The sequence below is a fragment of the Temnothorax longispinosus genome, unplaced genomic scaffold (genome assembly GCF_030848805.1).
Source record: "Temnothorax longispinosus isolate EJ_2023e unplaced genomic scaffold, Tlon_JGU_v1 HiC_scaffold_20, whole genome shotgun sequence".
Taxonomy (NCBI): domain Eukaryota; kingdom Metazoa; phylum Arthropoda; class Insecta; order Hymenoptera; family Formicidae; genus Temnothorax; species Temnothorax longispinosus.
The window spans coordinates 394,765-463,312 of NW_027270014.1; the positions used below are offsets into that span (position 1 = coordinate 394,765).

Below are 68,548 nucleotides of genomic sequence, written 5' to 3' on the forward strand. Positions count from 1 at the left end.
ATTAAAACAAGACTGACGTTAAAAAAGACTACGTTACCTTACAAACACATACGTTGACCAATCCCAACGATCCTTATACCAAAAACCCATTATTCAATTAGTAGAGTCATTAAAGTCATTAGAATCGGTAGAGTAAAGAAAAGAGCCAATAGGAGGCCAAGGTCATAGTTTCAAAGGGGATGGATTCGGATAGATTCCGTATAATAGTTTTGGTATTTATTTTCATTGTATTTGCAACAGCAATCATATGTACATTGTTATTAGCCCATTCGCAACGGGTGAAAGCAGAACCTTATTATCAGACTTAGAACAACCAATCAGAATCATGCGGCTGAAGGAATACTTAGTCGTAACATTAATAATCTTTATTCCCTTGATAATATCCTTCCCAGACGTACAGACAGTTACGTTGATTTACACACTTTACACATTATATATTTTATTGCTAAGCATCGATATCGATCCGAGAGTGATCGTCGACGAATGATGAGCCGCGTAGATAATTTACACGAGAATGGACCAATGGGGTTCGAGATAGACGGTTTCACGTTCGTTACATTAACATTAGACGGTTTGACAGAGAGACAGTCATGTCGACCGGAAACGACCAATGGGAAGCGACCCAGTCGATTTTATTAAGATTAGCGTTAGTTTCGATAGATTTGACAACAGCGAACATTCTCAAAGCAGTAACAGCCAATAGGAACGATTCCGGGCATTTTGAGTTTATTTTACAAGTTTTCAGAATAATTTACGATTTTGCGAGGCCAAGAGCCAATGAGAGCGCGAGGCGCAACATTTTTACGTGATCGCGGAAAACCGACCAATAAGGAGCCAGAATGGTTCAAATGAGCGAGATAATGTCGGGACGCGTAAAATCACACATTGTAATTGTTATTTTATATTTTCCTGTCGAGAGAATGTATTTAATTATTATTTCATACATGTCATGTATCATTTATGCTTACCGACGTTGTTATCACTGGTAAGCCAATAACGTCCGTTGATTGGGCGAGACGATCCTATGAGACGCGGGTACCTGAAAAGAAAGGGGAATTAATAGATTTGATTCCGGTAGAAAGATTACTTACCTGCAATGTCCAGGAACGTCAAATTGACCATTCGAGGTCACTCGGAACCGTTCCGAGTGACTAGCCGCGAAGGTGCACTTTGTGCCCGTTGCGACGGCTGGCATTGGTTGCCGCATCGCCGAGGTCGAAGCGAGAGCCCTTGTCCGCCGTCCAATCCGAACGCAGTTTCTCTGATCCGTAGAAGCTGGGCCAATCACAACGGCTCAGTTATCGAGGGCAATGTGCCGTGAACAGTAGGATCGTGTCGTTCGCATCCGCGCGACGCGATTGGATGACGAGGAAAGGCGCGCGATGCGTGATATTTCCCGCCGGAATGGGGAGCGGCGCGTCTGCGTCAGCAACTAAAGTGGGGGAATGAGAACCGTTTCTCCCGGACAGTCTTCGCGAGAATATCGAGGCGTGAACACGTTTCATCGGGCACGCGATAAAACTCGATAGCGTTTACTTATCCCGTGATCGCCTACGACAAGTGCGAATATAGAGGCGTTGAATCGTGAATACGGTTACGCATTAAATTACTCGATTCGAGGAAAGCTTGCTTCGCGACGGCCTAAGAACAACGCGACATTGCATCATCAGCGTACGAGCACGTTCTTGATAGCGAAACGACGATTAGTCGTAATTACAAGCTCTGTATCGTGGACATTCGAATGAGAAGGACCTCGTGGCTAGTGATTGCGCGAGCGAGTGATACCGCGACGGCTGAGAAACTGTAAACTGTGGAATATTAAATTGTTATTTGTTTATAATAAACAAACGAGTGATTATTTGCGACCCAAGTGCGATTCCTACATAAATTCCCGTGAATTACGCGACGCATTACCAGGGCGTGGTTGACGGCCTTGAACGCGTCCGTGGCGTAGGAGACGGCAGCCGTTAAGCTGAGAGGAAGGACGGGGCAACGCATACGTTTCAGGTTTCTGTATTTATGCCTGAAAATACAGTGGCGACCGTAATTCAGCCCAAGTAGTAAGTGGCTTATACTTAGATATTTCATTGTTCATCGGTGATCCGGTTACAACCTAACCTTGGAACCGTACGTTAAGACGTCCGTTCCCCAGATCAGTCGCGAACCGAGCCTGGACAACTCGAACATGTCGCAGGCGAGGAACGACGTAGCCAAAGAGCAGAAGCAGCCGAAAGCGGCTACACCTGTGCCCGAGCAGTGCAGCCAAGCAACCAGGGAGCTCGACAGCGGTCTTTGCGAGGCCGACAGCCAGATGATCGCGAAGATCCTGACCCAGCGAGCCGACGAGGAAGTCAGCAGACTGTTGGAGGTGGGTTCACAGCCCGCCGGACCACCCGGATGCGAGGAGGTGCAGAAGGGGCAGCAGCCTGACTTGGACGAATCGCAGGCCACGCAGTACGAAAGATTGTAAACAGGTGGTTCTTGTCGTTTTTATTTTATTGATTTTGTGAGAACATTCTTTTTTATTATTTTATTTTGTATAACTTTTCAAGAACACACGCGTAGAATTAAGCAGGGTTCACATTTCCGTTAGATTATAATATTTTGATACCATTTATTTTAATTGAGATAATTTTACGATTGCATGAAGTAGCACGGCTATAATATATTACACATTTTTACGTTACACTTACTACACTAATTTACACTACATTTGTGACTTCATATAATAATAAACCCTTTGTAAATCCTTACACTTTAACCCAGTCATTCACTTGTCGTTACATGCGATATTAAGCCAGAAGGCACAGATTGAGATTAGAAGATGGACTCGGACAAGTTCCGAATAGTTGTATTAGCCTTTATATTTATTTTGTTCGCGATTGCGATAGTTTCTATCCTACTGCTAGTGTATTCGCATAAAGCCGGTTCACAGTCATATTATTTACCGTAGAAACAATCAAGCATGAAGTTTTCGGAATACCTAGTGGTCGTTACGATTATATTCGTACCGTTAATCATCAATTTCCCAGATCCGTTCTTAGTTTTTGTTCTATTTACACTTTTCACAACATACATTTTGATTTTAAACGATCCCGCAGGGGAATGACGCACATACACCTTTGTGACACATTATTACACTTTTCACACTCGTAGCGTTGAGAACACAGCATGAAAACGACACCGATAGAGGTGGTACACTTCGCTACACTTTCCTACACTCTCCTACACTTTACACACCAGCGCGTTACCAAAGAGCGTGCGATACGAGCCAACATAGGCGTTACACTTTTTGTTACACTTTCACACACTTTCCTACACTTTACACACGAGCGCGTTACCAAAGAGCGTGCGAGACGAGCCGACATAGGCGTTACACTTTTATTACACTTTGATACACTTTCTTACACTTTGTACACAAGCGCGTTACCAGCGAGCGTGCGAACCGAACCAGCCAAGGTTCTACCCCGAACTACACTTTTGATACATTTTTTAACTTCATTATTTTACTTAGAGCCATATGGATTCGTTCCAGGCGTACGTTTACATTTTGTTACACCTTGTTGCGATTACGCTCATTTTAATTTACACTTTGCTACACTTTTACGTAACTTTTATACTTTGGCACGGAATTGAGCCATTTTGACATTGTATTCTTTAATTTGATAACTTTTTAGCTTTCCCTGTCGATATTAAGACAACTTATGTATTACTCATTATGCATGCGATATATTAAGTCGCTATTATTATACTTACCTTATGTTATATACTTACCGTTGATCACCGCCGGTGACATTAAAAGAGACGATTCCTCAAACGATCCGGGATACCTGAAAGAAAAAGAAAAAGATTAATTATAATTGCGTTTAACGCATACTCACCTAGTTTCGTAGAGATTCGTCGTGATGACTTTCATACGTGGAGAGTCACTCGGTGCGAGCCTAGTGACTCTAAGTCCGCTTACGCGAAGATTCGCGGTGCAGCGGCGCGATTGGTTCACGCGCGGGCGATAGCCAATTCGCGTCTTTGCACCTAAAGGAGCGGCATCTCACTAAAAGTGTAGATGCCGAGTCAACGCGAACGACTCGGCACAGTGCGAACTGCACTTTTAGTGTTTGAGGAGTCGTGCCAGCTACACCGCGGGCACGACTAGCCAATGAGAGAGTTTGGCGCCCGTTTGCGCACCATGGCGCATGCGTCGCGCTTAGGTGGGAGAACCACACCCGTCCCTCGAGGACAGTTCGCCGTGAGATATCGAAGCGTCGACACGTAACAGCGTCGCGCGTAACAAATTCGACTTCGGCTTGCTTATCCCGTTTACCGCCTACGATAAGCGCGTGTGATATTTCATCGCGGATAGTCCGTTGCGCGATTACGTGGCGCAGAGCTTGCGTGATAAAACACGTGTACGGCCGGCTAATCCCGTTGATTGCTTGCGCTATTAGCGTGAGTCATTATCGAGAGAGAGATTGTTAGAAGCGATTGCGCGATCCGGGATAATAGATCCTCAAACACGATTGTGCATACGAAGAGCGAGACGGCGGTTCGAGAACACTCGACGTACGAATACACGCGATCGAGCGAACGCGTCCGTTCCTACACGGAGATTGCTGTAGTGAGGAGAATAATAAATTGTTAATCATTTTATTACAAAATAAGTGATTTCAATCGCGATCCCAGTGAAATTCCTATCCATGCATTGCGAGATTACGCGTCGTTGCATGAAAACGTGGTAGACGACCTTGAACACGTTTGCGGCGCAGTACACGGCGACCATTAAGCTGGAAGGAAGGAAGGGACATAGCAACAGCGAGAGGTTTCTGTATTTGAGCCTTAAAATACAGTGGCGACCGTATAATTCAGCCCAAGTAGTAAGTGGCTATAAATTCAATTTTAACATCATCAATCGTTGTTCCGGTCACAACCTAACCTTGCAGCCGCACGCATCACTGGAGACGACTAGGGCACCAACAGCAGCGGTCCCGAGATGGACGAGGCGGAGCCACGTCCAATTTAGTTACAAGTCAAGCGTCTGCGTCCCGAGGATGGGGATAAAGTCGAGAGATATCAGTAGTAATTTTGTTTTCCTTTTATGACGATGATCCTGGTTTCATTTAGTTTGTTCGTTTGATTGCAATATGGATAGCGACCCCATCCGGCGCATAATTAGATGTAAGCGTAACATGCCGCGCCAGTATTTTTCCTTTTCTTTCTGGTTTGACGTAGTTGAGGCTCAAGCAGGGTAACTTCCCGAGAGGAGATAGAGATTTCTTTTGGTGTTCCAATCACGCAATTTTATTTTGTTCCCGTCGGCGCGGGTACGGGAGGTCATGCGGCGGCATGACAGGGCTTGAGCCCAACAATACTTTCCAGGAAAGGGGAGGCTCCCGCGCAAATGACCGGGAGGCTTCCACGCAGCATGACGGACGAGTCGTGACGGTCCATGGAGCGGGAGGATGACGTACAGCGAAACGGTGGACCGCGACTGTGGAGCAACGACTGTAGCGTCTCGGCGGTTGTCCGAGATCCGATAAGGTAGATGCGCGCCACGGAATGGCGAAAGTAGCGCGCGAACGGAAAATGGCGGACCGTCCGCAATTTTATAGAATACGCGACGGGCGGGTAAAAACTAAGAGCCCTGATCGCAAAGGGAGACCCGCGAAAAGCAATACGCGCGTCAAAAGTGAGATCCGACCAGCGATCAGAAAGATGGCGGACCGTCAGGAAAATTTCGAACCGACGGTACTGCGGTAAAAGGATACGTCCCTGACGAGGGCACGGGGTCCCTGAGTCACGCATACGGGGTTGGCGACGCGATACGGGGACGCGGACAGGAGATAGCGAACCGTCCGCGAACTTGAGCTAGGTGCGTCATCTATGGGAGTTGAGCACTCCTGACATCGGGGGGCACTTCGCCGGGGGGCACTTCGTCGCCCGGGTAACGAAATGGCGGACCGTCCGGGAACTCGCCCTAGGTGAGTCATCCCCGGGAAAAAGGCATCCCTGACTAACGGGGACGTCCCCACGAACGTCCATATCCGGTCGCCGTCGAAATCCGACGACCGGTAACGAAGTTACAGAACCGTCCGCCATCTCGCGACATGGACATCTTCCGCGTGGAAGAACCGCGGAAAGCATCGTACCAGGTACGAAATAAGCGTCAGGAGGGGTCGGCGTCGTCGGCGAGCCCGGTGCTCTGCACCTGGACGTCTTTCTCAGGGAAGTCGCCCAGATGGAGATTGTAGACCTAGTAATAGACCTGGCGCACAGGTCGGCGTCAGCGGCCGCGCGAAATCTGTCAAATTGAAAAACGGCTACCCCGTTGCCAGGACGGAGCGACCGCGCGAGCGCAATGAGCATGGAAATTTCCACGGGATTCGGCGCGAACGGCGTAAACACCCGCGTGGAAAATTACCGGAGGCCAACGCGCAGTTAGCGGCGAGAGAAAGCGGAATATACGTCGGAGTAGGGATATACGAGACCGATGGTGGGGAGCTCGAACGAGACAAACAACTCGAGGCAGTCTCTCGGGGATGTTCGAGCGTGTAACACGTAATAAACTTCGCTCTGCGTCGTCGCGCTAAGTCACCGCGATCGTCATACAAGTGCGATAATTGCGGCTCGCCAACATTCGTAACAACCGGGAACGCCCGCGGAACGCGTTAATTGTCGTCCTTACAAGGACGAACGGCCTGTTTAGACCGAAAATTACTTCGTGCGTCGTAGATAATCGGGGCGTGTGTGCCCACGTATACGAGCGTCCGACATCTTTTGTGACTTGAAGTTTTGTGAACAACCAACACTGGAAATCAATATAATTGAATAAATTAAACATTTTTTTCGTAAAAGATTTCGAAAATTTATTAAATTGAACTTACCTTCTACTTACCTGATCCATTGGCGTCGATCACTCGAAGTCCCTCGTTGATCCTGGATTCCGGTGGCAGCGACGATCCTGATCGATGACGGCGATGATCCAGCGGTGGCAGGAACCTGAAAAAAGAAGAGAATTAGTCTAATTGATAGTTCGAGATATCGTTCGATACTTACCTTCTCGGTGGTTCAAAGGTCAAACCGAGTGGCGACCGTTGATTTCTAAGGACACGTAGCGTTGATTCGTGCCTCCAGTAGTACCGTCCGGTTACAACCCAACCTTGCAGCCGCACGCATCAAAGGAGACGAACGAGCAACCGGGGGCGAACCCGCAGCGGAGGACCACGGGTCCACGGTCTCTTTCCGTAGCCCAGAGGCCAGCAGCGGGTCCGAGATGAACGAGGCGGAGCCACGTCCGACTTAGATATAGGTTGAGCGTTCGCGTCCCGAGGATGGGGTTAGAATCGGGAGACGTTAATATTTTGTCTTCTTTTGACGACTATGATCCCTTTTTTGTTTAGTTTGTTCGATCGTAGTATGGAGAACGACCCCATCCGGCGCAGAAGTAGTTATAAGCGTATCTTACTGCGTCAGTATTTTTCGTTTAGGTTATTTTAGTTGAGGCTCAGGCAGCGTATCTCCTCGAGAAAAGGTACATATTTCATTTATTTTTCTATTACGCAGTCTTGTTTTACTCCCGTCGGCGCGGGTACGGGAGGTCGTGCGGCGGCACGACAGGGCTTGAGCCCGACCACACTTTCCAGGACAGGGGAGGCTCCCGTGCGGATGATCGGGACGCTTCCGCGCAGTATGACGGACGAACCGTGACGGTCCACGGCACGGGAAGAAGACGTATAACAAAATGGCGGACCACGCCTGCGGAGTAACGACGGTAGCGTTTCGGCGGCTATCCGAGGTCCAGGAAGGTAGATGCGCGCCACGGAATGGCGAAAAGGTTGCGCGGAAGAAAAATGGCGGACCGTCCGCAAACTCAAGGACTATGCGACAAGCGCGTAAAACTAAGAGCTATGATAGCAAAAGTAGACCCGCGAAACGCAATACGCGCGTCAGAATCGAAATCCGGCCGACGGTAAAAAAGATGGCGGACCGTCGGGAATTTTCTAAACCGACGGCACTGCGATAGAAAGATACGTCCCTGACGAGAGCACGGGGTCCCCGAGTCACGCATACGGGGTTGGCGACGCGATACGGGAACGCGGACAGGAGATAGCGAACCGTCCGCGAACTTGCGCTAGGTGCATCATCTACAGGAGTTGGGCACTCCTGACGTCGAGAGGCATTTCGCCGAGCCCACAAAACTGGGTCCCGGTGAGACCCGTTGGCTGGGTAACGAAATGGCGGACCGTCCGGGAACTCGCCCTAGGTGAGTCATCCCCGGGGAAAAGACATCCCTGACGAACGGGGACGTCCCCGCGGACGTCCGTGTCCGGTCGCCGTCGAAATCCGACGACCGGTAACGAAGTTACAGAACCGTCCGCCATCTCGCGACCTGGACATCTTCTGCGGGGAAGAACCGCGGAAAATATCGTACTAGGTCTGGAATAAGCGTCAGGAGGGATCGGCGTCGTCGGCAAGCCCGGTGCTCTGCACCTGGACGTCTTCCGCAGGGAAGTCGCCCGGATGGGAGTCGTAGACATCGTAATAGACCTGGCGCACAGGTCGGCGTCAGCGGCCGCGCGAAATTCGTCGAGTTGAAAAACCGCTACCCCGTTGCCAGGACGGAGCGACCGCGCGAGCACAATGCGCGTGGAAATTTCCACGGGGTTCGGCGCAAACGGCGTAAACACCCGCGTGGAAAAATACCGGAGTCTAATGCGTAGTTAGCGGCGAGAGAAAGCGGAATAGACGTCGGAGTAGGGATATACGATACCGATGGTGGGGAGCTCGAACGAGACAAACAACTCGAGGCAGTCTCTCGGGGATGTTCGAGCGTATAACACGTATTAAGGGGATGCTAAAGCCGTCCAAATTACCGACAATTACATTTCAAAGCTCTCATTTTGAAACGGCTTTACAGATCGCAAAATCCTTTTACAGGAGTAAAGTAGAGGTACTAATGAAGGGTGGGATTGTCAAATAATTAGTAATAATTGAAAAAAATTTTTAAATGCTGTCACCTCATAACCTTATTTTCTGATATAAACAGTTGTATACGTAATATGTACGAAATTAAACTTTCCCACCCTTCAGAAGACGTGCACAAACAATAACGTACCTTTGAAATTGAGATTGAAAACCTGGAATAAAAATGAGAGCTTTGAAACGATCGTGTATATTTTTCACAAAAATATTCACGCAGAGCAGCAATTATGTCACAGCAGTAGTTCACGGATCTTGCGAGAGATGGCGCGATGGCGCACGCAGCTGTGGGCAGTTTCGGGGTTGGCTACATTGTCTGGTTCCTACACAGCAATCGAACCAGGACAGATATATGATACAGATATCTCGTTAGGCATTTTTACATTTTTTTCAATTATTACTAATTATTTTACAATCCCACCCTTCATTAGTATTACCTAAACTTTACTCCTGTAAAAGGATTTTGCGATCTATGAAGCCGTTTCAAAGAACGAGCTTTGAAAGATATGTGGTACAGATATCGCGTTAGACATTTTTACATTTTTTTCAATTATTACTAATTATTTTACAATCCCACCCTTCATTAGTACCTAAACTTTACTCCTGTAAAAGGATTTTGCGATCTATGAAGCCGTTTCAAAGAACGAGCTTTGACAGATAGGGGCCCGATTCTCTATCTACAAACGTATGCGTAAACTCTGCTCTAACAGAAAAGCTGCAAGCTTATTGGCTAAAAACTGTGCGATAGCCAATCAGCAGCCTTTCTGTTAGAGCAGTGTTTGCGCATACGTTTCTCGTTAGAGAAGCGGGCCCATGTGGTACAGATATTTCTCGTTAGGCATTTTTACATTTTTTTCAATTATTACTAATTATTTTACAATTCCACCCTTTATTAGTACCTAAACTTTACTCCTGTAAAAGGATTTTGCGATCTATGAAGCCGCTTCAAAGAACGAGCTTTGAGAGATATGTCGTACAGATGCCTCCGTTAGACAAGGACATATATCTTTCGTATTATTCCTTTCTCTCCTATGTATGTAATTTGCATGCACCCATTTATTCCTCTCTCTCTCTTTCTCTTACAAGTATACACTGGGTAGCTACTCTTAGTATGGTAAAATCAGGATTTTCTGGAAGAGTGGTGTTAGGATTCTAGGGTATATTTGAAGAAAAAAAAACGGTAATGTAATTTAGGACAAGAAACTCTATTTATTATAGTTTATATAATGAGTCTATATGAGTTATATATAAGGCCATTTTGACGCCGACGGCGGCGCATATGTATGGGGGCGCGTATCAAATAATATTATGAGCACGAAAAAATATACACGAAGAATTTATTTTGAGAATCAGAAATATTAAAAAAACGCGACAAAGTTTTTTTCCCTCCGGATGAAATTCTAACGTGCGCTTCTAAGGTCAACGCGCATCCTTTGCTAAACGAATGAATTCATATACACGTTTTGCTGCCAGATTTTTATTGACGTGATACAGACGGGTGTACATCTGAGCCTCAATAAAGCGCGAGTTTAATCGTAAATCAATTATGCGAAAGATCTTAGATCTTATATTCGTCAATAAAGTTATAAAATCCGCAAACAATGCAAAAATTTGCGCATAGTCCCTCGTGATCGAATATAAATGCATCGCGTCGCTTCGCTAATGATCGGATAAACACTTTCTCGAAAACGCAACAAAATATTTGCTCCACGAAATAAGCTCGCACAAATCGCATGTGACAAAACTGAAATTTAGCAATTATATGTAAAATCAAAAGCTATAAATTAGTTTTTTGTTTTGAACAAGAGAAGTTGAGACACGTAGCGATAAAATTGAATGAATTCCCAACACGATAAAGATAAGTTTAATAATTTTCTTCTACGGCTTTCGTTTCCTTTTTAAGAAATAGAGATGTTAAAAAAAATCAATATAAAGTAATATGTAACAAAAGTTTCTCTTGGTGTAAATTTTCAAAAGGAGGAAAGCAAGTTCGAAAGAATAATATGATGAATCAACATTCTCTGAATACATATTAGAAACCATTTAATTTTTTCCCTACGCGTTGTGGGAAATATGACGGCTCCGTATAATTGTTAATTACCGCGAGAACATATGCTAACGAACCGTCGTAAGCAAATTCCTCGAAACGTTCGCTACAAGAGAAAACGAAAACAATTTTGGGACAAGAACGGAAGCGTTCGTTTGATCGTCATCGTCGTCATCGTCTTCGTTTCCGAAAAGATGTACGTACTCCACTAAGTAAGATAAATCATAATTATTCTTGATATCAGCATTCGCGGCATCCTAAAGTCCCGCTGGATAAAAACTAGATACTTGTAGCATCCGAGTTTGATTTAGTCGGGCAACGTGAATAACACAGTTTCACGTTTGCTCGTCTCTGTGAAAAAAAAACGCGACGATTACCTTTTTCCTTTCTTTTCAAGTCCTATATGTATACTTGTAAACTTATAAATGTAAAAAAACGATTAGACAGTAACAGAATACAATTTCTTTATGATTCTCGAAATAATCTTTTTGGATTTCTAAGCACAAGGAAAGACATCTCTTTTGCTTATGTATTATTCGACAAATCATGCAATGATACCCTTCATGGAGTGCAGTAACGGCTGTCGCATACTGGCAATGGAAACGAAGACGAGGGCGAAAACGGATAAAAGATTGAAGCGCACTCGGAAGGGAAATGAAAGCACCGCGAGCTTCCTCTTCTCGACGGTCCTTCGACTTTATTCGCGAGGCAACGATACTTTACGCAAATATCTAGTATTCTGTATACAATCATAATTAGCTAATCATCCGTCGACGAAACATATATCGCTCGCGAACAGCCACTTCGGCGTAAACTGCACGTTATGCGCGTTCTCGCGTATCTCAATCACTATGACAAGCAAATATATATGAAAAAAAAACATTCTTTTTGAAACAGAAATTGAAATAAAAAAAGACATCTTTTGCGAGGTTGCTATTATATGCTTGAAAAATACATATGATATAAAGGCACAAAATAAAAAAAGTATGCAAAATTATTCTTATTGTTAGTACAAAGTAATCGGAGCATGATCCTGGAGACGTCCGTGATATCGTCATCGTGGACGGGGCCTGGAGCCCACAGAAAAAATAATAAAAATAATTTGTATGTGCGTATGCATATGTATGTGCGATTGCGTATGCGTGTGCGTGTGTATGTATATCTATGTTGAATTGCATTACTGGTTTTATGTAATATTATTTACTTTCGACAGTAACAATAAAAAAAATAATATATCATAATATATATATTTCATTTATATATGTATTTTCGTTTATATTTCCCAACATTTTATCAACGAAATATAATAAATAGAGTTTCTTGTCCTAAATAACATTACCGTTTTTCTTTCTTCAAAGCCCTAGAATCCTAACACCACACTTCCAAAAAATCCTGATTTTACCATACTAAGTGTACGCTACCCAGTGTACTAAGAGAGAGAGGGACAGGGATGGAGAGTGAGAGAGAGAGAGAAAGAGGAATAAATGGGTGCATGCAAATTACATACATAGGAGAGAAAGGAATAATACGAGAGATATCTGTCCTTGTCTAACGAGGCATCTGTACGACATATATCTGTCAAAGTTCGTTCTTTGAAACGGCTTTATAGATCGCAAAATTTTTTTACAGGAGTAAAGTATAGGTACTAATAAAGAGTTGTTCTTTCCATGTGCTCCCTAAGTTACATAACAGTTACAAACTGGTTTACTGGGATTATGTTATAATAATTAAGATTTTTATTCAGTTTTGTTATTTTATACTGTTCATCAGCTGCCGTTACCCTCTACTCTGATGCTAAGACTGAGGTATATTTTTCTATATAAAGACAGAATAAAATTAGTTATATATAAATCAATACTATATATTGAATATTTATTGCATTTGTTATAAAAGTTATTATTTTACCCCATCAAGAATGGATAGATCCTTTGAAAGAGTTTTACATCATTCATTTACATTACAAGAAAAAAATTATTAGAGGTGCAAGAGATGCAGTAAATTGTCAAGTCTAATAAGTACCCGCGTCAATATACTATGTATACTAATTCACATTCTCAATTATGCTTCTGTTATTATTTGTCATCAGACAATTATAAACATACACATAATGATTAGATACATATTATATATATATACGCACATGTGTGCATAAGAATATATATAATTTATAAAAAGCGGGTGCTTATCAGCTTTGATACGTTACTGCCTTCTGCTACAGACGGCCAGAAAGCATTTTCAGGTTCAGGCCGTATTGCTAAAGAATTCAAGACGCGGCAACGCCGCGCGGCGTTGCCGCGTCTATAGCATATGTCTCTCTACCGTGCGTCCGTGTGAGCAATTCAGTGGTGTGTGTACGTGTACGGACATACACCACTTCATAGAATCTGAAATAAGTTGGTAACACTGAAACCGGAGTTTCGCGTTGTCACCACGCGAGGTCTCCAATATCAGTTCGGCCTTTGCTTTAGTTGACAGAGTTGACATTACCGACGTCGAGGAAGTTCGGCCTTAGCTTTAGCATCCCCTTAAGCCTCGCTCTGTCGTTACCGCGCTAAGTCACCGCGAACGTTACACGAGTGCGATAATTGCGATTCGCCAACATTCATAACAACCGGGAACGCCCGCGGAACGCGTTAATTGTCGTCTTTACAAAGACGAACGGCCTTTTTAGACCGAAATAACTTCGTGCGTCGTAGATTAACGGGGCGTGTGTGCCTACGTATACGAGCGTCCGACATCTTTTGTGACTTGAAGTTTTGTGAACAATCATCACTGGAAATCAATATAATTGAATAAATTAAACATCCTTTTCGTAAAAAATTTTGAAAATTTATTAAATTGGACACCTTCTACTTACCTGATCCATTGGCGTCGATCACTCGAAGTCCCTCGTTGATCCTGGATTCCGGTGGCAGCGACGATCCTGATCGGCGACGGCGATGATCCAGCGGTGGCAGGAACCTGAAAAAAGAAGATTAATTAGTCTGATTAATAATTAGAGAGATCGTTCGATACTTACCTTCTCGGTGGTTCAAAGGTCAAACCGAGTGGCGACCGTTGATTTCTAAGGACACGTAGCGTTGATTCGTGCCTCCTATAGTACCGTCCGGTTACAACCTAACCTAACCTTGCAACCGCACGCTCCCCAGTCGCGGCCCCGATGCGAAGGGGCACAACCAACGGTCCTCCATGGAATAGAGCGCGGCAGCCGCGACGAGACAACCAGATCCATGGGTAGGAGGACAAGCCGAGGCAGCAGCCGAGACGACATGAGCGGCGCTCCGAGGATGGAGAGGGCCAAGCCCTTATTGTAAAAGATCCCATCCGGCGAATTAATAGATAAGTTAGACGCGACACGACGCCCACGGTTGCATGTAAAGACAAAGCCCCGAGTACGAAGGGACTCGTAGCTCGAGCCTGACGGGGAGTATGCAACCGCACGCGCCGAGTCGATCAACCGTTACTGACACGGTGATCATAACCGCCATCCCGAGCCAGACGTGGGAGCAGCCGGAGGAGGAGGCGGAGGACTTTGCCAGCCCGTCAAGCGGCGAGGGCGAGTCATATGACGAGGGGGAGATCCCCACATAAATTTTAGTACACGCACACGTTCCGAGGACGGAATCGGGAAAGCTTTTATACTTTTCTTCCATTGTATATAGTTTCTCACTGCCAATTATTTAACCCGTCCGTTCGACGTATTAAAATATAAGATATGCGACAGCGGTCGCGAGGCAGTGTCCCATTTAATAAAGGATAGTTCCTTCTTTTTCGCGATCCACAGAGATTATTTTCATTTCCTTTTCGCGGCACCAAGTGCCAGGCCCGACCAAGGGATTGGTTTATTTTAATTTATACAGGTGCGTGGATCTGCAACGGCCCCATACCAATGATTGGTCGAGCCACACACAGTCTTCGACGCGTGAACACGAAGTTCAGGTAAAACGCGTATCAGGCGAACGAGAGTCGAGATGCCGACTCCTGACATCCTCAGATGGGGATCTTGCGAAAGCCAACGCGGTCCAACCGCGTAAACATGGGGTTTGCCGGACACCCGGCAAAACATGGTAAGGAAGCGCCGTAGCGCCAAACGGCATTAACTGCCGCTAGAGGGAGGCCTCACCGACCTCTAGAAACTATCGCGAGAAAGATCCGATCGCGCAAACCCCAGGTTTGCCAGACACGTCACGAAACGACGAACGCGGCGACGCGGCGACGCAGCGACAAGAGAGTAAAACTGCCGCCAGAGGAAGGCTTCACCGACCTCTGGAGACTATCGCGAACGCAATCCGCCCGCGCAAACTCCCGGTTTGCCGGACAGGGGTCATTATTGCGAACGAGGAGTCGTAACGTCACGATACGGTATATGCATGCTTAGGGGATGTAAACAAACCCCAGGGATCAATCGCGAACGCGATCTGACCGTGCAAACACCCGGTTTGCCGGACAGACACAAGATATTGAACCGAGCGTCGGACTGAACTGAGACTCGATATGCGTACTCAGGGGAGGTCGATTAAACGTAAGAATCAATCGCGAGCGCGATCTGACCGCGCAAACACCCGGTTTGCCGGACAGATATTAAAGACTAGTGTTGCGTCACCAGGGACACCTGGTACACCCGATAGTCGAAGCGCGATCAAAATCCGACCGTCCTAACAAGGGGTTGTCCGGACAGTCCGGACAACTGGTCGTTCTAGACGTCCGCTGCGGGAAGTCAGGCCGGAATACGATCGACACGGGCCTAGAGAGTAGGCAGACAGGTCGTCGCCATTGGCGGACGTTTTAAACGCGACCTGGACGTCTTCTCCAGGAAGTCGACGCGGAATCGAGATCAGGGACATCGAATGGACCTTGCGCATAGGTCGGCGTCGTTCAAAAGTCAATATTGTAAAAGCTGAATTGTTGCTACCCGGAAATCGAAAGAGCGAGACACAAATAGTGTACTAGCGTTGGAAATTTCCATCGCGAACATCTGGCGCACACCTGGTGTGCCGAAGCGCGTAAACACCTATTGTTAAGACGTAGTATGGAAATTTCCAGAGCGGAGAAAGCGGCCGAGACCCATATGGAAGAGGAAAAACTCGGTGGTAGGGAGCCCGAGAGAGCAACGTTTCTCGAGGCAGTCTCTCGTGGGCGCTCGAAGGTAGCACTCTCGCGCGTATTATACCGGCGTATCGTTGAAGAATATTCGCGAACGCGAAACGGAATACGATAATTAAGACTACCTCAGCGTCTATTAACAAACGGGAACGCCCGCCAACAGCGTTACGTGACGTCGATACGAAAGACGTACGGGTTTTCGCGTACCTGAATCGCGAAATCGCACTTTGCGAGACGTGCGACTGCCATCTTATGTGGCAATCGTTAATTGTGAACCACCAACATTGTGCAACTATAGTTAACAATAAAAGCAATCGTTATTTGCAAAAATCCAGACGAAAATATTATTACTTACCTGAAAACTTTCCTGAACAAGCGGCTGTCCGGCCATCTTGGTGATAGCGTGGTCCGATCTTCAAGGTCATCACAGATTCTACTTCAGAGGAGGCCATTGATGAGGAAACCGTGGCGGAAACCTGAAAAAAGTTGATATTAGTTGTAGTTACGCGGACAGTTCTCGTACTTACCTGGTTGTCCGGCTATCTCCTAGACGCGTTGGTCCTAGACATCGGTGAGCAGCGGTGATCTACGACATCGGCGATGGTGATGAAGCAGCTGTTGACGAAACCTGAAAATAAAAGAGAATTAGTAGCGTTTTACTTATGTTAACGTCGGGACTTAGCCGATCAAGCGGTTGTCCGGCTATCATGGTTCCACGGATGAGGTAGATGAATGGTTGATAGTGGAAACGATTGGCAGAGCATCCCAGAGGAGGCAACCGTGGCGGAAATCTGAAAAGTCGAAGGGTTAAGGAGATATTACCTGATCAAGCAGCTGTCCGGCTAACAGGTATCCCTGGCTGGCCGATTGAGGTCATACCCTGGCGGTATCCAGAGCTCAGGCGATGCTTATCGAGCAGTTGTGGCGGGATTGAAAAAATAAAATTGTTTAAACAAATTGTTCACATTTTGGCTGATTTTCATTACGAATACCTACCTTCTCGGTACATAAAGGTTAAACCGAGTGGCGACCGATGACTAATAGGACAAAATAGCGTACCCCGTGGCCCGATTATGCATCGTTCGGTCACAACCTAACCTAACCTTGCGACCGTGCGCAAGCGCGGTTTGCGTTGCGAATCCCCAGGCACTTAAGGTGGTGTTGCGGCGCCTTTCGGAGGAGGCAGTGCGTCTGCTGGCAAAGCAGGTGGAGTCGGACGGCGTGGCCGTGCCGATCGTGGAGACGCGCGCTCCCGAGGCGATGGCGGAAGAGGGAACGACCGGGGGCGAACCCGCCATAGAGGACCACGGGTCAACGGTCTCCTTCCGGAGCCCGGAGGGTAGCAGCGGTTCAGAGATGGACGAGGCGGAGCCACGCCTCAATTAGCATTAAGTCCAGCGTTCGCGTCCCGAGGATGGGGTCACCGGCAGCGGCCGTTGTAGATTTTGTTTTGTTTATGTTGACGACTTAGGAGGAAGGAGAGTGACCACATCTGGCGCATGAGTAGACATAAGGTTGTTTAATTTTCAGATACGCAGTTTCGAGGTCGATTCCGGAGGCGCGGGTGCAGGAGTTCGTGCGGCGGCACGACGGGGCTTGAGCCCGTCCACACTTGCAGGACAGGGGAAGCGATCGTAAGAATAATCGCGACGCTTCCGGAGAGTACGACGGACGAGCCGTGACGATCAAAGGGGCGGAAAGACGATATAGCGAAACGGACGGACCGTCCGCAATTCTAATAATTAGGCGACACGCGCGTAAAATAAACAGTTATGATCGTAAAAGCAGATCCGCGAAGCACGACACGCACGTCAGAATCGAAATCCGACCAGAGATAAGAAAGATGGCTGACCGTCGGGAAACTTTTGAACCGACGGCACTACGGTAAGCAGATACGTCCCTGATTGAGGCACGGGGCCCTCAAGTCGCGCATACGGGGTTGGCGACGTGATGCGGGAACGCGGACAGGAGCTAGGGAACCGTCCGCGAACTTGGGCTAGGGGCGTCATCTACGGGAGTCGAGCGCTCCTGACGTCGGTGGGCACTTCGCCGAGACCACGAAGCCGGGTCCCGGTGAGACCCGTCGACCGGGTAACGAAATGGCGGACCGTCCGGGAACTCGCCCCAGGTGAGTCATCCCCGGGGAAAAGACATCCCTGACTGACGGGGAAGTCCCTATGAACGTCCATATCCGGTCGCCGGCAAAATCCAACGACCGGCGACAAAGTTACGGAACCGTCCGCCATCTCGCGACCTGGACATCTTCCGCGGGGAAAGCCCACGGAAGGCATCGTACCAGGTACGGAATAGATGTCAGGAGGGGTCGGCGTCGTCGGCAGGCCCGGAGGAACAACGCGACACGACCACCGGGAGGTCAAGTAGGTAACCGAGCGTCATCCGCGGGGAAAGACCAGCGGGTCACGCCAAATGAGACCCGGTACACTCGGGGAGCGGGTCGCCGCCAATGTCCGATCGCCCGGACGCGAGATACGGCGACATGTCGCCGGAACTCGGGAACCGGACGTCGTCCGCGGGGACCGAGCCGGGAATCGGGCCCAGAGGGACCGCAGAAGCGGAACCCGGGGGTCGCCGTCAACGGCGGGGGTCGCGAATGCGACGTAGACATCTTCTCCGAGAAGTCGGCCCGGGGTCGCGTAAAGGGACAAAGGAGAAGGCGTGCGCACGGGTCGGCGTCGTCGTGGGGTGATAAATGCGGGAGTTGAAAAACCGCTACCCGGGGTCCGTCTCCGGACGTCGAGTGAATGGTATTCCAAATGGAAATTTCCACCGCGGACATAGGGCACAGCGGGGAGCGGGCAACATGTATTGTAACTGCGTAGCGGCGAACATCTGGCGCACACCTGTCGACCCGAAAGTCGTAAACAACCATTGTTAACGCGGCGAGCGGAAAATTACCGCGAGGAGAAATCGACCGAATACCCCATGGTGGGGGAAAAAGGCACCGTAGGTAGGGAGCCCGAGAGAGGAGGATTGCTCGAGGCAGTCTGTCGGGGATGTTCGAGCGTGTAACACGTAATCAACTTCGCTCTGTTTCGTCGCGCTAAGTCACCGCGATCGTCATACAAGTGCTATAATTACGGCTCGCCAACATTCGTAACAACCGGCAACGCCCGCGGAACGCGTTAATTGTCGTCTTTACAAAGACGAACGGCCTGTTTAGACCGAAATAAGATAGTGCGTCGTAGATAAACGGGGCGTGTGTGCCCACGTATACGAGCGTCCGACATCTTTTGTGACTTGAAGTTTTTTAAACAACCAACACTGGAAATCAATATAATTGAATAAATTAAACATCTTTTTCGTAAAAGATTTCGAAAATTTATTAAATTGGACTTACCTTTTACTCACCTGATCCATTGGCGTCGATTACTCGAAGTCCCTCGTTGATCCTGGATTCCGGTGGCAGCGTTGATCCTGATCGATGACGGCGATGATCCAGCGGTGGCAGGAACCTGAAAAAAGAAGAGAATTAGTCTAATTAATGATTCGAGAGATCGTTCGATACTTACCTTCTCGGTGGGTCAAAGGTCAAACCGAGTGGCGACCGTTGATTTATAAGGACACGTAGCGTTGATTCGTGCCTCCGATAGTACCGTCCGGTTACAACCTAACCTAACCTAACCTAACCTAACCTTGCGACCGTGCGCAAGCGCGGCTCGCGTAGCGCGGTCTCAGGCGCCTAAGGTGGTGCTGCGGCGCCTTTCTGAGGAGGCAGTGCGGCTGTTGGCGAGGCAGGCGGAGCCGGACGGTGCGGCCGTGACGATTGGGGAGACGGCAAAGGAGCCGGGACCGCCGTGCGAGGCGACGGTCGCGCTCATACGGAGTCCGGAGGTCCAGGAGCGTGGGCCGACTCCGACCGACGAGCTGGGTCTGCCGACAGACCTGGGCCAGCTACAGGAGATCGTGGAGATGCTCGAGGCCGAGCTCCCTGAGATCCCTGCGGTTGAGGCACGCGCTCCCGAGGCGATGGAAGGCGAGCAGATGGCGGTGGGCGAACCCGTAGCGGACGATCACGGGTCCACGGTTTCCTTCCGCAGTCCGGAGGGCAGCAGCGGATCGGAGGTGGACGAGGCGGAGCCACGTCCCAATTAGATTTAAGTCGAGCGTTCGCGTCCCGAGGATGGGGTTACCGGCAGCGGCCGTTATTGATTTTTTTGTGTTTGTTTTGACGACTACGATTACATGATTTTCTTTTAGTTCTTTTGGTGTGGCAGTAGGAAGGAGAGCGACCCCATCCGGCGCACTATTAAGTATAAGATTATCGCACCGCGCCATTAAATTTAAGTTTATTTAGTTGAGGCTCAAGCGGCATAACCCCTCACGAAGAGGCGTAGAGTTTCGTTGATTTTTTATTACGCAGTTTTGTTTTATTCCCGTCGGCGCGGGTACGGGAGGACGTGCGGCGGCACGACAGGGTTTGAGCCCGATTACACTTTTCAGGACAGGGGAGGCTCCCGTGCGGGTGATCGGGGCGCTTCCACGCAGTATGACGGACGAACCGTGACGGCCCACGGCACGGGAAGAAGACGTAGAACGAAATGGCGGACCACGCTGGCGGAGTAACGACTATAGCGTTTCGGCGGTTATCCGAGGTCCGGGAAGGTAGATGCGCGCCACGGAATGGCGAAAAGGTAGCGCGAAAGAGAAATGGTGGACCGTCCGCAATTTTAAAGACTATGCGACAAGCGCGTAAAACTAACAGCTATGATTGCAAAGGTAGACCCGCGAAACGCAACACGCGCGTCAGAATCAAAATCCGGCCAAAGGTAAAAAAGATGGCGGACCGTCGGGAATTTTCCGAACCGACGGCACTGCGATTGAAAGATACGTCCCTGACGAGGGAACGGGGTCCCCGAGTCACGCATACGGGGTTGGCGACGCGATAGGGGAACGCGGACAGGAGATAGCGAACCGTCCGCGAAATTGCGCTAGGTGCGTCGTCTACAGGAGTTGGGCATTCCTGACGTCGGGAGGCACTTCGCCGAGCCCACAAAGCCGGGTCCCGGTGAGACCCGTTGCCCGGGTAACGAAGTGGCGGACCGTCCGGGAACTTGCCCCAGGTGAGTCATCCCCGGGGAACAGACATCCCTGACGAACGGGGATGCCCCCACGAACGTCCGTGTCCGGTCGCCGTCGAAATCCGACGACCGGCAACAAAGTTACAGAACCGTCCGCCATCTCGCGACCTGGACATCTTCTGCGGGGAAGAACCGCGGAAAGTATTGTACTAGGTCCGAAGTAAGCGTCAGGAGGGGTCGGCGTCGTCGGCGAGCCCGGTGCTCTGCACCTGGACGTCTTCCTCAGGGAAGTCGCCCAGATGGAAGTTGTGGGAGTCGTAATAGACCTGGCGCACAGGTCGGCGTCAGCGGCCGCGCGAAATTTGCCGAGTTGAAAAATTGCTAACCCGTTGCCAGGACGGAGCGACCGCGCGAGCGCAATGCGCGTGGAATTTTCCACGGGATTCGGCGCGAACGGCGTAAACACCGTGCTGCTAACACCCGCGTGGAAAATTACCGGAGTCTAAGGCTGAAATCCCATGGTGCGGAATGGAAGTGCGGAATAGAGAATGCGTCATAGACACAGCCAATCAGAACTATGCCGCGTTAACGCATTCTGCAAATGTCTCCCGCCCTGTGCACATGGTGCGTCATAGACGAGCAATGACGCATCCGGAATGAAAATAATTGATATAATAAACATTTTATTAAATTAATTCAAACGTTTTTATAAAAAATAATCTTTGTAATAGCAATAATAATTATTAATATAACATTAAATGAAATTTTATATTGAATATGAAAAAGTTGAAAACAATATTTTTAAATTTTTAAACTGCATTGACGCATTTTTGGTCATTTTTCTGCACCATGTGAACAGGCCGGTCAAAGACTTGCGGAATGCGTAATGCAGCCTCGGCACAGTACTGTTGGTCTCAATCATACACGCCATACAGTATTGTTAACGTTTTTTGCTAAAACTTTTGTGTGAATATGGAAACCAAAATAATGATGGTTGAAGAGTCGATTAAAGCTTTAATGACAGTATACATGAGAACTCCAATGCTCCCTTATCGAAAGAAAAAAATAAGATTAGCTTTAGCAAAATTATTATTACTGTATACAACATTGCCAAAAGAAAAATCCAAAAGAAGAATGTGGGTCAGGCCTATTTATTCAATTCAGCAGCGTTTCCTTCAAGGAGATAGTGACAATTTAGTTCATGTGTTACGAATGACAGATCCCTCACTATATTTTAATTATTTAAGAATGGATAGTAGCATCTTTGAAGATCTACTATTAATAGTAGGTCCTGGGATTGAAAAACAATTCAATATTAGAGAACCAATTGCTTCACATACAAGGCTGCAAATATGCTTAAGATATTTAGCAAGTGGAGATAGCATGAAGTCTATTGGATATGCTTTTCGAGTCGCACCAAATACTGTCTCAAAAATTGTTACCGAAACTTGCAAAGCAATATGGTTAAATTTGAAAGATTTAGTTATACCTGTACCGGACGAAGATGGATGGACGAAAATTGCTGAAGAATTTCAAACAAAGTGGAATTTCCCCCATTGCATTGGAGCTATAGATGGGAAACATATTCAGATAGAGGTAAATGTTTAATGAAGCTTTATTTACTTGTATGTTTTATTTCAGTGAGTTTATATATATATATATCAAAAACATAATTGAAAATTGTAATTATAGGCTCCACCTCACAGCGGTTCCACATACTTTAATTACAAAATAACTCATAGTATAAATCTTACTGCTGTTTCTGATGTACGCTACAGATTTATTTTGGTTGATGTAGGCGCGGAAGGTCGATGTAGTGATGCAGGAGTATTCGCTAACAGTGAATTAAAAGCAAAACTTGAAGGAAATACTTTAAGTGTACCTCCACCTTCTAAAATTGGCCAGTATGAATTGCCATTCGTTTTGATAGGTGATGAAGCGTATCCATTATCACCTTACCTGATGCGTCCTTATCCAAGACGTTCACAATTAGACCTAAAAAAAAAGGTTTACAATTACCGTCAAAGCAGAGCAAGAAGAGTTGTTGAAAGTGCTTTTGGCATCCTTGTGGCACGCTGGAGAATTTTCCGAAGACCTATTAATACATATGTGAAGAAAGCTGAAATAATGGTGTTAGCCACTCTATGTTTACATAATTTTATTATTACTAAAGAACTTGTCAAGCATTCTAGAGATAGAAGATATTTAAATTGCACAGGTAACGAGAGACAACAACCATCGCTTGCTATTCAAAATATAATAAACCAAGCAAACAATGTGTCTTCCAGCAATTTATCACGCGTCTATAGAGAGAGATTCGCTAATTATTTTATGAAAGAAGGTGCTGTAAATTGGCAATGGGAAAAAGCTGTAAACAATGATTTCTAAATTTTGAAAATAATGATTTGCAGAATTCTATTATAATAATAATATATATATATAATAAATGACTTTTTTTGCTTTTTCTAATGTTTTGTACATTTGTGACATTGTGACATACATTTATGACTCAAAACTGTTTACATATATTTTAATATTAAGATACTATTATTTAATGTATTTAATAATATTTTTTATGTAATTAATTGAAATAAATAAGAAAACATGTAGAAAATTATAGGTTTTATTGAAAATAATCGTTTATAAAGAATGTTATAAAAATATATTATATACTTTTTAAATCACAAGTCCTATCATAAATATAATTTTAATGTCGCGATTGAAAATAACTAGCTGGATGACCAATATTTTTAACCAGGATCAGTGATGAATGAGTATTAAATTATGAAGTAATAAGTTGTGCTTTTTCTTCCGCTTTGTAAGCTAAATCTAAAATTTCTTTTTCAAGAGTTCTTCTTTCTTTGTACGGCAATCTTTGTAAAATGTCACCCAAATGAAGTAAAAATCCATTAGCAGGTTTATTACACTCCGATATAATGTTAACTAACTGCTTTTGAAATTCATTGTCTTCATGTTTAGTCTTTGGACCTAAAACATAACATATAAATATTAAGCATAAGGGCCTATTCATGGCAGACAAACTTGCATAGACGCATAATCATACGCATAAGAAATTCGATTGGTTGAATTTGCGTTATGCACGTGCGATCGTATTGGAGCTTTTATCCAAATTATCCAATAGGATCGCATTGGAGTGAAAAGAAGCATGTTGGGGCATGTGATGAGAACGAACCTACTGTGTCGTCTGTGTCATTTCCTGAAAAACGGACAATGTAAACACATAGTTTTAAAAAATGTCATGCAAAATTACGTTTAGTGTGGTCGATGAAGCTATTGTTTTCAGAAATATTGCTATTTCTTCCTGATGTACCCAAAAAGTCTATCATCGATTCTTCAATTGCATCAACATCTAAAGCAGTGGAAGTTGAAGGAGCTTCATTTGAGTCACATGAATGTGACATTTGTGAAATATTACTTGTTGTGCTAAAAAACAAAATAAATATTTTATAAAATATTTTGTCTATTATTTATAACAAATTATTTCTTATAGTTTTTACACTTACCGCCTGGATTTCAGTTTATCAATTAAAAACAACATGTTATCATAATGTCGAAAATTACTATCATCACTTGTTGTAGGTGCTGCTGAACCACTAGGTAAGTATGTATTTTTCTTTTTCTTTGCTTTATTGAAAGAGTCTTGTAGGTTTCTCCAACGCTTTTTCACATCTTCTACAGTGAATTTATAATCTGAAAATATTTCTTATTTATGAAATGTATAGATAAGTTTTCAATAACAAAAAAATTTTAATATGTTTATTTTTTACTTACCTTTTAGTTCTTTCAAAACATCACACCATGCATCACGAACTTTTAATGTAGTTCTCTCTTTTACATCTATTGTGTAATTCCACAAACAAGGTCTCATCTGAACTGCACTAATTAAAATTTCATCAGCTTCGAGCCAACGCCTGTCTAGCTTGCCTCGACATGTTTTCTTTTCTGGTGGATCATCGTAACTATCTTCCATTTGGTCATCTTTATCTACATCGACATCATTATGATGTACTTCAGATTCTTGTAGTAATTCCTCCTCCTCAGGCATTGTCTCTGAAGGATTTTCAGTACAGTTTAATTTACCTATATTTTAAAAACAAATTGTATAACATATATTTATGATATTTGTTATGTATGCATATATAATAATGTAGTATCAAATTTCGATCAAATTGTATTTAGCAAAACATAAAACTAACCTTTTAATAAACGATTTTTTTCATCTACATATAAACTTTTATTTTTCAAATCCATGTGCGCGAAACATGAATGGGTCATGTAATCAAAATTCTTTTTCGGCAGCCAAAAATTGCAGTAAAAGCAGTGATAATACTACAAAAAATAATTGCTTAATCTATATCTTAATATGTTATAATAATATGTAAATAATTTCACTTCCATTTTTACTTACATTATCACGTATTTGATTGGACTCACATTCATCCATTTTATTAAAAATATTTTATCAAATATAACTATTACTTTATCAAATATAAAAAAAATTAACTGGTTTAACTTCAAGAGAGGATTTTTTCCGTTGGTGTCCTCGGGTGAGGACGGTAAGGTGCAATGCCTTGTGCACAGAGGGCAAATTTAACCTCAAGATCAAATACTAAGGTTATGGCTCTATGACGCAAATCTTTAACGCAACTGCGCCACGAACGCATGCAGGAAAAATCGTAAACACTGCGGCATAGCTCTGATTGGCTGTGTCTATGACGCATTCTCTATTCCGCACTTCCATTCCGCACCATGGGATTTCAGCCTAATGCGTAGTTCGCGGCAGGAGAAAGCGGAATAGACGTCGGAGTAGGGATATACGACATCGATGGTGGGGAGATCGAATGAGACAAACAACTCGAGGCAGTCTCTCGGGGATGTTCGAGCGTATAACACGTACTAAGCCTCGCTCTGTCGTTACCGCGCTAAGTCACCGCGAACGTTACACGAGTGCGATAATTGCAATTCGCCAACATTCATAACAACCGGGAACGCCCGCGGAACGCGTTAATTGTCGTCTTTACAAAGACGAACGGCCTTTTTAGACCGAAATAACTTCGTGCGTCGTAGATTAACGGGGCGTGTGTGCCTACGTATACGAGCGTCCGACATCTTTTGTGACTTGAAGTTTTGTGAACAACCAACACTGGAAATCAATATAATTGAATAAATTAAACATCCTTTTCGTAAAAGATTTCAAAACATTATTAAATTGGACTTACCTTCTACTTACCTGATCCATTGGCGTCGATCACTCGAAGTTTCTCGTTGATCCTGGATTCCGGTGGCAGCGACGATCCTGATCGGCGACGGCGATGATCCAGCGGTGGCAGGAACCTGAAAAAAGAAGATTAATTAGTCTGATTAATAATTAGAGAGATCGTCCGATACTTACCTTCTCGGTGGTTCAAAGGTCAAACCGAGTGGCGACCGTTGATTTCTAAGGACACGTAGCGTTGATTCGTGCCTCCAATAGTACCGTCCGGTTACAACCTAACCTTGCAACCGTCCGCATAGCTGAGTAGCCGAACAAACCCGACGGCCAGCAGCGACCTGGGGAGCAGCGGACATCGACAATTCGCGAACAGTATTACCGGATAAGCGAGTCCGAAGAGCCCATATGGCTAGCGTTTACCTGAATCCCGAAATATAGGTGACCGGGGTACGATTGACCCCGGCAGGCGAGCGGCAGATGATCGACCGAGCGAGCCAACGAGCGGGCCTTGGAAGGAGAGCCAAGCAGAGCAGATCGAGACGAGCGCGGTCGAGATAGCGCAACGGGCACGCGAGATAGCGGGGTCACGAGACTGACCCCCGCAAACAGAGGTATATCGGTGATAGCCGGGGGCCGAACCCCGGAATACGTCTCGGGGATGACTCGAAGGCCAACCACCCGATACGCGAAGCGCCGAGAGCGATCAACGCGGAAATAGCGGGGTCACGCGAATGACCCCCGCGCAGAGGGGCACGGCGGTCATAGCCGGGGGTCGAGCCGCGTGGGTCGTTTCAGGGGCAACCCGGAGGGCAATCGAGTCGACTCCGACGCGATAGCGCCAGCGGGCGCAAAGATCGCGGCGTCACGGGGGTGACCCCCGCGCCGAGGGGCACGGAGGTCGCAGCCAATAGCCGAATCGCGGAAATCGTCTCACAGGGGTCCCGAATGACGACCCACCGGACCGCGAAGCGATATCGCTGACGGGCGCGGAGATCGCGGGGTCACGTAAATGACCCCCGTACCGGGGGGCACGGAGGTCTTAGCCGAAGGCTGAGTCGCGGAGGCCGTTTCGGGGGACGCGAAAACAACGACTCACCGAGACGCGACGCGATACCACCGACGGGCACGAAAACCGCGGGGTCATAATGCGACGCGATATTGATAACGGAAGCGAGTCCAGCGGGGACAGACGATGACCCCCGGATATCGGAAACCGGGGGAGCCCGGGGAAAATCGGCGGGTGGAAAGTTGTTAGCGGAGGCGCCGAAGCGAATCCGCAGGGTCAGCGAGATCACTCCATTGTAAAATACCCGAACCCGGGAACCGGAGGAGCGGGGTCCAGCGGGACCCATGCCGATGCGTGCGAGTAGATATAAGGCGTAGATTGAGAACCGCAGGCGCATTTGGTCATAAGACGTAGATTGAGAACCGCAGCCGTCACCGGCGACGAAAACAGGCAAAAACTAGCCAAAGAAAAGTGAAAACGGGTAACACCTGGCACGGAAAAGTACCAGGATGCGAATAACAACCCGGCGGTAGGGATAGATATCCCGAGGTGGGATAGCCGAGAGCGTTCGGCAACTCGAGGCAGTCGCTCGGATACCGCGATCGGGGTAACACGCTTGTAAGATTCGCAGATAGTTCGGACTTAGCGCGTAGTTTATCGTTGCGGTATGTAACAACCGGCACTCCCGCGTACTAGCGCGTTAAACATAGCTCGTATTACAATTGCGAGAGGCAATCAATAGCCATTTGTAGCAACGTTCGACGAAATGTGTCAACGTGAATTTGTAAACCACAACGACGATCTGAAATAAATCAATCGTTTGTTAATATACGCAGTGTCAAGTCAATTTCGAATTACTTACCTGCTACTTACCTTGTCCTACGGCATCGATCCAGCGAAATCCAGCGGCGTTCCAGTATGCGATTCTGCGAGGATCTGGGACAGTCAGCGACAGTTGAGATCCATCCGGGGCGAGAGGATTTGCTCGGGTGAAATACCTGAAACAGAAATAGACCGATTAATTAAACGTATCCGTTATCTACTTACCTGGTACTCCGAGGGTGGTCCCACGTTGTCCATCGATGATCCAGCAGTGGGGAGGCAGCGTCGGGGCGTCGAGACATCCTGCGTCGAGGACCTGAAAATAAGAGAGAATTAACGTGATATCGTTGCAATATCGTGTCATGATTTCGTTACTCACCTTCTCGGTACATATGGGTCAAACCGAGTGGCGACCGTTTGATAGGCAAATCTGGCTAATATCTCACATTTTCGTGTGATCCACGTACCCGGAGAGTGACGTCCGGTCACAACCTTGCGACCGCGCGCTTCGGAGGCGAGTTCGGAAACGATCCGACGAGCATCCTCAATGGAGAAGATACCGACTGAGGGGACGAAGGCGAGGATCGATAACGTGAGACGCCCAAACCGTAGTGACCTGCAGAGGCAATGGGCCAGAGGACCATCCCGCATACCTGGCGCACGAATGTGCGACGCCAGATTTACCGACGAAGCAAGGTTCCCGAAAAGGATACCGGCTTCGGGTATAAGAACGCTCGACGGATTGGGTGAGACCTGGGATATCCTCCCAGGGGGTTCGCGCCATGACTTGGTGAAAATCCCCGGGAAACATAATTTCTCCAGGGAAAGAAAGGTCCGACGGACTCACCAGGACCAGAGGAGCTTCTCCAGAGGGTCGGCGCCATTGTCCGGCAAAATCCCGGCGAAACACAATTTCGCCAGGAACTTATCCATCCGACGGTCCCACCAGGACCTAGGACACCCTCCCAGGGGGTCGGCGTCAAAGACAGACGAGTTCCCCGGAAAAAGCATCTTCCCCGGGAACAAACGGCGCAATCCATCGCGAGAGGTCCTGGGACACCCGCCTAGGGGGTCGACGTCGAGCTCCGACGAAAATCCCCAGGAAATGCATCATCTCCGGGAACAGTGGCCCCGGAACAGCGATACCAGTTTCCGAGAAACCTAGCCAGAGGGTCGGCGTCAACGGCCGACGACATCGACGTCACCCGGACGTCGTCTACAGGGAGAACACCCAAATTCACCTTTAGGGCATCTCCGAGGAGGTGCGCATGGGTCGACGTCGTCCGCGTCGAACAGTTTCCGCGAGTGGATACCTGGTGCAGCGGTACCAAGGAAGGAAGGTTCTCGTACTGCGTTGCGCGTGGAAATTTCTACGGGAACCTTCTAGAACGGGCAATGCGCAAAAGGGCACGCGAGAAGATAGTGAAAATCAGCGTGTTTTCGCATGATCGCGCCAGATGTGCCAGCCGCGAACAATAGACGATCGAGAAAGTTCCGGGGAGTGGGAACGATCCGGCATAAGTGGGGAGCCCAAGCGAGAGCAACCGCTCGAGGCAGTCTCTCGGGGATAGCCGTGGCGAACACACGTATCACACTCTGTACGATCGGCATACGCGTTATACTTTACAACCGAGAACTCCCGCGTACTATCGCGTAAAATTACTCGTCTTAACTAACAGCGAGGGGCAATTAATTGCCAAATACAATCGAGTGTTAGCAACAATACGCGAGTTGAAATTCGGATACATTGTTAATGAACGGAAGTGCAATTATCGAGTATATAACAACCACGGGCATTGGGTCACGCGGATACGGAATATTGTGCGGACATTATTAATCATTGTATTTAACCACCGAATACTCGTTCGTTAATTCAGCGCACGATCATTGTATGATAGAGTGATGGTCACGGCCGAGTGCGTGATCATAGTTTAACAATCACGAGGCACAAAGTCCTCCGATCGGAATAATTATTTGGAATAAAAGCATCGTATCGACTAAACGAATAAGCCGAGATACGCAATTTGAATAATTGTGCAACTTTATTAAAATAAAGCGACATTCACACCGAGGCGAGAAACTCGCGTTGTGAGACACCTTTATGATATTGTGAAACGGCCTGTAATGTTGAAATGATGATCTGGAATTAAAGATTAATTAATTCTGAAACAAATTTTCCTGATTAATTATAAAAAATTATCGATACTTACCTTCTACTTACCTTGTCCTTCGGCGATGATCCAACGTTGGCCAGCGGCAATCCGGTATGCGATGTAAAACGAGGATCCGGGGAAGCAGAGCAGCAACAGAGCAGCGATCCATCCGAGGCGGGAACCTGAAAGAAAAGAAGCGAATTAGTACATAATTGAAACATAATTATCGGGACTTATCCTTATCTGGTATGCGAGGTAAAGCGAGGATTCAGAGACGGATAACGGCAACGGCGCTCCATCCCGGACGTCGATCTGCAACAAAACATAAAATAATTATCACATAATTATTTTATAATTACTTACCTCTATCTGGTATGCGATGTAAAGCGAGGATCCAGGGATGAGAAGCAGCAACGGTGATCCAACAGGGACATCAGTCTGAAACAAAATTCAAATAATTAGGATATAATTAATTTATCCTTACTTACCTCTATCTGGTATGCGATGTAAAGCGAGGATCCAGGGATGAGAAGCAGCAACGGTGATCCATCAGGGACATCCTTCTGAAACAAATAATTCCTATTAGCGTCTTGCGAATAATCGGGGCGTTGATGCGAACTTACCTTCTCGGTAGTCTAAGGTAAAACCGAGTGGCGACCGTTTGATAGGAATATTATCCGCCGGAATCGGGCTCAACACGTACCGTCCGGTCACAACCTAACCTTTTTTTTTTTTTTAACGTGAGGAAATCTTCAACTGCTGGGTTCCCGAGCAAGCCCGGTATGTGGCCCAGCAGCCCCCTTTGATGTTGGAGGGGAAGACCCCCTCGCCCTCCGGGGAGAGGACGAGGGGAGTGTGGGATTCCACGCACGCTGCATTCGATAAAGTGCTGCGCGCGCAGCTTACCCACTAAAACCTCACGGGTGTCCATCCTTGCGCCGGTTGGAGATGCCCCGGGAACTGGTTATCATTTCTTCCGGGGCGCCTCCGGCGCGGAGCCAATTTTGGCTTTCTACTCTGGAGCTTGGCGCTCCTTCGGCCTTGTCTGGCCGCTCCATTATCTAATGTGTGGTGGGGTGTGACACCACCTCACCCCGCCACTCCTCCCTATGTTTTCCGGGAGGTAGTTCGACGCCCCGATGTCCAAGTCGGAACGCCGAACCTCCCTACCCTCGGACCCCCTCTGTCACGTCTGACGGTATAATCACCGCTATATTCCACCCGCATAAATTTTTCGATTTTCTACCTTCATTGCTAGAAGTCCCCAGCATCTGAAAACAACATTATAATATAACAATCATTATAACAATCATTCTTTAAAATAACTGTCACAACAATCACTCAGCTGATGCGAACACGCGTTCTTAAAGTAGTAGACATAAGCCTAGAGAACATGGCTGTCTTAAGGTACCCTTTCAAGCTTAAGCCCCATTTTCATGAATCACACTATAAACTTTTGGACAATTGCTTGTTAAAATTCCCCAGAGTCACTAAAATTGATCGTAAATGAATATTACAAACTTTATGAGATCTTTTATGCAATACAAATTCAATTCAACACACGAATAAATACATGTTCCATAAGAATAAACTCAGAAGATTAAAATAAAATATAAATGAATTAATTAAAAATAGATTATTCATAAGAACATAACCTTTTATGCCTGAGAAACATTATTACGCTAAAATAGTAATTATTTCATTAGCATTTTTTCAAACATGATTGTTATAAACAATTAAATTATATTATTAACAGACCTAGTTAGTGTGATTACTAGAACTATCACAAAAAGTCGAATAACTTCTGATTATAAACCATTATTGTATCTCTCAAAATAAACTAATTAACAATAAAATTTATCATAAAAATATTATTAAAGATGATAAATAAAATCACTACAAATACCCAGCAGAGCATGTCAAGTAACCTCACAAAAACTCCCACATCATATCTCTTCTTAATTCCGAGATATAATTAAAAATTATGGAAATCCATAAAACACAGAAATTTTAAACAACCTAAAATAATGTCTTTAATTATCTGAACACAACAAAAGAAACCCCATTTTTTTATCTCTTACCGTTCTCGAGTTATAAATTATTAAAGTTTCACATCCGCCATTTTGAATTTCCTACCCTTTTGACTTACAAAGACCAAATCACTTTTACATTAATATTTTAGTCTTTTATACATTTTAAAGCTGAAAAATTTCATTTCTAAACAAAATTTTGACACTTAATTATTATGACAAAAATGGAATCTCTCATACCCCTAAATACCAGTAATGTTAACGCCAATTTTCTATTTAAATTAATTAAATTAATAAACGAGATTGAAAATTGAACATTCGCCCCATGAAAGACGAGGATAGTTTAATACCAGTTCATAGAGAGTAAGACAAGGATAGCCATATAAATTCTTAATAAATTAAAATAAAATTAGAAAACGAATAGTTTGAGATAAAAACAATATGTACGTGTATAAGGAATAATCGTTAGAATCGTTTGATAAAAAAAACATTTACTACATAATTATTTATTTTTGCAACTTACTTTTATAAACAAATAAATATAAATTATTAACCATATCAACAAACATTTTTAATTTATACTCCAGATGAAGTACAACAACTTTCATATAAGTCAGAACCACGTCACTCTATAAATGCGAGTTACACAAAATTCCAAAGGGAGTCCCACCCTGTATATGGCCAGGAGTCCCGCTAAAACCTGAACTATGAACATATATATGTATGTATTTGTATATACGGTCTTAGCAGGACCGGGTATTTCAAATTAAAATATCTTCTAAACTACAATTGCAAAAAATACGCTGTTTGTACGTACGGTTAGCTTGATCTTTTCTCTTGAAAACCAGATACAAAACATAAATTTTATTAAACCCTTACACCTAATTAATTAAAGAAACCCCTGCTCCCGTTTATAGTGGAATCTACAATAAAAATAAAGGTAGTGTACATTCGAATTTCATCGGTGTACATAAACTTTATATCAATACACCTACGAAAAATGATTATAACTTTTATTTCTGCAATTGTTTATTTACGAAATATTTATAACAATAAAATAACGAATGTTCATAAACGAGATAATATTAGAAATTCAAACCTCTTAAACAAAGAGAGAATAATAATATCAATATGCGAATTAAGAGTACCAATTTATTTAATTAATAATTTGTTATTAACAAATACATATATTAACAATAAAATTTTCCAACGCGATGTTATACTTTAGTGAAAGTCCTACAATATATTTCCTATACACTCCCATCAAATTCCCAACCATTCGTGAGATATAAAAATAATAAAATCTTAATATATATATATATACAAATTAATTTCATTAATTTCCTGTACTAATGAGAATGCTGACCATTTCTATCTGCATGATACATTATTAACATGATATTAGAATCATTATTACTACTGCTAAGATCACTTTTAATATATATATACTTACTAAAATTAAAATCACGAACCCGAGAAAGATAGAATTGTACATGCGTAGCATAAGGAACGCGAATCCGAGCGAGATACGAATATTGTACGATCTGAAAGAGAGAAAGAGAGAGTCAGATATACTATAGTAACTGTTAGACGAAGAGAGCAATATCTTATATACTTTAGACATGCTAATAACGACTTTAATTGTACTATTTAATTATTCTACCCTATGTAAAGTAAGTCTAAAGAAAATTCAACAAATATTTTCACATTTTAAAAATTCAAATATTAAAGATTTCTTATTTTTCTTTATAATAAAAGTCATATTGAAATTTCATAATGAAAGAAAGTATCGCTCTCAATACAAATCGCTGTTAGACTAGAGAATAAAAATAGAATTCAGACGAGTCACCAGTATGACTCATTCGAGTGAATCTAGTCCTTGCATAGACCATATATGGACATGTCGAAGCAGAGCGTAACGCATGACCATATAAGGTAATGAATTTCAAGATACCACCCTATGACTCATTGCTGGCAAGCGAGCCACACCATTAGAGATAGACTTACATCCGCTAGACAACGCCTTATGACTCATTGTAACGAGGTGCGGTCACCTCCCACTACCGTTTCCAAAATTGTATAAAAGCGGAATCTTTCACCCTCTCGACGGAGAGTGTGGAACGAGCCAGGAAAGGTCACATATCTCATACTTGTTCCATCCTCCCACATAAACCACTTGTATCGTAAAAGTTCTACAATAAATATCATACCTTTTTATATCAAAAGAAAGATAAAGATTATTGGAGATTATTGAATAACCTACCTTCGACGGATCCAAGGAGCCATAATCTACATCACCGACCAACAGCTAATTATCCTGGGGTTTTACCTCCTTAACTGCAAGAAAAAGAACCCATCAACGGAGACGTTCTGCCGGATCGAAGCCACCTCGCATCACCCAGGACGTCACACCTCCCGTCGAAGAGTGGAGGCCCGAAGGTGCAGTTCGACTCATGCCGCCTACTGCGGCCTGATATCCATCGACTGGTTTTGTCGGTGGATAACGTGGGGGGGGGACCGGTTGTTGACGCGATTAACCGCGCCTGTAGCCCGCCCCGCAGGTTTTCTCTTATTAATCGGAGTCGTCCGCCGGGGGAGGAGCTACCTCACCCCGGCGGATTCTTTCCGCCTCCTCTTTGCGGGCCATCACCGCTCCGCAGAAGCCGGTGAAGGCCCTCCATTTGCTTTCGTTCCCGACCATGGCCGCCACCATGGCCGGGAGGGAAAGGTCCTGACCTCCCCCTGTAAGACACGGCGCTGAGCTGCCCACGCTGGACAATGCGCCAGCGTGTGCTGCGCCGTGTCTCTCTCCTCGTCGCAGTGATGGCATGTCGTCGTGGCCTTCCTACCAATGCGGCACAGGTACTCACCGAAGCAGCCGTGCCCAGTAAGCACCTGCACCGCGTGAAATGATAATCCGAGTCGCCGACTGTCCAGCCATTCGGCTAGACAGGGCCGGACAGCATCGACCGTCCTCCGGCCGAACTCGGCGTTGTCGAGCCAAGTTCGCCATCGCTCTATGAGGGCGGTCCTCTCCTGGAGTCTGATGGCTCTACGGGCCCTCGGTAGGACTGGATTTCCCCCCAGCCCGCAGTTCCCGCTCGCGCCTGTACCGGGTGGTAAAAAATTATATGTCATGGCTTTGACAGATGATTCTCCAGATCGAGATCGGTAAAGATCTGAAAAAAGTTGCATCCGCAAAATTGATCTTGACCTTGAAATTTAAGGTCAAACTTTTTTATTGGCTTAAAAAATTCTGCTCATCAAGAGGAACAAAAGTCTTAAAGAGACCATAGGTCGCAAATAAACCCTTCAACCCAAAAGAAAATCATAAAGTTGAAAAAATTGGGATATGTGATTTTGTCGCGAATATTGATAAAAGAAGTTCTGTCTTTCTCTATCGACAAACTGACAAATCAATTCATGCTTTTCTTTTCCCTCAGGAACAGAGAAAACTCATGTTCCGCTACCAACATAAGCAGTCTATGTTAATATGTCTATGGTTTAAATCGATTATCATTTATTATCAATTATATTAATATATGTGGCGGCTGGCCCTATCGCGCCTAAGGGCCTTGGCACATAGAAAAACTTAAGCAGTAAAACTTAAGCAGTAAGAAATCAACAGTATGGATTCGCTACCGCTTAGGGCCGTGCCTTAAGTTCTTGACTGTGATTGGCTGATTTGCTTACTGCTTAAGTTTTTCTATGTGCCAAGGCCCTTAGGCGCGACAGGGCCAGCCGCCACATATATTAATATAATTGATATAAATGATAAATCGATTTAAACCATAGACATATTAACATAGACTGCTTATGTTGGTAGCGGAACATGAGTTTTCTCTGTTCCTGAGGGAAAAGAAAAGCATGAATTGATTTGTCAGTTTGTCGATAGAGAAGACAGAACTTCTTTTATCAATATTCGCGACAAAATCACATATCCCATTTTTTCAACTTTATGATTTTCTTTTGGGTTGAAGGGTTTATTTGCGACCTATGGTCTCTTTAAGACTTTTGTTCCTCTTGATGAGCAGAATTTTTTAAGCCAATAAAAAAGTTTGACCTTAAATTTCAAGGTCAAGATCAATTTTGCGGATGCAACTTTTTTCAGATCTTTACCGATCTCGATCTGGAGAATCATCTGTCAAAGCCATGACATATAATTTTTTACCACCCGGTACTGAGAAGGGTCCAAACTAAGGACCGAAACGTTTGCGTTATATTATATATATTAATTTTAAATTTTGTTGTTATTGTCGCCCGTCCATCGTGCGAAACGGCTCTCATTTGCCTTTATGACTTTATCTATTATTGTTTTCGAGAGCTCTATTCTTGATATTATTTCGTATTTGCTTTAGATTTTGTGTTCATTTATCTTTAATTATATTATTTTTAGATAAAAGTCTTAAAAATGAAACATTTTTTTCCCGATATTTAATAAAGAAGTAATTATTTAGTAAGTCTATCCAATTAGTGCCAATCTTTAAACAAATATACGTTCGTTAAGTATTATGATTTTCACCAGTGAGATGGGTTACGGATGTATGTCCATTTGAAAACTATACCAATTAGATGGATTTTATTTAATAATTTCTTAATTAAGCATGGAAAAAATTGATCAGAACTTTTGAAATTTCTTCTTCATTCTAAAATAACGTTTTGTAATTACTGAGTGGATTACAGGATTACGTAAGCATTGTGTTCCTGTCTAAGAGAACATAAAATCCGAGCTTTATCTCCACGATCAGTTCTCTATTAGGCCGGTATTCATAGTCAGATCTTATTTCAAGACCGTCTTAAGTAATGTCTTAAGACGCTAATACGGCTCTGTGATTGGTTCATGACATCTTATGATTGAACTTAAGACGGTCTTAAATATAAAAACCGACTATGAATACCGGCCTATGATAAAAGATATACATTGTAGTACATAAATTAATGTATAAAATATGTACTTCTGTTACAGATGCACCAAAACAAAGATTGGATAAATTAAGAATTTGCACCCTACATTTTTCTGACGATCTAATTTGTGATTACACAAAACGGCGAATTTTAAAAGAAATTGCAGTTCCTAATATTAATATAGCAGCCATTGATACACCAGATATTAATGTACCAGAAATACATGAACAGCCATGTTGCAATTACGAAGAAAATCCAAATGTACAGATCGCGAAAAATGTTGGATGTGAATCTAATTTAATACCAATTTTGGAAGAAACAGAAGAAATACAAGAAGAGGAAATAGTAACACAATTGAAGAAACAAGAGAAATACAAGGAGAGAAGAGAAACTACAGCGCAATGAAATCGTTTGAAAATATAATGAAAAAGAAATTGAGAAAAACGCAAAAACAATTATACAAGAAGAGAAAGTACATCCAGCTGCAACGTAAGAAAATGAAGGAATTGTGCAACAAAAATAATGGGAGGACCTAATGAAGGATGTGACAAGTACACAAAAAATTTTCATGGAAATAATATTAAAAAATTTGCATTGTAAACCAGAGGTATGTTATTTATACAGGATGTTAAGTAAAGATCGTTTCCTAGGCATATAGCATTATTTATCACGAACATTAAGTCAAACAGTTCTGAACCGTTTTTTTCCTTATCGCTTAATAAAATAGTAATTATTGAAAAAATTATCCAATCGATGTCGTCCTTTAGCCGGGAGTACATCAATGAACCACGCGCCTAATAGTATGCGTGAGCGATTTGTTGCTAAAGTTCGCCACTATTAAAAGCGGTTCATCGACGTACTGGTTAAAGGACAACGTTAATTGGATTGTTTTTATATAATAATTTCTGCTTTATTAGATGTATAATGGTTCAGAAGTTTTCGACACAATTTTTCGTGAGGAGTAACGCTTTGTACTTAATGGACGGTCTTTTCTTAACATTCTATATTTTTGTCATCATTTTCAGATACGTGCGCACGCGCACACATACATAATACTTTTAGATGTAATTATGTAAGTTTAAAAAAGTAATGTTACTTGTTACATGTAAATAATTAGGTTTTTTATTTTTGTCACTTCTTAGTATTATTTTTAATTCATTTCTTATTTTATTTTGTTTATTTATTACTTTTAAATTGATATAAAGGCCAATATTGAATTTCAAGGGGGGTCAAACTGAAGAAAAAGAGTATATCACAGGAAATACAAAGAAAAATAGCAGTTATATAATCACATATAACATTAATATATGTGATATGACAGTACAAGTAAGTTGACAGCACATATGATGTACAATGAAATGGGATGTGATTGCTGCCAAGATTTTTTTGCAAGTTTTTATATTTATATTGCATGTACATATGTATAATACATATGCATATTACATATGTATATGAATCTTTCTTTACTTTACTATTCTATTACTGGTGTGATTATATGATCGAAAAAAACAAAAAGACATTGCTTGTAACTAATAATGACTAAAACAAAGTAGTGCATTTTCTTTATAAAAATATTCTCTTGAATAGTTTGGATGGTTTTTCTGATTCTACAAATTTCTAAACTTACATATAATACATCCGCGCCTGTTCACTGGCCAATAATGCATGTGCACGCTAAATTACGTACATACACTCGTGCTTAATATTTTGTATTTTTAGCTTGTGCTTATATAATTAAGGTTATTGTATATAGTCTAAAATTTTAATAATTTAATCGTATTTATATAATACGCGTAAGAACATAAATTAAAACAGACACAACAATATGACGGATTAAATTTTAATTTCTAAAGATTTGATTTAAGTGTGAATTTAAAAATACTAGTTTCTAATCATTTATATCTAATCTTGCACTTGCATGTATTAACTTGAATATTTAGCTATTAATAATGTTGAATATTTTTTAGGGACAACGATATAATGCAAAAACACAAAGCGTTTGCATTAACTTTATACAAGACAATGGGGAAGCATGCTTATACCTCTTTAAGAACAATTTTTAAACAAATTCCATCTATTCAAACTTTGCAGTCGGTGTTACATAAAATACCTTTGATTCCTGGATTGAACCCTTTCATCCTGAGACATTTGAAGAGTTTAGCTCCAAAAATGTCAAGGAAGGAGAAAGTGTGCATTCTTATGTGGGACGAGGTATCTATCCAACCCAAACTTACTTATGATCGCCGAAAGGATATCATATGTGGTTTTGAGGATTGGGGTAACAATCGTACGCAAAAATTTGCGGATCATTCTTTAGTTTTTTATGCTACGAGGATTATATTCAGGTTGGAAAATGCCGGTTTCATTTAATTTTTGTGATAAGCAGACAAATACCGCACAATTAGTTAGATGTATCAAAGAACACATATTAAAATTACAACAAGCAGGCTTCTTCATTGTTGCTAGTGTCTGTGACCAAGGATCTTCCAATACAGCAGCGATAAAAGAATTAATATCTGTTAGCAATAAAAAGCGAAAATTGGAAAAATAGATCAGAGCGTAAGTATAATACACATACATACATGCACGTAGTCATATGGATACACAGTAATTATGTTAGCAAAATAAAATGCATTTCTATAAATGTTTACTCTGTTACTAGGTGAAACTTTTGAAATAGGGGATAATGAAATTATACCGTTATTCGACCCACCGCATCTCATCAAAGGCATTAGAAATAATTTGTTAACGAAAGACCTGGCTATGAAAGTTACAAATAATAATGCGACAGAAATAGCATCGTGGGATATAATAAAACTGCATGGATTATGGATAAAGCGTTACATGTAACCCGTCCACATTTAAGAAAAATCACACCGGAACACATTATTGAAAATAAAATTAAAAAAATGCGTGTAAAACACGCAGTACAAGTTCTAAGCGGTACAATGGCCAGCGTCATCGAAACGTTTGTAAGATCGAAATGTAAGTATTCTTATAATAAATACATATTTAAATTATCAAGAAGGTACAAAATACATATTCAAGGAAAACAGAAAAGTCAAAATATGTTAATTTGATCTTATATTGATCAAATCGTGATAAAAAAATTTGATCAATATGAGGGTCAAATTGCCATTGTTTTGATTTTTCTGTTCTCCTTGAGAATATAACATGAATCTACACAATATATTTCATTTTGTCACAAATAACGTAATAAGAATTATATGCAAATTATATGTAAATACATGTGTTTGTATGTGCAGTAACTGTGAATATAGATAACGAAGATATTAACATCAAAGAAGAAGAAGGATTAGCAACGTTGGAAGCCGTCGATTTCTTCAATAATCTTTTTGATTCTGTGAATGGAGATGCCAAAAATGACAACAGCAATGAACTGCGACGTCCAGTAACCGATAACAGTCAACATCACGCGTTCTGGGTGAGTGCGAAAAATAAATTACATAATATGGGATATGTAGAAAAAATGTCACATAAAATTATTACATCAGTGCCGTCTTTAAAAAACTGGTTATTTACGGTTAATGGTTTTGAAAAACTTTGGAAAGTACTTCATGATCAATATAATTTTCATAAATTAAATACGCGTTATTGTAATCAAGATCCGTTGGAAAATTTTTTTGGACAAATTAGAAGCCATGCTATACGTAATGTTAATCCGACACCTAAACAATTTCAAGAGTCATTTCTCACTTTATTAGTTAATAACATGAAATCAGTTTCCTTAACACGTGGTAATTGCGAAGAATCTGATAGTGGAATATTATCTACATTAGAAAAATATTTACAAGAAAAACATAATATTTGTAATACATTTGAAAATGAAGAATCAGAATTAATTTCAAATATAAATGTATGCGATGACTCTATTATTGCATCGTCATTAGATAATCGGGAAGAAATTTTACGATTAATTTTGAAAGAAGTTAACTTTTGTATCGAATGTGAACATGATTTAAGAAGTAGTGAATTTCCAGTTTATATAAGACAAGTAATATGTTTAGTTAATAAGTTATTAAGAACGAGAAGTCATCAACGAAATATTTTGCAAATTATATTAAATTATTTGGAAACATGTACTTTCAATACAGATTGGCACGTATGTATTGAACATTATAATGATATATCAAAAATTGTAATGCGTATAATTACATTGAAAACTATTGTATTGTGGTGTGATAAGAAGAATAGATTATTAAATAATTGTGATATTGAAATTGTACAACGCGATGTTCTAAATGATATATTGGAAAGTAGACGAATGCGTACAAAAATAAAAATAATAAAAATAATAAAATTAATAAAAATGATAAAAATATTAAAAATAAAAAAAAGTTCATTTTAAAAATGTTAAGAATTTGTGAAACAAAAACAATGAATTACTTAATAATTATTATTGTATAGTGTGAGCGAGTATGAGTAGTTTAATTTAACATAGGTAGGTCCTTCTATTCCGATCAATTATCTACCTGAAGAAGTCATGTTTTCCCTACAGGAAGGCATGCCTTCAGGTTGTGGGTGGCTAGGGGTGGAGATAAGATCGGAAGAAAGATGTGAAGTTTTAGCGAAAGCAAAATGGTAGCATCTGAGAAGAAATGTAGTGGAATGAATGAAGAATATAGGGTGTTTAATATTTATGTGTGTATATGCATGTATTCATTTTGTATTTTATTGTATTTGTGTTTTATATGTATTATTCATAGTGTTTATTTCATTGTATATTTCTTGTAATGTATGAATCTGTGTGTGCTTGTGTATAAGTGATGTGTGGGACACATATGTGTATTGCATCACCTTTTTTAACCACACCGGATATTTAATATTTTTTGATATTGATATCCGACAGTCCGCAGTCTGTTTAAAGTGGGACGGAAAAATGTAATGCATTGCATGTATGTATTTATGGAAAAAAATATGTTTAAAATATCAATATAGGTAAAATAATAATGAAATAATATTAGTTATTAATACATTTGCATTAAATTTTATATATATTATAAAATTGTATATGAAATTACTTGCTATAAGGTATATGCACGCGCATGTACAGTTTAAAGTACCGCCAATTCCCCCACTACTTATTTTAGTTCATATCTCTGGTGCATGTCATAGACGGCGCTGAAAGTGTCCCCCACTTTTCCAAGAGGGAGTTTGGACCCCCTGCACTTAATATCATCACTTTAATATTATCATGTAAAATTTATTAACAATATGTAATTCATACAATTGAAAATTTAATTGACTACACCGGCAATGATTATAATCGTTGTGACAAATCGTCACCGAATTTTGACAAAGGATTCTGGTCATTCTAAAGTTGATGTAATTTTAGACGGTTATAATATAAGCATCTTAATTAAATAATTACATTTATTGCGAAAAATATTACCTCAGCCAGGGTAATTAAGATGTTTATATATAAGTATCTAAAATTACATCAACTTTAGAATGACCAGAATCCTTGGTCAAAATTCGGTGACGATTTGTCACGACGATTATAATGGTTATCACGATTATAATCATTGCCAGTATAGTCAATTAAATTCTCAATTGTGTTAATTATTGACTGGCGAAGTAAATGTTACTTATTCGATACATAATTTATTTTCCTAATCGCTAATATCTGTTTTGTGTTCCTTATATTTTTGATTCTGCAAATCCTTGGCAGCTTCTGAAACAAAATCAATCATAGAAGAATATTAAAAATAAAGAAGTAAGTATATTATAAATAAAGAATATTATAATAAATGAATTGAGAGAGACCAGCGTTCATTTTCATAAATAAGTATTTGTCTTGCGACTTACCTGATGGACACGTCTTAAGAGGACAATATTGGTAACTGCATTATCCTGCCTTCTTTACTGGCTTTATAACGCTCGAGGAATTCTTTGGCAGCTTCTGAAACAAAATCAGTCTCTGTCACATCTAATGCCGCATCAACTCTCATTCGATAGAAAAAGCTCCTGTCAGTTTACAGATCGCTTATTCGGGAGCTGAGTTCATAACGTGATTTATTTATTAATTCAATAATTTATTTATTTATTCTATCATTAAATTATTAATACATAAATTAATTAATAATTTAATGATAGAATAAATAAATAAATTATTGAATTAATAAATAAATCACGTTATGAACTCAGCTCCCGAATAAGCGATCTGTAAACTGATATAATTTTTGAGTAAATTAATTAATTAATTAATTAATCAAATTAGAATCAAAGCCATACGTAAATATATATATATATATATATATATATATAATATATATAATATTTCCAACTTGTTTAACTGCGCACCGATTATTTGTCGCACTTGAAACACAGCTATCGTTGGAACATTAATTAATTAATTAATTTTTAATTAATTATTAGTAAATAAAATATTGTCACGTCTGACGGTATAATCACCGCTATATTCCACCCGCATAAATTTTTTTTTTGATTTTCTACCTTCATTGCTAGAAGTCCCCAGCATCTGAAAACAATATTATAATATAACAATCATTCTTTAAATTAACTGTCACAACAAACACTCAGCTGATGCGAACACGCGTTCTTAAAGCAGTAGACATAAGCCTAGAGAACATGGCTGCCTTAAGGTACCCTTTCAAGCTTAAGCCCATTTTCATGAATCACACTATAAACTTTTGGACAATTGCTTGTTAAAATTCCCCAGAATTACTAAAATTGATCGTAAATGAATATTACAAGCTTTATGAGATCTTTTATGCAATATAAATTCAATTCAACACACAAATAAATACATGTTCCATAAGAATAAACTCAGAAAATTAAAATAAAATATAAATAAATTAATTAAAAGTAGATTATTCATAAGAACATAACCTTTTATGCCTAAAGAACATTATCACGATAAAATAATAATTATCTCATTAACATTCTTTCAAACGTGATTGTTATAAACAATTAAATTATATTATTAACAAACCTAGTTAATGTGATTACTGGAACTATCACAAAAAGTCAAATAACTTTTGATTATAAACCATTATTGTATCTCTCAAAATAAACTAATTAACAATAAAATTTATCATAAAAATATTATTAAAGATGATAAATAAAATCACTGCAGATACTCAGCAGAGCATGTCAAATAACCTCACAAAAACCCCACATCATATCTCTTCTTAATTCCGAGATATAAGTAAAAATTATGGAAATCCATAAAACACAGAAATTTTAAACAACCTAAAATAATGCCCTTAATTATCTGAACACAACAAAAGAAACCCCATCTTTCTATCTCTTACCGTTCTCGAGTTATAAATTATTAAAGTTTTACATCCGCCATTTTGAATTTTCTACCCTTTAGACTTACAAAGACCAAATCACTTTTACATTAATATTTTAGTCTTTTATACATTTTAAAGCTGAAAAATTTCATTTCTGAACAAAAATTTTGACACTTAATTATTATGATAAAAATGGAATCTCTCATACTCCTAAACACCAGTAATGTTAACGCCGATTTTCTATTTAAATTAATTAAATTAATAAACGTGATTGAAAATTGAACATTCACTCCATGAAAGACGAGGATAGTTTAATACCAGTTCACAAGGTGTAAGACAAGGATAGCCATAATAAATTCTTAATAAATTAAAATAAAATTAGAAAATGAACAGTTAAGATAAGAACAATATATACGTATATACGGAATAATCATTAGAATCGATTGATAGAAAAACATTTACTACATAATCATTTATTTTTGCAACTTACTTTTATAAACAATCATAAACAAATTATTAACCATGTCATTAAATATTTTTAACTTATACCTCGGATCACGTATAACAATTTTTATATAAGTTTAAACCATGTCACTTTTCTAATGAAAGCTACACGAAAATTTAAAGGAAAAACCACCCGGTATAAGGCAAAAGACCCGGAACCTACCCCGTAACAAACATATAAATGTTTGTCCTTAGGTAGTTCCCAGGTCATGGGAATTAATATTATAATATCCCATAAACCACAATCGTGAAAAATTTTCTTTTTGTATACATTGATAACCTGAACATTTCCCATTAAAATTAATATATAAAGCATAATTTTTAATCAACTCCTATACCTAATTAATCGAAGAAATATATATCTTTAAATGTGTCCCAACACCCCATAATAAAACTCGTTCATATAGATATAAATTTCACAAGTATACATATATTCCGCATTAACAACTCTGTAAAAGTAATAATAACTTTTATTTCTACAATTGTTTATTTACGAAATATTTATAACAATAAAATAACGAATGTTCATAAACGAGATAATATTAGAAATTCAAAACCTTTTAAACAAAGAGAACCTAATACTATCAATACGCGAATTAAAGAGTACCAATTTATTTAATTAATAATTTGCTATTAACAAATACATATATTAACAATAAAATTTTCCAACGCTATATTATACTTTAGTGAAAGTTCTGCAATATGTTTCCTATACACCCCCATCAAATTCCCAACCATTTGCGAGATATAAAAATAATAAAAATCTTAATATATATATATATATATACAATTTAATTTCATTAATTTCCTGTACTAATGAGAATGCTGACCATTTCTATCTGTACGATATATTATTAACCTGACATTAGAATCATTATTAACACCACTAACATCACTTTTATTAATATTATTATTAACAAATATATATACTTACCAAAATCAATATAAACATCGAATGTCAAGCGCCGAAGCGTTACTCACGAATTCGAGAAAGATAAAATTGTATTATGCGCAGCGCAAGGAACACGAATCCGAGCGAGATGCGAGTATTGTATGATCTGAAAGAAAGAAAGAGAGAGTCAGATATACCGTATTAACTATTAGACGAAGAGAGCAATATCTTTTATACTTTAGACATGCTAATAATGACTTTAATTGTACTATTGAATTATTCTACTCTATGTAAAGTATGTCTAAAGAAAATTTAAATAATATTCAACATATATTTGCATTTTTTTTTCGATTCAAATATTAAATATTTTCTTCATGATAAAAGTCATATTAAAATTTAATAATGAAATTTAATAATGAAAAGGAAGTATCGCTCTCAATACAAATCGCCGTTAGACTAGAGAATAAAAATAGAATTCAGACGAGTCACCTGTATGACTCATTCGAGTGAATCTAGTCTATGCAAAACCATATATGGACATGTCGAAGCAGAACGTCACGCATGACCATATAAGGTAATGAATTTCAAGACACCACCCTATGACTCATTGCTGGCAAGCGAGCCACACCCCTAGAAGTAGACTCACATCCGCTAGACAACGCCTTATGACTCATTGTAACGAGGTGCGGTCACCTCCCACTACCGTTTCCAAAATTGTATAAAAGCGGAATCTTTCACCCTCTCGACGGAGAGTGTGGAACGAGCCAGGAAAGGTCACATATCTCATACTTGTTCCATCCTCCCACATAAACCACTTGTATCGTAAAAGTTCTACAATAAATATCATACTTTTTTTATATCAAAAGAAAGATAAAGATTATTGGAGATTATTGAATTACCTACCTTCGACGGATCCAAGGAGCCATAATCTACATCGCCGACCAACAGCTAATTATCCTGGGGTTTTACCTCCTTAACTGCAAGAAAAAGAACCCATCAACGGAGACGTTCTGCCGGATCGAAGCCACCTCGCATCACCCAGGACGTCACAACTGATAGACTTACCAATATATTTGGAATCTGTATTTCCTGCATTCTGCAAAAGCACAAACAGTATTATATAATTGAAATAAATTAAAAATATATCTTGTCACTTTGTATATTTATTTCAAACTTACGTCGTCGTTGTGTCAAAATATGTGCGCCAAAAGACAGCTGGGGACAGCGTTGCCGTTTCTCGATCAGTCACGGTGCACGAATAGTTAGAACGTTGCACGCGTTTTGAATGCGTTCCAAAATGCATCAACTTTAGTGGACCAGGCATTAATGACGTTGAGTGTACATACTTTCTTTTTTTATATATAATTGTAATGTTAATTATATAATTTTTCTTTAACTTTGGACATACATATATAACCTTGGCCAAAGGTATTAAGCACCTATATTTTTTCATTTATGTGGAATTCTTTTACCTGTATTGCTTTCTATTGGTTACCGACATTATACATAAGATTAAACTTTAAACTTATGTATAATGGCGGTAACCAATAGGAAATGATACAGGTAAAATAATTCCAGGTAAATAAAAAAAATATAAATGATTAATATTTTTGGCCAAGCTTATATTATCTATTTTTTAAATGTAATTTTGTTTATAGGAATATAAAGGTGTAGAATACTTGGATGAGTATCAAGAAATATCAGATTTTGAAGGTCTTGAAGCAACGGTTGTGGAGGCAATGAATACGAATAATAATGAGGCTACAAACGTGCAATATGCAAAATTCTTCTACAAAGAATCAAATAATGATTGTCGTAAATAAAAAGAATAAAGTAATGGCTACTAATAACAAAGAAAATAGAAATAAAATCGTTTTAAAAATATACCTATGACAGAGAGGAACACACAAAACATGTAACACAAAACAAGGACATATTAAACAAAATGAACCACGCAAACAAACAGTAGCAAGCCATAGATTTAAAAAAACAATGGAATATACTATACTAATGATTTAGTAGGCCTAACAGCAAAAGATCAGCAGATGAGAAAGAAATATTTAGGAAAAAATTAAAATTAATGTTAAGAGATGTAACAGTAAAAGAAAGAATGGCAACTGCATTAGAAAATATATCTAATGTTTATCCGTTTATAAAAGACTAATTTTTAAGTTGTGATTTTCAAAAACTTCATATCTTTTATTTGTGTTTATGATTTAAAAGATATTTTTACTTTTATGTATACTACTATATCAATATTAATTTGTGTTACTGTACTACTAAACTTGCCCGTTGAGCCTTATACTTGCTAATTATCATAATTATTACTATTACTATATATTACATTATCATACTCATAATACTAAAATAATAATAATACTGCGAAAACAATTTGTGATACTAGAGTATTACAAATGAAAAGTTCCTATTTTTTGTTACTTTGGGTGCAATAAGGTAACTTATATAAGTACATAAACTTTCAAAACCTTATTAACTTCTACTTTTTGTTTTTATTTATAGTTTATAATGTAAAATGTTATAAGGTTATATACATATATAGATATATGAGATTATGTATTACGTTAACATTTGTATCACTTTAGACATGTGTTAATAAATAATACACATATTTTAAGTAAAATGTATTATTATATGTAAGTAAACATATTTTGAATCAGTAATCTTCGCAAATTTCTTCCTGCGACAAGCTCTGGATTAATACGGTTCCGTTCTACATTTTATTTACATTATCATTAATATCTAATCCAAAATCAAAATCATAATCTTCTGGGCACAGTAGTGGTACATTTTCTTGAATGCACATGTTATGTAATACTACACAAGAATTAATTATACGCGATGCTACATCTGGTTTATAATGCAATACCCTATGTTTCAATAAACAGCAGAAACGCATTTTTAATAAACCATTTGTATTGCACGATAGATTTGTTCCTGTTTTTTTTTTTTATTTGAGATGGTACGTTACGGAATAATGGTATAACTAAGGCAAGTGAGGTAAGGACTTGAGATGGTACGTTACGGAATAATGGTATAACTAAAGCAAGTGAGGTAAGTGAGTTTCTAACATAGGGTGAGTTTATTCACGAAAGAAGAACACGTTTATTTTTATTAATCATACTATAATATAGAACGTGGTATAACTAAGGCAAGTGAGGTAAGTGAGTTTCTAACATAGGGTGAGTTTATTCACGAAAGAAGAACACGTTTATTTTTTATTAATCATACTATAATATAGAACGTAAGTTCATAGCAAGTACGTTGCTTTCATTTTGGAATTTCTTAAAATTTGGGAATCTTTTTGAAAAATTAATTTAATAACGGAAAAATTAGGATTTAACGTAAGTGATAAAATAAATATATTCGAAATATTATTTTAAAAAAAGATAAATGTTGGGAAGTGATTAAAATATATCGTGTGTTTCATTTACCGAGTTGTCGGAAATCGATAAATTGATCCGGATAGATGTACAGACTCATGAACGTGGCGTTTGAAGCAAACAACGAACAAACGACGTCAAGATCTGTCCCTTCTCCTCCATTCTCTTCTATATCTATATTTTCAAATAAATATAACCGACAACCGTCGTATATTTGGAAAAATGTTTTAAACGCGCTGTACGCTGGTTTGTTCTGCGATGTTTTTTGTTATTCATTATATCTTTGTAACACAAACAGTACCTTTGCGTCGTTTTTTGTCAGAAGTTCCGTTGCTTTACGTTTTACATCGGCGCAAACATTCTTCTTATATAAATATATATATTTTTCTAAATATTTTTGCACGACCATGTAACACCGAAGGCGTTCTACATCATTTTTCTTCCATATTTTGGCGCAACCATATAAAGAATATTTTGTAAAATTTAGGTAAAAAAAAATTCATTTAAAAAAGAACGTCGTTACGTGTATACGGTGTAAGTTGCACGTTGACGTCTTTTATCGTTATATATATATATTGTGACGTGACATTTGTCGCGTCCACCGCCCAGGCGATAGCTCGGCCGAGGAGAATGTCAGGGATGGCGCCTCGACTCGGGTCGAGGAAGGGCTACCCGCGTTAACTAACTTTTTTGAGAAACATTCCGTAGGGATGACAGGTGGTGCCAGAGCGAGGAATCACGACCAGATGTAACGGCGATAGTCGCGACGAGGGGGAGAAACGGGCGCTCGGAGGACGCACGACAGAGTGGTCGGCCGACGGGCGGGCCACCGGGACCTGCCGCTGGAAAAGCGCCGGGAATGCCTCGCACAGCGTAACACGGCCCCGCCGCAGCATGAACACGGGTGCGCCACCGCGACTGCAGCGCGGGTGGACGACCCACACACTCACCCGACGGCGCCCCAAGGGCCAAGCGGCGCCGCCACGGTCTGATCAGCCGGGCGGAAAACCGCGAGGGAACCGCGCGCAACCAACAGCTAAATCAAACGGGCCGCGGGAAAATGGCGGAAATCGTCTGCAACGTCGCGAACAGGGCGACACACTCAACCAATCGGCGGGGCGGGAGAACCGCGAGCTTGAGGGCGCAAATGCGGGGGTCCGGCGTGGTCCCGCCGAACCGACCGCTCCTCACTGTCGATCTAGCCGCGGACGAGGAGCCACCCCTGGAGGAGCGCCCGACGCCTCCGAGCAGCAGCGAGCAGCCAAATTGTAAGATCTCCACTCCGGTGCTGCCTATTCATTGAGGGCTCGATCTCGGTCGCGACGCGGTGCCAGAAAGGCGTATATCGAGTAGATTACCGTGTGAATCGGCCTGATTAGCTGCCGGCTCCCGCCGGTGTGGATGCCGAGAAGATTATCGCGGCTGTTTGTCGGGATCGCGGGCACGTGGCCGGCCGAGATCGTAGTCAGAAACAGTAAAAGCCCTACTCGAAAGCTTGCGAATGATCGGCAGTCAATTTGCGTATATTGTCGTGCGTGTCTTGTGAATCGTGGACGGAGGTGTGCCGCGGGCGGCACGCTCCGGTGCATATCGTGTTTAGTGTTGCGTATTACGGTATATTGTCGCGTGTCGCGTACGGAAGTCCCGTGTGCGTGTCGGGAGGGACCGCGCCGAACACCTTGGGGATCGCGAGCCTCGCGGATATCTTGCGCCGTGTGTGCGGGCAAATATCGTCGTCTCTGCTCGCAAGGGAATCTCGCGAGCGCGCCATTATCTGACGTTGCATATATTGTGTCGTGCGTGTGCGAGTCGTGTATGTCGGGCTGTGTGGAGGATTGCATGTCGAGTGTATGAGAATCGTTTGCGTCGGGCGTGTAAGAATCGCCGAGCGTTCGGGATCCGGAGATTAAGACGTGGGCGGATTGGCGTTATCGCGGGGTCGCGCTTAGAATCGAGATTGCGGGGCCCGCTTGAGAGCTTCGCTCGCGAAGGGAGCCTCGCGAGCGTGAACGTCACGCACTTCGCGCGTGCGGTAACGGCCGATCCGAGTACCGCGGTGGTACCGGCCATTTGAGCGAGATCCGGCCTTGGTTTCCCGATACGATTTGTTCGTTTGAGTTTATGGAATGAAATATACCTAATGAATATTGTTTATCGTCGGGCTTTATTTTCGTGTGTTGCTTGCGTCACGCTCCTTCTCCACCTTCATCCCTTTCACGCGGAGCTACGCCCTGAGCTTGTGGCGAGATTAAGGAGGAGAACGCTATCGAGACGTGGTGCGCGTCTATAATCGCACCTGGCGCCCAATCGAATAGTATCGCCCAAGACCTCAGATACGGGAATTACGGTAAGAGAAGTGACTTCGTTATCCCCTTCGAGCTATCGTCCGGTGGTCCGCGGACTAATTTGCAGCCGCGCCCCCTCGGCCAACGAGACCGAGGGAAATCGGGTTGCAATATATATATATATATATATATATGTCTTTAATATTATTTATTTCTGTACGTCATTAATATGTGATATAATAATACTAGCTGGTGTCCCGGGCTTCGCCCGGGAGTCGTTTTTCTTTAAACTATTTCATTTATTCAGTAAAATATTCAAAAATAAATATTATTATTAAGAAATGTTGTTTATTAATACTTATTATTTCTCGAAAAATTTTAAGAATTTTAAAACCGGTTTTCCAATTTTGTGTATTTTCTATGTATAATTTCCGCCAATTTTCAGATATTGGACCTTTTTTTTTTTGTTTCTTGTTGGAGGAGGAAAATGCCTAATGCATACCTTAAGGCCGGTCTTTAAGGTTATGCCGGACTTGCACCGGCTAAAAACCTCCCCCAGCCCCCACCCTCGGTATGATGTGTATAGTTACCCCTCATTATTGGCTCTCTTTTTTTTTCTCCATAATTTACAAAATTTCTCGATATACCACATTTTTAGTAAAAAATGTATTTTTTCCTTCAATTAAATGTCCTTGTTAGTTTCTTCTATTTTTATTTTCACACTTCCTTTTTTGTTGCTCTAGAAAATGCTACATAGAGTTGTCCATGTGCAAATACTGTATTTCGTAGATATATTCCTACCTTTTTTAATGTTTGTCCTTGGGCTTTATTTATTGTCATTGCAAATGCTACACGTATTGGAAACTGTCGCCTTTTAAGCTTAAATGGTAGTTCAATATCACTTGGTATGAAATCTATTCTTGGTAGAAATACAATTTCTCCTCTTGCTGGTCCTGTCATAACCTCCGCGTAAATCAGGTTTTGTTTCAGTTCTCTTACAATCAATCTTGTTCCATTGCATAATCCTTTCTTTGAATTTATATTCCTTAAAAGTATTATTATGGCACTCACTTTTAATTTTAATCGATGAACTGGCATTCCACTTGGTGTCACACTATTTAAAAACTCCGTTGGAAAATTTAAATGTTCATGTTCTTCTTCACTCTCAATAGAGTCAATGGATAGATATTCTTTTTCTTCTCCTTCCATTAAATCTAAAATGTTGTCATTAATTTTAAACGTGTCCTTATTTTTTGGACAAAGGATCGCTCTATCTGGATTTTCCATTATTTTTTCCATAGTTATTTTTTCTCCAAAAATCTCTGTAATTAGTGATCCTTTACATAAAAATTCGTCTGGAATTTCTATTGTATCTTGTTGTAGTCCATCTGTATTCGTCAAGTTACCCTCTCCTAATTCCATTAGCCAATTTGCAAATTCTCTTTCCTCCCCTGTTCTCATATTTTCCTTAAGTTTAATTTGAATTACTTTCTTCCATATTGGATTGTGTTTTACAGTTGACTCAATAATAGCTGTTCTGTTTGCATGAGCCACTACAGGTAAATTTTGTCTGAAGTCTCCTGCAAAAAGAATTACTTTTGCTCCAAATGATTTTGTATTCCTCATCAAATCTCTTAATAATTTATCGACTGCTATTAGAGCTTGTCCTACAGTCATGCGCACTTCATCCCATATTATTAATTTCGCAGAAATTAATTCTCTTGCTTCCTGCGTGTTTCCTCTGATATTTGATTTCGTTGTCTCATCTATTGGTATTGTTAGTTTGAACAGACTATGATATTAGTCTAAGATCTCGACCTACATCGACTTTCACCCATCTGTTTTCCTAATAAAAGGTATTTTTTATCAAACATAATGAATAAACAAACAAATTGCGGATGGGTTGCCTAATTAAATCAGCTCAAGGCTACCTTTAATCAAAAATAATTTAATTAAATTTTTTTTTATTTCTACACTTATTTGTATTCTCAAAACATTCAGTACCAATCAAAAGTACAAAGCATAAGTAGAAAGTAAAAGTTAGGTTGCCTATCGTTTACTGCTCCCTATTACCGGGTTGCCAGGTATAAACAGGTGAGTTGGTATTACTAATTTACACTCATCTGTATTCTTTAATTGACCTATACAAAAAATAAAGATAATTTTATTGCGAACACAGTGGTATTAGGTTGCCTAAGCAAAATCGATCAAGACTTGCGGTTGCCGCGCTTTAAAATCCGAATATTTGAGTAAGCGAGCGGGGTGCGACAGAGAAGTGCTGAACGTATTATTCTATGCAATAGAGGAGGACGCAGCATAGCAGTTGTGCGTGAAGTAGTTGCCGAGTGAAAGAGAGTGCGCATGCTCTTTTCACCGTGCGATAGAGAAAGACAACTCTATCGCTCGAAATTTTTTTTGGAGTAATTACGCATTCATATATATCAGTATATATATTTTGTATTTGGAAACATGCTCTATTGTTTATAACCTCTATTCAAGTGAATTGTTATAGAAAAATGAAAAAGTGTTTTTTGTGCGGCTCAAACGATTCTATAATTGATTTTAATGATGAAACATTTAAGAATTGTTTCTTAAAATTATTGTTTCGTAAAAAAAAAATTTTAAGTATTATGAGGTTCAATTAACCAAGGACGCAATTAATTCCTTAGGTTATCATTCATCATGTTATAAAAAAGTTACTGTATTAAAAAAAAAGTATAATGAAGATTTCAACAATTTTATCAGAAATCATAAAGTAAGTATTAAATTCTGTCTTAAATTATGATAATTAAATTATCAAGATTTATTTTTGGTTATTATTTTGAATGTGTCAGATATCCAAGACTTACTGTTGTGATTATTTGCAGGAACAGAGACACTTGTCTAATCCCGATCAGGAATGTTCAAATTCCTCCCTCGCAGACTTTGTATGTATATTACCAGTATTAATTAATAAAAATGATACATTTAACTCTTTTATTTACTCAATAAAATTGAATTTCTAGGTGCATCCAAGTACGTCTACAACTGACGAACATCCACGATGTCTGGATTCTAGTGGACATTTAAGTACAACAGATACTGAGAGAGAAGAGAGTAATATTGATGCAATAACTTCACTTTCTATGGATTTACACAAGGTATTAAAATATCGTTAATTAATTTAATTGCTCTAATTTTCATTGTTTTGTTGATTAATTTAAACCTTTAATTTAAATGTTTGGAATTAAAATTTATTTTAAATTAGCTTTTTCGCCCGCGTTTTGTGCGGGCTCAAAAGCTCTTCCTTCTTTTCCCCGAATAGTAATACTTACCCCCAAAAAAAATTTTTTTAAAGAGATTTTTTTAAGACAATTTTGTATAAAGGCCTCTTTTTTTTATTTATTTATTTTTATTTTCTCATATTAATTTATTCTTCATCGACACCATCCTCGACAAATTAGACAAATTTTGGCACCGGTTTCCAGAAAAACGGTCCATTAATGAATGAGTAGTTTGCAGTCAGACAGACAAACATTAAAAAAAATTTTTTTTTTTTATTTTTTTTCCAAAAAATCGGTCTAAGTTATTAGAATATCATGAGATAGTATACCTTTGGTTGTTCTAATTTGAAAACTGTAGATTTGCAGCGAACAAACATACATATTATATATACACATTCATTTTATATATAGAGATTCTTTAAGATTCGATCGATTATTTTCCGAAAAATTCAAAAAATTTCTGATACCGGTTTCAAAAAAGATCGGTAACGAAAAATTATACACTTTATGGTACTCCCCGGGAAATTTTATCCCTGCTTTATATAGAATTCTTTAAGATTCGGTCAATTATTTCTCGAAAAATTGGAAAAATTTCGGATACCGGTTTCCAAAAAGATCGGTAACAAAAAACTATACACTCTATAGCACTCCCCGGAAAATTCTACCCCTGTTTCATATATAATTCTTTAAGATTCGATTGAAAACTGTAGATTTTCATAGCGGACAAACATACAAACATATAACATAATTCATTTTTATGTATATAAAGATTTGTTCAACAAATTATTTGTTTCAGGTGCCGTCATTTACATCAATTCCATCACGTAATTCGATTGACGAGGCGCTTGATTCAGTATCGACAAATTCTGCCTCTACAACAACATGCCTGTTTTGCAGCCACAAACAAAAGAAATGTGGAAAGCAGGTGCTTAATCTGATATTTCCTCGGTCTGAAAATGTACAAAAAATAAAAATAATGGCTGAAACTTTAAATGATTTGGAGATACTTTCGAAACTTGAGAATCAAACTGTTGCCTATCACAATACCTGTTTCGCTTCATATCGGGTACAAGAAAAGCGGTATACTGAGGAACATCTTGATACTAGTTGGCATGAAAACAGACAGCTACATAAATTAGCTTATGAGTCTCTTATAGATTTTATTACGAGAGAAATAATTGAAAATGAAAAAGTTATGTACTTTACACAGTTATTTTCAAGATATCAAGATCTATTATTAGAGTTTGGAGGAAGTAAAATAGACCCCGATGACATGGCGGATTACCGACCCAAAACTTTGGAAAAAAAAGTTTTAAAAAGTTTCGGTGACCGTCTAACGATTGAAGCATCTACCGGACCGCGTTGTAAAAAAATAGTGTACAAGACAGACATCGATGTGTCTGTTATGGCTAATAACACTAAATTTTTGGAATCAAAAGAAGACAACAAATTTAAAGACGTAGCCTATCAATTAAGAAATCTTGTAAAAGCTATTGATTGCAAACAGCTGCCGAGTCATTTAACTGCTGATGACGTCATCCACGGAGAATGTGAGATTCCTGAGAAATTGCTTGAATTTATGTACAATCTCATTGTCGGACCCGACATTTCTCGTAATGACTCAAACGACACCTCGGTCAAAGTAACGTCACTGTGTAGCGATATCATTTATGCTGTTTCAAAGGGTAGATGTAAACCAGCGAAAAATTTAACCCTTGGACTGACTATGAAATCTCTAACAAATTCTCGGCAAGTAATCACGATACTCAACAGATATGGCCATACGATTGGATACAATTTGGCTGAAGAGCTTGAGACAGAAATGACTTTTACGGCAGTCCAAGATAATAAGGTAATACCAACCGGTATCGATATAGTAGATGGACGCAGCACTCACGTAGCGTTTGATAATTTTGATCGCTTCGTTGACACGACTTCAGGAAAAGATACCATGCATGACACAGTTGGTATTATTTATCAATTTCCTCGTGCGGAAAATGAAAATCCTGATGATATTGAAGCTACGACTTCTTCAATTCTTTCGGTTGATGACAACAGAGACGAATGTGGACCTTCTTCACGTAAAAGACGACGTTTCAATGAAATTTTACGAGGTATTCGACCATATTACTCAAAACCGACAACAAGTATGCAGCTGCTTACCGTTGATTCATTTACTAATGTAATCGACGTATGCAAAAGCGCCACAGAAATAGCCATTGATAAAGATATACTATGGATAATGTCTTTGTCGCGAAATGATTCTGTTCCTATGTGGTTGGGCTACAACTGTATGCTTTCAACTGATCACAGTGGAATTCAAAACGTCGAGTATTTGCCTCCAATAAATTCATCTCCAACGTCTTATGCAATAGTTAATGAAACACTCGTTATGGCTAATGAAATTGCTGAAAAGTGTCAACAAGAACTGATTATCGTGACATATGATTTAGCCATTGCCAAAATGGCAATGCAGATTCAAGAAAGTGAAAAACCCAAATTTGATAACATTTTTGTAAATTTGGAAGCGTTCCATATGCAGATGGCATTCTTCAAAGCGATCGGGAAATACATAGACTCCAGTGGGTTAGTAGAAATACTAGTTCAGGCAGAAGTATTAGCAGGCGGCTCGATGAACAGCTTTTTAGACAGCAAGCACTTTAATCGTTGCAAGCGATTACACCCGCTGACCGCCGCTGCGTTACAAATACTTCATCTTGAACAATATTTATCCACAATTAATGTATCTCCTGAGATACTAGGTGAATTATTACAAGCGCTTATAGACAATGCATTTAATCAGACTGTTTTTTGACGTCAACGAGAGGTTTGAATTGCCTGATTTATTGAACCAAACTATTAATGGCTATAAAGAGTTCTGCAAACAGACTTTGATGGGTGAAAAGGGAAAAAACGGCTCAATACTACTATCAGTATTGTGAGTTTATTAACTTATTCCTTCGCTTTTCGAGAAGCATCCGTACCAGTAACTTTGAACTGTACTTGGATTCGATTTTCAACATGTCTGATTTTATTTTTTGCATTAAACCAGCCTAATTATGCTAGATGGTCCCTATTGTACTTAAGTAATTTAATCAGATTGCATACTGAAAATTCACCCCTGGTTGCAGAATTTCGTCAAGGCGCATTTGGAATTAGACGTACTAAAGCCAATTTTGCTAGATCACCTGTTGACTTGACACTAGAGCAGACCATCAATGCTGATGCCAGTAATCAATTGGCTAATAATCTTTCTGCAGACTCTATATCTGCGCGACAAAGATGGGCTCTCAGTCACAGTATGAGGACAAAAATATTGACAGCTGTCAAAGAGAATCTTGGTTTGTCGCTAAAAGATGATACTTCGCATTCTTTGCAAAAAAGCAGAATAAACAAAGACAAAAAAAGTCTTCACAGTATCATTGAAGCGATTAAAAATACGGTCAATCCATTTGATGATAGTATCGATGAAAATGTTTTGTTTAACATTTCGACTGGTAAAGCAGCATCTTCAGATGTTACTGATTTCTTGCTTGCCGTTAAGTCAGTAGGCAATCAGCAAAAGTTAAGTTTCATTTCTGAATGCTGTTCAGTTTCCGAGAGATTTGAAAAACCGATACCACGGAACAAAATCTTAAATTTCGCATCACAGTGCGCCACCAAAGCTCAGGTGAATAAAGATAAGAGCAAGAAAGTCTTACTAAAAATGGAACGAGACATCTTTGGGCGACTACTCGCAATTAGCATTGACAAAAAAATTAATATAGAACACTGTTTGACGTTTCCACTAGCACCAATGCCGCCTGCTCTTTTCTCGTGTACTGGTGAAATGTTAAAAACAAACAAGTCGACATTAGCCAAAGCATTAAAATCTCAAGTCCAAATGGTTGAGCCAACACAAATCGACGTTGAAATAATAGATGGTTTTTACTATGTACACCTTATCGGATCCTCTATGCCACAAACCTTTGATAAAATAGCTGAATCTATCCTTATAAAACTTTGTTCAAGTAATGCTGGGAAGATACATCTTATATTTGACCGCTATTTAACGCCTTCAATCAAAGATTCTGAACGTCAAAGTCGACAGGAGTTCGATATTCCATATAGAATTACAGGACCTCTACAACCTAGACCTACCGATTTTTTGGGAAGTCTCAAAAATTATCGTTATAAAGAGGCTTTGGTACAATTCTTAGCTAATTACTGGGAAAACGACCATTTGGTACCAATAATCCAAACGAAAAAAATTTTATAACAGTTGGAGATCAGTGTATTCTTATCAAACAAAGGAAAATCATGTCGTAAAAAGTGAAGAAGTTGATTATATGTGTCAGCATGAAGAAGCGGATACGCGAATTATGTTTCATGTTAACAAAGTGCCACCAAGTTCAAGAGTTTTAGTAAAAGCCTCTGATACTGATGTTTTAATAATTTTGCTGGCTAATATGCGTAAAGTTTCAGAATCAGAAATTTGGTTAGCAGGTTCAACGATCAAGAAAGGAAATAATAAAGATATTAACTGCATTAATTGTACAGAATTAGCACTGAAGTTGGGATCTACATTATGCCTAAGTCTGCCGGCTTTCCATGCATTTACAGGCTGCGATTACACGGCAGCTTTTTACAATAAAGGAAAAGTCAGACCTTTTAAATTTTTTCAAAAAACGAGACGTACCAAAAAATTTTTGCGTCATTAACAGATGAAGCTGACATTTCATCGACGAAAAAATTGACGTTATTCAGAAGTTTACTACTCTTATATATGGTATCAAGCATTGCATTAGTGTAAATAACGCACGGTATCGCATTTTTCAAAAAAATTATTCGACTAAGAAAGACAATGAACAATTTATGAAAAAAATTAAAAGCTTCGACTCAAATATGATCCCACCATGCTGGAAATCGCTAAAACAGAAAATTTTACGCACAATATACGTCAATTCTATGTGGCTTAATGCAAACTGATCCTTGTGTCAAACTACGTCCTGAAAATTGCGGTTGGTTCATGGATGGCTATTTAAAGCCAACAGGATTCGTTGGAAACCCAACGCCTTTACAAGTTGATGACATATTGCACGTGACAAACAGTGATAATAATGATGACAATTCCTCAGAATTTGACTATAACATTGCAACTTCTGATGAATCTGATGATGAATAACTTCTTGTATTTGTACAATAACTTTCAAGTTTTATAATATACTAGCTGGTTACACTTCGCTCGGGCGCACAGTGGGCTGAATTGTCAAATTTGTGGACATATGTCAATAACTCATTGGAATGTCAATAAAACAGTCTAAAAATTGGTATCAAAATGTTTTTTTGGTCATTTTATAAGAATCTGAGGTTAAATTTTCAAAATCCAAAATGGCGGATATGAAATGTTGGTCCCAAGTTACTAAAAGTCGCCTGATTCACGTAAAACTCGGTATTTGAGAGGTTTTTGAATCGCTGATTACGAATCTGATGCACCCTCGCTCCCTGGAAGGCTAAGAAATTTTTTGGCATACAATAAGCAACCCTTCCAAATAATCGCACACATGTTTCGACGTTTTTCCACATCTAAAGCCGTTTCCGAGATTCAGGGGGCTAGGTCAAACTTTAGAGATACCCTGTATATTCGTGCGCGAGCGTCCCGCGAGGTCCTGCATACGCAGCCCACTATGGCTGCCGCTAGGTGGCCCGCGGGAGTACGACTCTCTCAAAAACAAGATCCTAACACGTACAAGATAAAAAGTCGCGCTGCGGGAACCTTCTTATGGTTCTTATGGTACTTTGTGGTACATATTGAGGTGCTATTTGTTCTATTTCTGGTTGTTGGTACGATTTTTTTTGTTCTTTCAGTGTGGAAAAGTTTATCGGGCTAACTTTATTATAACATTAAAACAGTTTCACATGTTTCACTCTTTGATTAATTAAATTAATATTACATAGTTAATAAATATAATAAGCATATAAATTAAGCATATAAAGCAATTCAACATAATGGAAAAGTTTGAAAAAAATCGAGATCTGTATCGTTACTTCTTCGAAAATAATGGTAATTTTGAAAACCCAAATGAATTAATAAGTAACATTATTGAGATTGTCAGCCCCTGTTTATTAGCAGATAAACGACCTACCTATGAAAAATCCTTGAAAAACTTTTTTTCTCATTTAAAACAAAAATTACGGGAATGTCATTACAACAAAAAGTACTTAGAAAAAAAGTATACATCTTGGCTAGATAAACCATTCACTTTTCTTGATAAAAGTACTTTTCAGAAACAAGAAAAATCGGTACTTGAGTATCCACAATCTACTCAATCGGTTCCTAAAGAAAAACCATTCGGCGAGTGCACAGATCGACAAAAACGAAGACGTACCGAGCCTCTTCGAACATACTGTACCGAGATGTTAACATATGCTACGAAAATGAAACTGAGGTCGGAAGGCAATATTGATGCCTCAAAAGTCATACATCATATTTCTACTGTAAATGCCAGTAAAGTACATGAGATACGACAATACTGTGAAAACCCAGTACCTATAATTCAGCCATACACAAAAGAAAAGGCCTTAGCTCTGTACACTGACTGCAAATTAACCAAGAATCAGTATAATATAATTAGGTCTAGTGCAATTTCCAATAATACAATGTTATATCCATCATATGCAGAAATTCAGAAAGCTAAGTTCGACTGCTATCCAGACGAAAATGCTATACACATTACTGATGCATCTGCAAAAATCAACCTTCAAGCGTTACTAGATCACACTAGTTGTAGAATATTGAAGTTGCTTAATGAAAATAGCATACAATCCGAAAATTTGATTCTTTTAACGAAATGGGGATGCGATGGAGCATCAGGGCAAAGCCAGTATAAACAGAAATTCGATAATGCTTGTGACGATGACACTAGCGTTTTTATAACCAATATTGTTCCTCTGATATTGTATGATGAAAATAAAATCGTACTGTGGGAAAATCCTAGTCCATCCTCCACCAATTACTGTAGACCCCTACGTTTCCAATTCACTCACGAAAACACAGCCCTAATACAACAAGAAGTACGTGATATAAATCAAGAGATTGATACTCTTTCAGCTACAACATGCTTAATTGGTGTTAAAAAAATTAATGTTACACATAACATGATATTAAGTATGGTAGACGGAAAAGTTGTAAACGCAGTGTGTGAAATTAAATCAGCTATGACATGCAATATTTGTGGAGCAAAACCAACACAAATGAATGATTTGTCAAACATTTATAAGAGAAATGCCACAGAAGAATACTACAAGTATGGTATGTCGACACTGCATGGATGGATTCGCTGCTTTGAGAGTTTATTGCACATATTCTATAACAAATCATTTCAGTCATGGAGTGCGAGATCTGCGAAACACAAAGAAATTAAAAAAAAAGAAAAAGAAAGAATTCAAGCGGAATTTAAAGAAAAAATGGGACTAAAAGTGGATATCATAAAGCAAGGAGTAGGGACTACTAACGATGGTAATACCGCACGCAAATTCTTTGAAAATCCTGTCAAGACTGCAGAAATCACAGGCTTGAATGAAAATTTGATTAAAAGATTCGCTGTTATTTTACAAGCCATCTCATCTGGGCGTGAAATAAATATTCAAAAATTTGCTGCTTACACGCAAGAAACAGCGAATGAATACGTAAAATTGTACCCGTGGTTTTATATGTCGGCTACCGTTCATAAAATTTTAATACACGGTGCAGACATAATTAAAAGTCTTTCTGTTCCGATTGGCAAGCTTTCTGAAGAAGCACAAGAGGCTAGGAATAAAGATTTCAAGAGAACCAGAGAATTTAATACAAGAAAATGCTCAAGAATTGCTAGTAATACTGATGTGCTACACAGTCTCCTTATATCTTCAGATCCTTATATTACTAGCCTCAGAAAAATACAGCAGAGAAAGAAAAAAAGTCTGTTTCCAGAAACGGTTGATTTATTAATTATCAAAGATGAAAACATGAATGAAGATGAAGAAGACGATGACTATGAATAATAATATCAGTTTTCCTTTAAAGTTGCCGGAAAACGTAAATTTCATAAAAATTTCATAACAATGTAAAATAAATATTTAAAAAACAAAAAAAGTTAAAACAAAAGTAAAAAAGTAAAAAAATTAAAATGTTAAAAAAAAATAAAAAATAAATAAATAAATGAATAAATAAATAAATAAATAAATAAATAAATGTTAAAAAAAAGTAAAAGAAAAGGAACCGCTTCCTCACCACGTCCGCGTTCGTGGTTCTGGATTCGACAGAGAGTGAGGAAAACTCTAATATAAAAGACTAGCTTGATATACCAGTTCTCAGAAGAGTAGGAACCGAAAAGCGTTAATTTTGAGAAGAATTGGTTAAAGTTGGATAAAATATTAATAGGTACTTGTAGTCAGATACTTATTGAACAAGTATCTGTGCAGAATTTCTTGGATCGAATCGGAGGCATTCATATATTCGATTTCTAATTTAGATTTTGTTTGAATTTTTGAACATTTTCCGTTTAAAAAGTAATTTACATATTAATATTGTTTAAATATTAAAACTGTATACGAATTATTTTTTTTCATATTCCGCACATGCACTTCTTTAAAACAAGCTTTGGTTTTTTGAAATCGGACAATAATTGTGTTAATGGCACTTATTTGAAATGAAGGTAAAATAAAACATTTCAACACGTAAATAAAAGGTGTTCATTTTCAACTACGAAAACTTTCTTTGATTTTAAAAAAATTAAAATAAAAAATTATTAAAACTAAATTTAAGCCTTATTTGAACTAATAACTATAACCATTAATGCAATTTTGAATTTTTGAACTTCATCATTTTCTACAGATATGTCCGTTTTTTTTACCGTTCAGCCCACTGTGGGGCGTCGTTTTTTTTTCAAACGTCTTTATTTGTGTTTCAATATCCTTATTCTGGCTTTTAAAAAATCGGTAACGAAAAATTATATACACTTTATAGCACTCCCCAGAAATTAATTTGGCAATTAAATCCATTCTCGAACAATTAATAAAATTTTTGAATCGGTTTTAACTAAATCGATAAATCGGTAGATTAATGTAAAATTAAATTATTATTATTATTATTAAATTATTCTATCCCTGTTTAAGATTCGGTCAATTATCCCGAAAAATTGGAAAAAATTTCGGATACCGGTTCCAAAAAAGATCGGTAACGAAAAACTAGCATTCCCCGGAAAATTCTACCCCTGTTTTATATACTTGTGGTAAAAATTCGGCTCAATAGTTTTCAAGTTAATAACGTTCAAACACACACCACCCGTAAGAATTTATATAATGGTATAGATTATTTTTTTACTATAACAATAAATGTGTTATTAATTTTTTATCGTTTTCTGAAATATTTATTTATTTACTCGGTTTTATTAATAAAATAGATAAAATTGAAAGGTAAGTTAATATTACTTGTATATTATTATGTTATACATTTTTATATTAGAAATTATTTTTATGTTATTTACTCCAAAAAAGATTTTGAGCGATAGAGTTGTCTTTCTCTATCGCACGGTGAAAAGAGCATGCGCACTCTCTTTCACTCGGCAATTACTTCACGCACAACTGCTATGCTGCGTCCTCCTCTATTGCATAGAATAGTACGTTCAGCACTTCTCTGTCGCACCCCGCTCGCTTACTCAAATATTCGGATTTTAAAGCGCGGCAACCGCAAGTCTTGATCGATTTTGCTTAGGCAACCTAATACCACTGTGTTCGCAATAAAATTATCTTTATTTTTTGTATAGGTCAATTAAAGAATACAGATGAGTGTAAATTAGTAATACCAACTCATCTGTTTATACCTGGCAACCCGGTAATAGGGAGCAGTAAACGATAGGCAACCTAACTTTTACTTTCTACTTATGCTTTGTACTTTCGATTGGTGCTGAATGTTTTGAGAATACAAATGAGTGTAGAAATAAAAAAAAATTTAATTAAATTATTTTTATTAAGGGTAGCCTTGAGCTGATTTAATTAGGCAACCCATCCGCAATTTGTTTGTTTAATCATTATGTTTGATAAAAAATATCTTTTATTAGGAAAACAGATGGGTGAAGGTCGATGTAGGTCGGGATCTTGTACTATATGTTCTTCCTCCCTCTAAAAGTGTTGCTGCTATGCCTGTTGACGCACATGGTAAAACCACCTCTTTTCTTCCTCTAATTACACTTAATAATGTATTAAACAGGTATGTTTTTCCACTTCCTGCAAATCCGTCTATAAAAAAAATAACCTTTTGACTTCATTCTCATTTTCAATTGCTCGCATTACTAAATCGTACACATGCTTTTGCTCTGCATTTAATGTCAACAATAAATCTTCTCCTCTACTTCTTTCCTCATCTAAATCATATTCTATTTTAGTAATTTTCACTGGCTTTGGTTTTGGCAATTTGAAGTTTACACAGCTAGTTCCATTATTTCTCATAATTTCATCGATACAATTCATAGCTATATTTTCTGGATTATCCATATTTCTGTGTACATAATCTTCAATCATGGCGTCTTTATATTTATTCCAAAGTGTTGGTACATCTGTAGGTGTTCCATATAAGCAAATATAAGCAAATAGCTCTCTAATTTGTGCAGGCATTTGACTCTCTTTCACTTCTTCTAGCGTTTTGTCCCATTGATCATCTGATTCTATTAAATTCCTTGTTTTTGCCGCATCCTTGAACGTCTCATAAAGAACTCCGTTGACAGTTCTCAAATCCTCGTAACATTTAGCTCCCCTAACATGTAGGAGAAGCAATCGTAGATAATATCTTTCATTATCTCTCTCTCTCTTTATGCTTACTGTATATAATCTAGAAATGATCTTTTCTATTCCTTTTTGACGTAGTTTCCATTTTGTTTCTTTCTTTCCATACACATATTGTGACGCAACCTCTGTGTATAATAAATGTTTCGCTCTTTCATCATCTTGATTCAATTTAAACCATGCAGTAAGTGTAGTGTCCCTTTTCTGCGCACTTATTGCTGCTTGCTCTTCATTTCCCTCTTTGAAATATATCATTTGACGATTAGGCAAATGAACTGCCAGTCTTATTACTGTATGAGACTTCATAAACATTTCATATCCGTTCAGTCTCCACATTGCTTCTGGTGTACTAACATATCTTGCATCCATGAATGATTTTACCTCATCTATTTTAATTAGTCTCGTTCCGTCTCTTGTTTGCACCTCAATTGCAGCACAATCAAATCCTTTATGAATGTACTTGTATAAGTATTTAACACTCTTTACTGATGAACATATTTCCAAATTCATGTGCCGATCATATTTCATTAATAAATATGGCGAATAGGGCACTACCCATCGATTATCAATTTCTTTTCCTCTTACCCTGTATTTTTTCCCTATATTCCTTCTTTGATACATGGGATATCCATTCTCATTTGCTTTTGTTTCCTCTCTAAATTCTTTTGGATAGCCTTTTGTACACTTTCCATCTTCCCCTATGCAAGGATATCTTCTCGATCTGTCGCTACATGGTCCGTGAATCATATGCCTTAAAACCATTGCATTAAGCTCTGGATACCTTTCTTCATCAGGGATTTCAGCCCATACCATCTTATCTATAATTTCTTCATGCCTTGGCTTTTCTTCATCACCTAACATTGCAAGTAAATGCAAATGTGGTAATCCTCTTTTTTGGAACTCAATTACACCTACATAAGCTATGATTTTTCCGAAAATTTCCTTTTGCATTAGATCTCTCATCAGTTCTTTTACATCCAAGTTAAAGGTTTTTGCTACTAAATCTGAACGATATTCTACCTGACATCCATCAAGATTTTTCTTAATTGACGGAGACTGTGGATTGCATGTCACTGTTAAAAAGATGTCTGGTTTCCCAAACTTTCTTACCATAGACATTGCATCTTGATATCTTTCTTGCATATTCCTTGGACTTCCCATAAATGATGATGGTAATATTACTGGTATACCAGCTTTAATTCCTTCATTTTGTTCTCGATTATCTAAGTGATCCATTAATCCTGAATACAGTTCTGCTCTTATCTTCGGCTGATTTAATTTAATATAATTAAGTCTGTTAGCCTCAGTTTTCATATAGGCATCTAATATGAATTGACACCTCAACTTGCCTGCCATTTTAAATTGACTAAATTCTTTTCTAGGTGCCAGCAAGTAAGCATAATAATTCATCTGAGAAATTTTATATCCTTGATATAGAGGATTATTTGATTTCATTTCAGAATGCCATCCATCGTTACCATATGGATATAATAAAGGATAACACATTGGGTCACACCTTTTATCCAGAATTGATATTTGTTGGACATCATTCGAATTTTTGTTATATATCTTAATGTCTCTCTCAAATGGAGGCTCACCATCAACATTATTAAAGACCACGGCTATTTCATTTGCACATGGGGCATTATACCTTCTTTTATCCTGTTTCGGATCTTTTCTGAACGACAACATCAAATTTGGTGCTTGAGTACCCTGAGGATTTAAATCTATTTCTATCTGACGCATCATCTTAAATGTTGTAGCTAATGAATTGTCATGCTCCATGAAAATTGTCAACTCTCTCATCAAACTTGCATCACAGCCTTTATTTGCTTATTCCTTTTTTAATCTTTGACTTACAGCTTCTTCAGTATCTATAAAATAAAGCTGTGCAAAACGTGGAGCTTCCCCTTCTCCTGGACGCATTGACGTCGAGGTCAAATGATGATATTGCCCATGAATTTTCAAACAATAAGGCGCAATATTCACTACTTCTAAAGGATTCCTATTTCCTGGAGCACCCATTGAAGCCATTGCTAATGCACTATTATATGTACGAATGTTCTTCAAGAAATTCCTAGATTGAGCATCTTTTCCCATGTATAATTTTCGTAAAAATTCCGGACATTTTATTGGTTCCAAATTTATCTTTCCCTTTTGGCAACAATATGTAAATATTCCTTTATTTTCTTTTTCACATTCAAAGTTTAATAATTTGCAAAAATTGCATATCACATTCATTGGACCTAATTTGTGAACTTTTACTTTAATTTCCTTCTCTTTTGCAATAAGCGCAACATGATAATTCAAGTCTCTTTCTTGGCGTATTCTCTCAGCATGCCTGTATGCACGTCTTTGTGAAACAACTTCCACTCGTTTTCTTCTTGCTTCCTCATTTTCGTCGGCTCTCCTTTGAGTATGTCTCTGGGCATCTCCTTCTAAACGTTGTGTCCTTGCCTTATCAGTTTCTAACACCCTTTGCTGTGCATGTCTCTCTGCAACATTTTCTAATCTCTCCTTCCTTTCCTCCGTACTCTCACTTTCTCGCTGTCGTTGTCTTCGCTGTGCATGTCTCTCTGCATCATTTTCTAATCTCTCCCTCCTTTCCTCCGTACTCTCACTTTCTCGCTGTCGTTCTCTTTGCTGTGCATGTCTCTCTACATCATTTTCTAATCTTTCCCTCCTTTCCTCTGTACTCTCACTTTCTCGCTGTCGTTGTCTTCGATGTACATGTCTCTTTGCATCATTTTCTAATCTCTCCCTCCTTTCCTCCGTACTCTCACTTTCTCGCTGTCGTTCTCTTTGCTGTGCA

General features: G+C 39.8%; 1 protein-coding gene, 1 long non-coding RNA gene and 1 pseudogene across 3 annotated transcripts; 2 read left to right on the top strand and 1 right to left on the bottom strand.

Annotated features, from left to right (window-relative positions):
• Nucleotides 1–23,776: 23,776 nt before the first annotated feature.
• On the bottom strand, nt 23,777–25,258 carry LOC139823861 (uncharacterized). 2 transcript variants are annotated; one of them, XM_071796338.1, is made up of 5 exons: nt 24,955–25,258; nt 24,687–24,873; nt 24,434–24,606; nt 24,356–24,379; nt 23,777–24,150 (listed from the first exon to the last, which is right to left on the bottom strand). In XM_071796338.1, the coding sequence occupies exons 1-5, from the start codon at nt 25,226–25,228 to the stop codon at nt 23,945–23,947; spliced, it is 864 nt and encodes a 287-aa protein (XP_071652439.1). In that variant the 5' UTR covers nt 25,229–25,258; the 3' UTR covers nt 23,777–23,944. The 2 variants fall into 2 exon arrangements, with proteins under 2 accessions (XP_071652439.1, XP_071652440.1); XM_071796339.1 differs by lacking the exon at nt 24,356–24,379.
• An 11,775-nt stretch (nt 25,259–37,033) lies between these two features.
• Nucleotides 37,034–38,276, top strand: LOC139823887 (uncharacterized; annotated as a pseudogene).
• A 15,391-nt stretch (nt 38,277–53,667) lies between these two features.
• LOC139823874 (uncharacterized) lies at nt 53,668–55,899 on the top strand. Its single transcript, XR_011734927.1, has 3 exons — nt 53,668–54,600; nt 54,679–54,813; nt 55,733–55,899. It is a non-coding gene; the product is annotated as an uncharacterized lncRNA (long non-coding RNA).
• The last annotated feature ends 12,649 nt before the right edge of the window (nt 55,900–68,548 follow it).

Bases quoted from the DNA above. Each gene is read 5' to 3' on its own strand.
- LOC139823861 (XM_071796338.1), bottom strand. From the start codon at position 25,228: ATGCCTGAGGAGGAGGAATTACTACAAGAATCTGAAGTACATCATAAT. The intron at 24,874-24,954 runs GTAAGTAAAAAA...AAATATTTTCAG, and splicing joins TGTTTTGAAAGAACTAAAAG to ATTATAAATTCACTGTAGAA. The intron at 24,607-24,686 runs GTAAGTGTAAAA...TTTGTTTTTTAG, and splicing joins GATAAACTGAAATCCAGGCG to CACAACAAGTAATATTTCAC.